The sequence below is a fragment of the Arvicanthis niloticus genome, chromosome X (genome assembly GCF_011762505.2).
Source record: "Arvicanthis niloticus isolate mArvNil1 chromosome X, mArvNil1.pat.X, whole genome shotgun sequence".
Classification (NCBI taxonomy): Eukaryota; Metazoa; Chordata; class Mammalia; order Rodentia; family Muridae; genus Arvicanthis; species Arvicanthis niloticus.
This window is the reverse complement of record NC_047679.1, coordinates 38,534,954-38,607,042: the sequence shown is the minus strand read 5'-3', so window position 1 is coordinate 38,607,042 and position 72,089 is coordinate 38,534,954.

Genomic DNA, 72,089 nt, shown 5'->3' with positions numbered 1-72,089 from the left:
TTGATTTATTTCCTCGGGGAGTTAAACTTCTTGCCATATAGTTATTTTACTTGCTTAGTTAGAGTTATACAAAAATATTTTATATTATTTGTGGCTATTTTGATGACTGTTGTTTTCCTAATTTCTTTCTAAGCCTCTTTATCATTTGTATAAATGAAGGCTACTGATTTGTTTGAGTTAATTTTATATTCAGCTACTCTATATTCTACTTCAGATAATGGGAATCAAGATTTTCATTTTCTCTCAAATTCTGACCACATTAATTGTGTCATTTCTCTATCAATCCATTTTTGCAGGATTTTTAATACTTTGTAAAAGGTCCATAATAATTAATATTTCCTGTCTTTTTAACTCCCTTCTATAAAAAAAGGTAGGACACTTTCTTGTATATTTCTCTCTAAAATATATACCTTCATTTACAATAATATATAATCAATTAAAACTAAAGTATATTATAAAACAATTAATTCCCAAATAATGTTTTATACTAAGCTACTCATTTACTACCTATTTCAAATCAATCAGATACTTCCAAGTAATCAACCTTTTATAACAGATTGCTGTTAGCCATATTGTTCACTTAAACTTGAAATTAAATATGATTATGCCATGGCTTCCCCTAACAATATATAACCAGCATCCACAGTTTAATGAAGTATGGTAGATATCTATGTCTCTGTTGGGCCAGGCATGAAATATGTCTATAGCCATTGAAAGATCAGCAGTGAGGAGAGTGAAATTAAAATAAAATATATTGGAAAATTGGTCTATTAACAAATACTTTGCATCTGTCTTTTCTTTTTCTTTAATTAGGTATTGATATTTATAAAACTCTTTTCTAAAATTTGTGTAAGAGAAAAAAACTTATTTGTATGATTCTATACTTTTTGAAAAAAGTATTTTATACACATATATACTAAGAAAAATATAAAGGCAATAAGTAACAGCTTATAAAATATTTAAAGATGTCTGCTTAAAATATTCATCTTTATACAGTCTCTCTGTTGTCAGTTTTCAATATACATAAAAACAATATTATTCATGAAGTGAAAAAGAAAGTAAACATAGAAAAGTAACATCTCAAAAGCATAGTTCTTTATTTTAAACAGTAAAATCTTTTCTTCAAATAGTATTTCTTTAGATCAAAGTATTAGATTTTCTTGGTGCTTCTTTTTCTTTTTCTGATAACTATTATCAAGTATATCATCAAGTCATCAAATTCTATTGCTATTGTTTTCAAAGTTAAAGATAAAAATCAACCAATAAATTCTTACTTACTTCCACCATCAGGCCTGGAAAAATCAGAGCCCCCAAAGAAGTCTCACCTCTACTTAATGGCACTCATTGTCATAGAACATACTTTGCATGATACTGGAGGGAAAAGTAAACATCAATTTTAATCAGCTATAAAACCTTCAATCTACAACAGCTACCTGCCTGCAAGATATGTTAGAGCAACATTAGCTTAAATGTTATACAAGTAACCAACAGCTACTATATTGGATTTAAACGCCACTCCATAAGAAGGAACTGAAAACCTCCACAGATATTGTGGCCTAGAGCCTGAGAGAAACATGAGCATTAGAATATTATTCCTAAGGATGTACTGCTATGATCATGGATCAATTAATTACTTAGCCCTTCAGGGGAAGCTTTTTCTTGCAGTTTATCAGTAGTTCTCAATCTCTGGGTCATGACACCTTTAGGCACATATCAGATATTCTGCATATCAGATATTTACATTATAGTTAATAATAGCAAAATTATAATTATGAAATAAAAACTAAATAATTTTATGATTTGGAGTTATCACAACATAAGAAACTCTATTAAAAGAATACAGTATTAGGAAGTTTGAGAACAATGTAGTAGATGTGAAATTGCATAGAGACCCAGTATTGAACAATGTAGATAGAGTGAGAGAATTTGATGTAAGCAGCCACAAATGATATGTCTTTATCAAGTGCCTTCTTTTAAGGTACAGGGATCATCCATGTAGAAGAGGACATAAAAGCAAAATACAGGTGGCAGAGGTGCTAGATGACTCCAATAAAACAACTTCATGCAAGCACACAAAAATATCCTTTTATGTAAATTCACAGGGCCTGTGATGGTACACACAAGATCTTTAGTTTCAAATCACTCAAAATTCCTGAACTGAGAAGGGAAAGTGGAAGCAAAGTTCCAACTCAAATCAAGACATTATTTTCAGTAAGAGTTTTCTTCAATCGAGACTTATAGATTATGTCAACCACAGTCCAATGCAGGATACACGCCCAGGAGTAGTTTGTGCATACAAATGGATTCCTTGATTTTTGTGTACTTTAAAAAACATGTTTTTTTATCTTTTTGGTCAGTTCTGCCAAATTAGCCTATCAACTAATTAATCTCCAGAGAACTTTGAAGATGGTAATCTTGGTGTAGATTCTCCTCTAGATCTGATGAAGTGTCAAGCAGGCCTTGTGCTTGCTACTTCAATCTAAGTGAGTTCATATCGGTATTACCTTGTTCTTCTGGTTTCCTCCATATCCTCTGGATCCCACACTCCTTTCAGTTCCTCTCTATGAGGTTCCCTGAGCTCTGAAGGGAAGGATATGATGGAGACATCTCATTTATAACTGTATGTTCCGTGATCTCTCTTAGTGTAATGTCTGGCTGTGAATTTCTCTGTATTTTTATCCTTTTGCTGTAGAAAGGAGCTTCTCTAAAGATGGCTGAATAAGGCACTAATCTATGAATGCAGCCTTATGTAATCAGGGGTCAGATTAATTTCTATTTTTTTAAAACCAGTAGTGTTTGATTTTAACATAAGTCTCTATGTTATCTAGTCTCTGATTCTTGGTCATCCAAGCAGTGCTACGTATAGGTTTTATCTTATTGAGGGGGCTTTAAATCAAATCAGACTTGATTGGTTATCCCCACAAGGTTTGTGATACCATTGACCTATCATATATTTCTGTCACTGAAGATTGCAGATCAAAAAATTTGAGCCTAGATTTATGTTTCTATTTCTGTTTAGTTAGCCTGCAGAATAGTTTCCCATACTAAAGACACTAGAACATGAGTGTAAATGGTCTATATAGATAACAGCTCTGCATCTTCATGTTCAATTAGTTGTATGGGTGTCATCTTTTCTAATGGAATCTACAGTAAATTTTTGGAGAACAAACTATTATCTTGTCAACAGCCAAGGTTGTTTATGGATTTCTATGAGATTCTTTTGGCTAACTAGTCAACTGGATATAAACTGGGTTGATTTTGGTAATAAGAGATAGCCATTTGGGTCTCTGTTCTCTCATTGTTTGTAGAAATCTGGAGATTGACTTCATATATTTTAGAAAGTTTCTATGGCATTATGTTTACCTCTCAACCCTCAAAAGCACCTCAATGCTAGCTGAATCTTCCTGTATTCCCTCTGTCAACTTCAGCTACCCCTTCTTCACCATATAATCATACTTTTGCTCTCCCAAATCCAACTATAAATTTATTTTATTTCCTACCCCCAAGGGGATCTACTTGTTCTTTCATGTTCTATTACCTATGTCCAACAAACATTTCTGGGGACTATAGATTGTTTGTAGATAATAAACACATTTAAGAAATCTGTACCATATTTATCTTTCTAGGTCTGAGTTATTTTACTTAGAATGATTTTATTTAGTTCTATTCATTTGCTTATAAATTTCATGATATTTTTTAATAGATGAGTAATACTCTGTTATGTAAACGTGCCACATTTTCTTTTCCTATTCTTCTGTTGAAAAGCATCTGCATTGATTTTGGTTTGGGACAATTATGAATAGAGGAACAATAAATGTTGTTGAGAAACAGTCCTTATGGTAGCATGAAACATCCTCTGAGTATAAGCCTAAGAGCAGTATAGCTGATTCTTGAGGTAAATCAATTCTCATCTTCCAGATGAACTACCACACTGATTCACATAATGACTTTACAAGTTTACACTTCCGCCAGCAATGGGTAAGTGGTTTTCTTATTCTGCATCCTCTTCGCGAATTTTTCACTGGTATTATTGATCTTAGTCATTCTGACCAGTGTAAGATGGAATCTCAAACTAGTTTTAATTTGTATTTCTAAGTTGGCTAAGCAACTTGAACATTTATTTGTTTTTTGCACACTTGAGTTTCTTCTGTTAAGAATTCTGTTTAAATTTGTACCCCATTTTGAAGTGCACTACTTGGTTTTCTCTTCCCTAGTTCCTTGACTTCTGTATTCAGTTTTGGATAGTGTTGCTTTTTCAGATATGGAGTTGTTAAAAATCATTACCCATTCTGTTCACTGTTACATTATTTGATTGAATGTATCTTCTGCTGTACAGAAGCATTTCAGTTTCACATCATCACAGATACTAATTGTTTACAGTGCCTATTCTAGTGGTATATTTTGTTTAGAAAGTCTCCTGTGCCAAGAAGTTCAAGGCTATTACCCACCTTCTCTTCTAGCATGTTTAGTGTTTATATTGAGATCACTACTTATTTGGATTTGAATTGTGTGCTGGGTGAAAATTATAAATCTATTTGCATTTTCCCACATACAGACATCGAGTTTCTCAAGCACCATTTGTTGAAGAACCTATCTGTTCCATTGTGTTCTTTATGATTCTTTATTGAAAATCATATGTTCATTTGTTTTGGGATTTATGTCTCATGCTTCAGCTTGATTCAGTTGATCAAAATGCCTGTTTCTATGCCACTACCATGCAGTTTTCAGTATTATCATTCTGTAGAGCAACTCAAAATCAGGAATGGTGATATCAGCATCAATTTTTATTATTCAGAACTCTTTTAGCTACACTGAGTTTTTTTCATATGAAAGTAAGGATTATTTTTTCAACATATATAAAGAATTTTGATGGAATTTTAATGGGGACCACATTGAATCTGTAGATTTCATTTGGTACCATAGTCATTTTTTACTGTGTAGATCTTACAGATCTATGAGCAAGGGCATCTTTCCATTTTCTTTTATCTTCTTCAATTTCTTTCTTCAAAGATTTGAAGTTCTTTTCATACAGGCAATAGCAGCTTAATTTATAATAGCCAGATATTAGAAACCAGTTTCCTTCAGCATTCTCATTTCTTTATCAGGCCGTGTGTCATTTCTATATAGGAGGACAAACACACACATACACACACACACACACTTTTCTTCAGCTACTTTTCTGGAGGTGTTTATTAGCTGTTGAAGTTCCCTCATTGAAAAATTTGGGTGACTTATTTTTATTAGCATATCATAGCAAATAAAGGTACTTTGACTTCTTCCTTTATATTTTTATTCTTTGATCTCCTTCAATAGTCATATTGCTCTAGCTAAGACTTCACATACTATATTTAATAGATATATAGAGACTGAACAAGCTTGCCTTGATCTTGATGTTAATGGAATTGCTTTGTTTTTCTTTCAACTTAATCTGATGTTCATTAAATGTTTGCTTTAAATTGAGATTCTTATGTTTAGGTTTATTTTGTATTCTTAATTTATCCATGACTTCAATCATGAACAGGTATTCGAATTTGCCAAAGAACTGTTCTTCATTTAATGTGATGATTGTGTGTGTGTATGTGTGTGTGTGTGTGTGCATTGGATTTACTGATTTTTGTATGGTAAACCAAACCTACATCTACCAAATAAAATCTACTTGATTATCTCGTATGATGTTATTGATGTGTTTTTGGATTCAGTTTGTTAGTATTTTATTGAATATTTTTATGTTTATGTTCATGATAGAAATAGGTCTGTAATTCTATCTCTATTTTGGGTCTTTATGTGGTTTGTGTATTAGGGGAACTGTGGCTTCATAAAAAGAATTGGACAATATTCTTTTTATTCATATTTTTTGGAATAATTCAAAGAATATTAGCATTATATTTGATTAATTGTTGACCTTAGTGTGCAAGTTATTGATATTCTTTTCAGGATTATTTTTTCTTTTCTAATGTGTTCAAGTTAGTTCCCCACTTTTTTCTTTTAGATTTAGCTTATTCAGACTTATACTGATGTCTTTGTTCCACTTGAACTTGAGTTTTGTGCAGGGTGATACATATGGATCTATTTGGATTCTTCTACCTACAGATATCCAGTTATACTAGCACTATGTATTGAAGATGTTATTTTCCTTTATTGTATATTGTTGGAAGCCAACAGAAGTTGTCTATCATCCTTGCAGCCATCTTGAGCCATATGCCCTGACAACAGACTTGATTACAATAGCCTACAACAGCTGAGCACACTCTGATAACATCTTGTTTTAGATACCCAGGAATTTCGCTTGGGTGTGTGAGACTTAAAGGTGTGTGAATTAAGGGCATAACTTAGAGATCAAATTTAGAGATAAGACCTAAGGGCATGACTTAAAGGCATGACTTAGATGTGTAACTTAGAAGTGTGATATATAAAACGTGAGAGACAGAGAAAAGAAATTATTATTAGGTAGTAGGCACTTGAGTCTTGGCACTTGGTGGAAGAACTTAAAATTAGACATTATGCACTTAGCACTTGGAAGAAGTAACTTGGAACTTGGAGGCACTAGGGACTAGAAACAAGGGACTAGGAAATCATGACTTGGGACTTGGAGAGAAGAAGAGAGACTGAAGAATAAACGGGATTGAATCACACTCTTGTCTGGTCTCCATTCTTCGTGTCCTTCCTCACTCTCTCTCTTGCTAAAACCCGAACCAGTGGACCAGAGCAGCTTGGAGCAGTATGGGCTCTAACAGTTTAGCCCCCAAGGCTTTTGGCAGGGAAGGTTCCAACAGTGATAGAGAGGTCCCCAACATTTTGGCCTCCCAAGTATGGGGCAGCTCGGGCTGCAACAGTTTGTCTTCTTTGTAAAAGAACAAGTGTTTTTTACCTATGTGTGCTTATTTGTTCTCTTTATCTATTGGCTTTCTATTGATTTTGAGGCTTTCTTCCTGAATATCCATATGGTCAATTTTGGGGAAGGTCCCATGAGTTCCTGTGAAGAAGGTATATTCTTTTGAGTTTCAGTGAAATGTTCTGTAGAGTCTATAAGTTCCATTTTATTCATAACCTCTGTTAGTTTTATTACTTCTCTGTTTAGTTTCTGTCTCCAGCATCTGTTCTATGGAGAGAGTGAGGTGTTGAAGTCTCTCAGTATTAATGTGTGATTTAAGCTTTAGTAATGTCTCTTTTATAGATTTGGGTGTCCTTGAATTTGGGACATAGATGTTCAATATTAGCACATCATCCTGGTAGACTTTCCTTAATTGTGTATGAAGTGTCTATTCTCATTTTTTTATTAATTTTACTGGAAAATCTACTTATTATGTAGTAGAATGGCTATTCCAGTTTCTTTTTGGGTACATTTGCTTGGAAAATCTTTTTCTAATCCTTTAGTCTGATATAAAATCTACCATTTCAGTAGATGTATAGTTCTTGTACGCAGCAGATCCAGGTTTTTTCATCAATTCTGTTAGCATCTATTTTTTTTTTTAATTTGTGATTTGAGTTCACTTATATTGAGAGATACTGATAAGCAGAGAATGTTAGCTCCCATTATTTTGATGTTTGTGTATTTAGTGTGTGTGTGTGTATGAGAGAGAGAGAGAGAGAGAGAGAGAGAGAGAGAGAGAGATTCACTTCCTTTGGTTTGCTAGTATGAGGTTATTCATTTACTGGTTTTTTTTTTTTTTTTTTTTTTTTTTTTTTTTTTTTTTTTTTTGTATGTGTTTAGTTAGTCTCCTTGGGTGGGAATTGTTTTGTTTTGTTCTTTTGTAATAGCCTCTATAGGCTGTATTTCTGAGAAGATGCCATTTAAATTTGGCTTTGTCATAGAATATCGTGTTTTCTTCCTCAAGTGTCAATTAAAAAGTTTGCTGGTAAGAATAGTATGGGCTGATATTTATGGTCTCTGAATGTCTGTAAGACATCTGTATAGGACGTTTTGCCTTTTAGAGTCTCTGTTGAGAAGTAGAGTATAATTCTCATGATTTTGTCTTTATATGTTACTTTGTTTTTCCTTTAATTCTTTTAATATTCTGTTAGGTACATTTTGTGTTCTGATTATTATGTGACAGAAAGATTTTCTGTTGTGGTCCAATGTATTCTGTGTTCTATATGCTTCTTGTGTATATATAGGCATATATTTCTTTAGGTAGGGAATTTTTCTATGATTTTCTTGCAAATAATTTTTGACCCTTGTAGCTGGTAATCTCCTTCTATTTCTATTATTTGTAGATTTGGTCTTTTCATAGTTTTCTGGGTTTTATGGATATTTTGTGTCATGAACTTTTTAGAGTTAGCGTTTTTTGACTGATATATCAATTTCTTCTCTAGAATCTTCTATGTGTGAGATTCTCTCTTCCATATCTTATATTCTATTGATGATGCTGGCATATTTAGTTCCTGTTTTCTTACCTATGTCTTCCATATCCAGGATTCCATCAGTTTTTGTTTTCTTTATTGCTTCTATTTCCATTTTCAGTTTCTGGACAGTTTTATTCACATCCTTTGCCTGTTTGATTTTAATTTCCCGTGTTTCATTAAGGGATTTATTAATTTGTTCTTTAAAAGCCTCTATCATCTTTATAAGATTGAACTTAATGTTACCTTCTTGTGCCTTAGCTGTTTTAGAATATTTAGGAATAGCTGGATATTCTTGATATCAGCAGGAAACTTTGGGTAGGCAAGCAGAGCTGTGGGTCTGAATGTTTCTGGCTATCCCCACTGCAAGGCTCCTCTGAAAGGCATAGGGAGCTGTGGGCCCAACAATGGAGGTCACATTAGCATGCAGCTAGCCTTTGATGGCTCTGCCCCAGGTGTACTTTCTGCTGGTTTCGCTAGAGATGGAACTGACTGGCAGGGGATTAGCTGAAGAGGCTATAAATTGGATGATCCTCAGGCCCCTGGGAGGTTTCTCCTGCAGAAAAAGAGAGCTGTAGACCAGAATATGACAGTCAGAGACAGTAAGCAGCTCACCACTGTTGGCTGTGCCCCAGATGCACACAACTGGCCATGGATTTGTGGTGGTACATTCTAAAGTGGATGTCCTTGGAATCCCCACATACTTCCTCAGGAAAACATGGAGAGCCATAGACAAGAAGATGGAGGCCAAGAGGCACCACATTGGTTAAAGAAATCATATAGATTCTGTCTCATTTACTTGGGAGCTACACAGAATGATGACAAAAACACTCACTGTTAAAATTACTGTAACATAAATATTTTTTATATATTTTAGTTAGTCTAGATAAAGGTTTGGTTGTCTTGAACACTCCTCAAAATATTCCACAAAATAGAAAAAAAAGGAACGCTGCCAATTTTATTTTATGATGTCATAGTTACACTTATATCCAATGGGATGCCAATTCCCATCCTGGACACAGATGAAAAATACTCAATAAATACTTAAAAGCAGCATCCATGAACACATAATAAATCATCCACCATGACCAAGTAGGCTTCATCTCAGAGATGCAGGGATCATTCAACTTATAAAACTCAGTTAAAGTAGACTATCATATAAATAAAGTGAAAGAACAAAAACATAATTATCTCTTTAGATGCAGAAATAACCTCTGAAAAAATTAAATATTTCTTCAAAATAAATTTCCTAGAGAAATTAGTAATATAAGTAGCATACCTACATATAACAAAGATAAATTGGGGCAAACATATACCCAACATCAAGTTAGTGGACAGGATCAAGCAATCCCACTAAAAGTTGTAACAGGAAAGGACCTCCATTATCTCCATATCTGTTTAGTATAGTACTTGAAGTTTAAGCTAAAGCAGTAAGGCAACTAAAGTAGATGAAGGGGATATAAATTTGAAATAAAGAAACCAAATTTCTTTATTTGCAGATATGATGGCATACATAAGTGACCTTAAAAATTCATTGAGGAACTCCTAGACACATTCACCAAAATGAGCAGATTTAAGATAAACTCAAAAAATAATCAGTAGCCCTCTTATAGTATAGAGAAAATTTTTAATCCAGCTACATTGAGTCTCAGGCACTGGATCACCTCCAAAGATCTTCTAGGTCTGTGTGACCTGGGTGTTATAGAGACATGTTCTTAGTACACACCCTTAACCCTCTGGCTAGAATACAAACACACTCTTAGTATATACCGTTTATACCAAACAATGACATAAAGTTAGTTTGTAAAAGGAAAAAGCCATATTTGAAAATGACATTTAATTGTGGAGCAGACAAAGTTATGAATCCCAGTTTTATTTGACAATGATTTAGAAAGAATATGCCTAACTCTCATGAGAACTTCACAGGTAAGAGAGTCTACTTAAGAGTAGAGCAGAGAAAGGACAGAGAGTTGTTGAATCAGTTCAGTAAATAGTTTGTGTTGTACAGTTGAGGTTTTTTGAATTCATTCATGAATTCTGTTCAGTTTGTGCAGTTTGAACAGTGTAGGTCAGCAGAGGCAGTCAAAGCCAGACAATAAGAAGGAGCCAGAAGATTAGAACAAATTGCCACTGTCAGTGTGAGGCCAAACAAAGCAAATTAGAGAAATACAGTTAGAATCAGTCAGGTTGGAGAGGAGTTTGAGTCAAAATATCAGAATGAAACCAGCCAGCCAGAGTTTAAAAAGAACTTATTCAACACTAAGCTTCTATGATAACAATTGCATCTGATGAATAAAATTTATTTTTACTCTATACACAAATGACAAATGAACTAAGGGAAAAATCATGAAAACAATACCCTTTCCAATAGCCTAAAATAATCTAAAATATTTTGGGATAACTGTAATCAAACAAGTGAAAGTCTTGTATAATAAAATCTTTAAGTCTTTCAAGAAATAAATTGAAAAATATCAAAAGATGCAAAGATCTCCCAAGGTCATAAATGGTCAGAATTGACATAAGAAAATGACCATCCTACTAAACTTAATTTACATATTCAATACAATCTCCATCAAAATCCTAACTCAATTCTTTACAGACTGTTAAAGAACAATTCTTGACTTAATATTTAAAAAATTCTAAGATAAATATAAGTATAAACAATAAAAGAACTGCTAAATACCTCACCATTCCCAATTGCAAGTTTTTGTATAGATATTGATAAAGATGATATAGAGGTAGAGATAGAGAGAGATAAAGATAGAGATAGAGAGATACAAATAGAAATACAGATAAAAATACAGATAGCAATAGATAAGAATTTCATGGTATTTGCAGAAATAAAGGCTTGTTGAACAATGAAATTGAATTGATGACCCAGACATAAATCCACACCCATATGGATAGCGGATTCTTGTCAAGGTAGCCAGAAATACACACTGGCAAAAGCCACAATCTTCAACAACTGATTCTGGTATAACTAGATATCTGCAAATATAAAAATAGAAATAGATACATATTTATTACCTGTACAAAACCTCAGTCCAAATCTATCAAAGACATCAGCATAAAACCATAAACAGTTAATCAAATAGATAAAAAGTGGGGGATAGCCTTGAATTCATTGCCACAAGAGAAAAGATATAGTACAGAGCACTGATAGTGCAAGGACTCAGATCAATAGTTAATAAATGGGACCTCATGAAACTGAAAACTTCTGTAAGGCAAAGAGGATATAGGCAGCCTGCAGAATGGGAAAACATATTTAAAAACCTGACATGTAATAGAGGTCTAATATCTTCAATGAATAAGGAACTCAAACACAAACACACACGTTCCATTTTTAAAATGGAATATAGACCTAATTAGAGAAATCTCAATAAAGGTGCAGAGAGATTATCTTGTGTATTCTATGGATGCATCAACTGTCAATTTAAAAGTCTATGGCCTATGGCTTAGGAAACAAATAGATAGTGTACATTGGAGAAGAAAGCATTCTAGTAAAAAAATGTAGGTAGGAGGTAGATTCACCAGGAAGTTGTAATGAGTCAGATGCATAGTACCTGAGCACAGGTAATCACCAATATGGCAGAACATAGGCCAAAACAAATGGGATATTTTAAGTTATATCTAATCAGAGGCAAGCTTAACTATATCGCAAAAATATTTGTAAATATATTTTGAATCTGAACCTTATGACTGGGAGTATGGACTGGGAGGAAGAAGCAGGGCCAAACTTCAACATAGAGGAATCTCATATGGCTGAGAAAGACTTAAAGAAATGTCCAGTGTCGTTAACCTTCAAGGAGATGGAAGTTAAAATTATTGAGATTCTTTTTTATACTGGTCATTCTGAGTGAAGTAACCCAACCAAAAAAGAACACACATGATATGCACTCACTGATAAGTGAATATTAGCCTAAAAGCTTGAAATACACAGGATGCAACTCTCAGACCACATGATGCTCAAGAAATAGGAGGACCAAAGTGGGTGTGCTTTAGTCCTTCTTAGAAGGAGTAACAAGTTATTCATGGGAGGAAATATAGAGACAAAGTGTGGAGCAGAGACTGAAGGAGGGGCTGCCTGGAGACTGCTCCAACTGGATATCCATCCCATGTGAGGTCACCAAGTGCAAACACTGTTGTAGATACCAGGAAGTGCATGATGACAGGAACCTTATTTAGCTTTCTCCAGAGAGACTCTGCCAGTGCCTGACATATACAGAGGCAGGTGCTCATGACTAACCGTTGAACTGATCACAGGGTCCCCAGTGGAGGAGTTAGAGAGAAGACTGAAGAACTGAAGAGGCTTGCAGCCTCATGGGGATAGAGACAATACCAACCAACCAGAGCTCCCAGGGTCTAAACAGCCAAACTGGGAACACACATGAAGGGACCCATGGCTCCAAGTCTTTATGTAGTAGAGGATGGCCTTGTTGGGCATGGATGGGAGAGGAGGTCCTTGGTCCTGTGAAGGCTTGATGATCCAGTGTGAGGGAATTTGAAGGTGGTGAGGTGGGAGTAGGTAGATGAGTAGGGGCATACCCTTATAGAAGCAGGAGGAGGGGACATGGGATGAGGGTTTCTGGGGGAAGGAAAATGGGGAAAGGGGATAACATCTGAAATGTAAATAAATAAAATATCCAATAAAAATTATTAAGATAGATAATACAAGTGACAGCTAAAGCTGAGGATACATAGGAAGGGGAAAAATCATCCATTGTTTCTGGGTGTGCAAACTTGTAGACTCACTACAAAAATTGATATAATAATTTCTCAGAAAACTGGGAATCTATCTACCTTAAGACCCAGCTATATCATCTTGGGCATATACCCAAAGGATACTCCACCATACTGCAAGATATGTTGCTCAACCATGTTAATTACAGTTTTTCTATTCATAGCTAGAAAGTGGCTATAATTAGTAAGAACTCACCTACATGTCTCTCAACAGATCCTCTCTGTATATTCTATTGTGGTTAGCATTTGGTTTGTTGTTGTTGTTTTTGTTTTTCTGTTGTTGTTTTATTTTTGTTTTGTTTCTTTGTTTGTTGGTAGGACTGCTAAAAATGAGATTAGGTGTACCTGATTCTTTCCAGCTTTTGGGACACTTTTCCTCTTTTTTTTTTTCTTTTTCTTTTTTAAATTTTCTTTTATATTTTATTTACATTTCAGATGCCACCTCCTTTCCCCATTTCCCCTCCCTAGAAAACCCCTGTCCCATGTCCCCCTTTTTTTTGCTTTTATACAATTTTTTAAAAATGTTAATCAAAGGATTTATAAGTGTGGTAATGCTCAATCAGAAGCATAACCCAATACCCCACATAGATATAAAAACTATCTTTGACTGGTGGAGACATGTGGACATATGCCTCCATGCCCCTTCTCTCTCTTTCTCTCTCTCATCACCTAGATTCTCCTCTCCTTCATCTTCTCTCCTTACTCCATCTCTTCCTCTCAGTACTCCTTCCCACTTAGCTCCTCCTACATATCACTCTTCCTGTTAAAGTAAAACTTTTCTCTCAAAATACAATTAGAGCATACTTATTCCTAATTGTACCAGTGAGGTACAAGATAGTCCTAATACCCAGTCCATCATTTTGTTGACTAACCAGAACCTCTGTCATCTCTCCTAACTAAAACACTTACTTTTGATCTTGGCTTTTTTTTTTTTGTTTTGTTTTGTTTTTTTTTTTTTTGGCTTTAGAATGAATGTCAGCTGAAAGCCATCTACTCAGATCTTTTCTGTCAAAGTAAATAGCCAGGATTGGCTATAAGACTATAGGTCTTCAACCCCATCAGAAATCCAGAATGACTGAGTTAACTGAAGTTATGGGAAGCACTAAACATAGCTTCTAAAACTTAGCCAATTTATAGAGACCTCTGAACACCTGAAAAGCCCCTATACTACCGAACACTGGAGCATCAAATCTTCAGCCTTCTGGCCCAGAGTCATCTGACAGACCTTAGTGATCCAGGATTATTAAGGGCTGATTACTCTGTCTAAGCAGATATAATCAGTTGACTATTTTGCATGTGTGTCCTTTTCTGGACAGTAATTCGTCTGTAGATGGAAAGAGGCAATTCTTGCCTAGTGGCTGTCACCACACAACTGGAGTAATTCCAAGGATGCTCAATTTCTTCTTAGAATCCAAGACAGGAAGCAGTCAGGAGCAGACAGGTCTCTAATCAGAATGGACATTGATATATAAATATTTGTAACGTCAATTCTATGGACTTCTGATGTTTTGAAAACCAACTATCCATGTAAGGTAACCTGGACTGTTGTCTGTTAACTCCCCTCAGCTATTTCTAAATAAAATATGGGAAACCTCCTAACAATAAACTCAAAGCCATGAATTTGCTATAGTCCCTTAACTCATAGGTTAACCATACCAAATCAGTCAAAAAAGTTAAAGAAGGACTGGGTCTAGGCCTTGTATTCCTAAATGTGTTATACAGGCACAATGCCCATGAGAGTATCAATATTCATCTCACTTTTATATTAATAATAAGCTTGTACCAATGAAAACTTTAAATTTGAAATCAAAGTAAATTTTGTACCATTTAAGAAATTATAACTTCATCTTGATAATAATTATACAGATTTCTACCAATAGGTTATGGCTATGCAATAAGTCCTAGCTAATCCTCCCTGATCCAACAAAACCACTACTTTTCCCTAGAAAGACAGACCAATATTAACCACATTAGTCCCCAAGCCCAGGGAATAGGGGCACTGACTCTTCTTTAACTTCTTCAAGCTGATTATGGGCATTGAGATATTAGAAGAGGGGTGGGGGGGGGGAAGAGTAAGTTGATAAGCCTCTGACGCTTATCCAGATGGAATTCCAGGACATCAGAGGTTTGGGCAGGTCTGCTCAGTATGCTTGGTGAGTAGATACACCAAGGCTGTGTATTCTTCTGCTCAGTGATCTGTGCCCTCCCTAGGGAGCCTCCAGACTCAGTTTCCAGGGGGGAGCAGATCAGCTGAGATAATGCTCGAGCCACCAGTATCCGGGCCCTTTGGTTTTTCAAGACAGGGTTTCTCTGTGTATTTCTGGATGTCCTGGAACTCACTCTGTAGATCAGGCTGGCCTGGAACTCAGAAATCCACCTGCCTCTGCCTCCCAAATGCTGGGATTAAAGGCTTGCACCACCACTGCCAGGCTGACAATTTTCCTCTTAATTGGTTTAACTTCTGCAGCTTTGATGTAATGTTTTTCACCTTATTTTATTTTAGATTGTTCCCTTTTGTTTGTTTTTCCTTGGAAACCTGCTCCATTCTGAAGGGAAATGTAAGGGAAATGATTCTGGGATGAATTTCATTATGACAAGAAAGGCACAATATGATGTAAAACAATTCAATAATGTTTGAAGAAACAGAAGTTATAATTACAGTTATTTGATTATTAAACATTACATACATAAATTGGATTGCTAATTTTAATTCATATAAATGTTCAATATTTTAGAGAAAATACAATAATTATTTGCAACTCTAAGTTATTTTATATTTTAATATTTTAAATATATGAAAATTTTAAATGTTTCTCATGGTTTTCATTTGTTATTTTATTGTATATTATATTTATTTACATTTCAAATGTTATCCCTTTTCCTGGTTTCCTCTCCAGAAACCCACTATCCAATCCTCCATTCGCCTGCTTCTATGATGATGCTCACTTACCCACCTATTCCCACCTCCCTGCCCCTGGCATTCCCCTACACTGGGACATTGAACCTTCACAGGACCAACAACCCCTTCTCCCATTGGTCTCCAACAAGGCCATCCTCAACTACATATGCTGCTAGAGACATGGATCCAGCATATCTTTAGGTTTGTGATTTAGTTCCTGAGATCTCTGTGGGGGCGTCTGGTTGGTTGATATTATTGTTCTTCCTATGGGTTGCAAACCACTCAGCTCCTTCAGTCCTTTACTTAACTCCTACATTGGGGACCCTGTGCTCAGCCCAATGGTTGACTTCAGCATCTGCCTTTGTATTTTTCAGGCTCTGCCAGAGCCTCTGAGGAGACAGCTATATCCACCTCCTCTCAGCAAGCACTTATTGGCATCCACAATAGTGTCTAGTTTTGGTGTCTTTATATGGGATGGATCACCAGATAGGGCAGTCTCTAGATGGCCGTTCTTTCAGTCTCTGCTCCATACATTGTCTCTATATTTCTTCTAATGAGAATTTTGTTTCCCCTTCTAAGAAGGACTGAAGAATCCACACTTTAGTCTTCCTTCTCATTAAGCTTCACATGGTCTTTGACTTGTATCTTGGATATTCCAAACTTTTGGCTAATATTCACTTATCAATGAGTGAATACCATGTGTGCTTTTTGTCATTGGGTTACCTCAATCAGGATGATATTTTCTAATTCCATCCATTTGCCTAAATATTTCATGAACTCATTGTTTTTATAGTTGAGTAGTACTCCATTGTTTAAATAAACCACATTTTCTGTATCCATTCCTCTGTTGAAGGATATCTGGGTTCTTTCTAGCTTTTGGCTATTATAAAAAAAGTCTGCTATGAACATAATGGAGCATATGTCCTTGTTGTATGATGGAGAATCTTTTGGGTATAAGCTCAGGAATGGTATAGATAGGTCCTCAGGTAATGCTATGTCCAGTTTTTTGAGGTACTTCCAGACTGATTTCCAGAGTGGTTCTACCATCTTACAGTCCCACCAACAATGGAGGAGTGTTCCTCTTTCTCTATATTCTCGCCAACATCTGCTATCACCTGAGTTTTGATCTTAGCCATTCTGACTGGTGTGATGTGTAATCTCAGGGTTGTTTGATTTGCATTTCCCTGATGTCTAAGGATGTTCAACATTTCTCTTTTTATGTCAGATTTTCAGCAGTTTAATGTCACTTCAAAAAATATAAAAATATGTGATTTCCTGATATTGGAGATATATTATTAGGCAATTAATGCATATTAATTCTGATTCTGTTTTTCATATGTTCTACACAAATATGCCTAACTTAAAGTGTGATTGTAAAACATTCAAATGCAGTAGTGAATTTGATACTTTTCCTATTACCTTTTTAATAATATCAAATTGATTACTTACTTAGTGTCATTGATTTATATTTTTTGAATAATAATCTGTAAATATTATTTATTTTGATGTTCACAGTTTCTTTGATTTGAATACTGTGTTCTTTTGATGTATTTGTAACTTAAAATATTTTCTGGAACTTTTGTTGAAAATGTAGGATCAAGGGTCATCTTGTATTTTTCTGATTTGCACACATGTAATACCTAATTTTGATAAACAGGAACAGCTGTTCAGTGATAGATGCAGTATATTATTTTTAGCAGTGTGAATGTTACAATATGATGACTTTTGTAGCCAGATTATAGATCTAAAACAAAATTTAATTTTTTTAAAATTTCTTGTATTAAAAACTTTACATGTGGAAATAAAAACAAGAGTTAAAAAAGATTACCTTATTGTGCAATGATCTAGAAATTATATTTATCATTGTGCTCTTCCAGTTTTAATAGAAGTTTCAGAATAAGTGGGACACATCTGCAAATAATAGGTTATTTCTAGCAAGAGTGCAGCATAGTAAAATAGAACGTAATGTGACTCGGGAAAGATAATAAAGAGAAAAAATAGTCCAGCATGCTGTAAAATATCAGAAAGCAGAAGTAGTAAAGAGAGAACAAAATGGTGAAAGTGATGATAACTAAGTTAAATGAGAAGCCAGTGATAATGATTACATTGGAAGAATAACATTCAGTCTGTTGTTATTTTTAGAAGTAAAATTGAAGAAATGAAGAATAATTGTCAAGACTTTTTATGCTGTCTGTGGAAAAGGTGTTATATAAGTTTGGCTTGTTTTACTTCTTTCCATGAGACAGAATATTATTGCAAAAAAATACTTTTAGCAGAAAGGACAATTTTTGAATAGAATTTGGAGGACATATTTGCATTTCATGTCAAACTTTAGGTGAATCAACTACTTAGAATAAATAAAATCCTAACTTTTAAAATAGGACTATGTGGATATATTTTATGGAATTTTGAATAAAAATAATATTTATTGAACTAAGTATTCATATATCCACTCTATAGAAAGTTTTGTGCAAAAAAAGGAAATATATATATAGACTAAAAATATACAGTAATTTTTATGCTTTTGATAAGATATAATTGTACATATTATCTAAAGCGATATTTCAATATTTAAACAAATTGTGGAGTTGCTAATTAAATAAATTACTATATGTATAATCTCATATACTGATCAATTTCTGTGGTAACAGCACTTACATTAAGCAATTATACAACATATTGTTATTGTGTTGACAGTACTAAACAGAGAGCTTTTTGTGCTTCTTATTTCTTCTATGTAAATTATTCTCACCTTGGCTAATATATCCTTGATTGCTTTCATTACTTAAAAGGGTTTGTATTACTTATGATCCATATAATAACATATGTTATTTTTCTTTCTGGGCTTGACTTACTTCACTTAACAAGTTTCCTCATTGATCTTTCATACTTTGCCTCATTTTATATTCCATTATGAATGTGAATCATATTTTATTTATCTATTATTGTACTGCCAAATACTTAAGTTAATTCTATAAATTAACTCTTATGAGTAATGCTGTACATTAAACACTAGTTACATATTGATATTCTTTCAGCATCTACCTACTCATGGGATTATTAAATCCAATTGTGGTTTTACATTTGTTCTTTTGAAGAATTTACATACCATTTTTCTGTAATAGACATTCTCTAATTTACATTAAAATCAACATTGGATTCTGCTTCTATGACTGGGTATTAGGACTATCTTGTACCTCACTGGCACAAATTGGCATAATTATGCTCTAATTGTATTTTGAGAGAAAAGTTTCATTTTAACAGGAAGGGTGACGTGTAGGAGGAGCTAAGGTAGGAGGAGTACTGAGAGGAAGAAAAGGAGTAAGAAGAGGAGAAGAAGGAGAGGAGAAGCTAGGTGATGAAAGAGAGAAAGAGGGGAGAGACAGGGAGGCAGATATTCATGTATCTCCACCAGTCAAAGATAGTTGTTATATCTAGGTTGGTCAGTGGGTTACACCTCTGATTGAACAATTCCAAACTTATAAAGCCTATGATTAACATTATTTTTAAAAAAATGTATAAATGCAAAAAGGAAAAGGGGGCATGGGATAGGGGTTTCCTAAGGGGGGGGGGAAATGGGGATAGGGGATGGCATCTGAAGTGTAAATAAAATATCTAATAAAAAAAAGGAAAAAAATCAACATTGGAAATTCTTTTTTTCTTATTGGTTATTTTATTTATTTACATTTCAAATGTTATCCCCCTTCCCAGTTTCCCCTCCACAAATCCCCTATTCCCTTCCCCCTCTTCCTGCCTCTTTTAAGTCCTCCTCCACCCACCTACCCACTCTCACTTCCCTGCCTTGCCATTCTCCTACCCTGAGTCATCAAGCCTCCACAGAACCAAGAGCCTCCCCTCCCAGTGATGCTAGATAAGGCCATCCTCTGCTACGTATCCAGATGGAGCCATAGGTCCCTCCATGTGTACTTCTTTGGTTAGAGGTTTAGTCCCTGGGAGTGTTAAGGGGTCTGATTGGTTAATAATATTGTTCTTCCTATAGGGTTGCAAACCCTTTTAGCTCCTTCAGTTCTTACCCTAACTTCTCCATTGTGTTTTCTGTGCTCAGTCTGATGTTTGGCTGTGTGCATCCACATCTGTATTGGTCAGGCTCTGGCAGAGCCTCTCAGGGGACAACTATGCTGGGAGCCAAACCCAGGAAATTACCTGCTGTTTTAGAAAGTCTAGTCAGTACAAGGTTAAGAAAGGACATTCACAGGTCTCAGGTCCCAGGAACCTAAAGAACGTCTGGCATTTCCTTGGAGCAGATTATGACAGTGGGATGGTCTAGGGTGATAAGATTATGACAGTCTTAGACAGTAAGGATTCCATAGTAAGATAGCCCTAAGCAATGACCCTCGCCCAAACTTCCCGGTTTGCTATGTCTTTATAACCTGCCCCCAAAATTAAAGTTTCAGACCTTGATCAGAACCCAGACTTGCTCTCATTCTTTGTGTCTCTTGTCCTTTCATTCATTCGCCCCCTTCCCTAAGGTCTCGTCAAATCCCCGCGGGCCGGGGCACAACTATATCATGCTCCTGTCAGCAAACCTTATCTGGCTTATCAGCAAGCTTATTTGGGAAGCAAAAACAAATTTTATTCAACTATATTTTGTTTTAATCGTAGATATGGGATATGGGATGCTTTAGATTATCCACAGCAGCTGACTACTATTTGCCTTGTGCTCAAGCAAGGGCACGGTTTTGGCAGCTACAAATAGTTTCTATGATTGTGTGACATTTAGAAATCTGAGGACTTTTCAGATTATGCAAATGCTAAGGCCCCAAAATGCAGGGTAGGTTATTGGTTTTTTATTGTTGGTTGCTGTTGGTCACAGTTTGTTAAGGAGTTGTGCACAAAGTAGAAACAGGAGGAAACAATGATATATCCTGATGTCTAACTTCAAACTTGACCCAAAAAAATTGATGTCCCTAATAAGCAGTAAGTAGTATAAGAATGTAGTGGGAAATTTTCCCTGCAAATTGGGAGGAGCTAAGGTGGGAGGAGTAAGGAGAGAAAGAGCAGTAAGGAGAGGATGAGGAGAAGGAAGAGGAGGACTGAGAGAGACAGAGATGTAGGAGGATGGAGAACCACCCTTGGACAGAGAGCAGTCCTGGGTAACAACTTATATTTAGGTTAGTTAATTGGTTAACTAACTAATTATGTGAGTACCTTGTTAACTGAGCATTGTCACTTCTAATTATGTGAGTACCTTGTTAACTGAGCATTACCAAACATATAAAGCCTTTGGTTAATCATTAAGCATTAGAGTCTCATTTTATACCAAGTACCTCTTGGATGGCAAGATGGTTTGGGCTCAGCCCTGGCTGCGGAACATGGCGGCAGAGCTAAGCAGAGCCTCTGCTGCTTAGATTGTCAGCCCAAGAAAAAAGCCATTTTAAATATCTCCCTCAACATAAGGATAGTGCTGCATCCTTTCACCTTTTTTGTTCTCCTGTGTAGTATTAGGAATTGAAACAATGGAGAAAGGTTAAAGAAAGCTGGAAGAAAGAAGAAACCACAAAGTAGGAAATGCCAGCTACACAGTTGGAGCTGTGTCTTCCCAATTATTTGACAATTCCATGTAGATCTCCTTCATATGTAAATATTTTTGGAAGCTTCTGTTGTTTTAGATTTCTTTACAATTAGATCCTCAAATAGATCTAGTTTAGCTATTCCTTCCTGTATTCCATTTCTCATCCCCCAATTACTTCCCTGACTGTTTGATCTGACCATTGCAGCCCTCTTGTTCCGTCCACCTATACATATATAATCTATATATTCTTTTAAGGAGATACATTCCTCCCTTTTAGTCCTTTACTCTAAACCTAAACTCTGTGATTATATGGATTGTAGTCTACTTTTTGAAGATACAAAAGCTAACATCCAGATATAAGTGAACACCTACCCTATTTAATCTCAAGATTATTTTTCCTAACTCTGTCCATCTAATTTATAATTTGATGATTTAATTTTAACAGCTGAGTGATATTTCATTGTGCAAATTATAATTGTATAAAAATAACATTGTGTAAAATATTACATTGTACAAAATGTAAATGTTCAACATTTGTTTATCTATTCATCTTTTGATGGGTATTTGGATTTTAGCAGAAATACTTTAATTTTTATTCTTGTATTCCTAAACTCCCCATGATTTATATTACAAAGTGGTGTTGGATTTTGTCAAAAGCATTTTCTTTAAAGCAATAATCATGTCTTTGTTGTCTTTCAGTCTGTTTTGTACTGGGTTACATTTATAGATTTACATACATGGAAACAATCATGTATCTCTGGGATAAAGACCAGCAAAAATAATTCACAGTGAATTATTTTTTGATTTGTTCTTGGATTATGTTTGATAATATTTTATTGAGAATATTTGCATCTTTGACCATAAGGGAATTTTATCTTTGGTTTATAACCACAAACAAAAACTTTGTTGGTAAGGATTTATGTTGTTTAGGTATCTGGGTTATTATAATCTCATATAAAGAACTAGTTAGTTTTCCTTTTGTTTCTATTTTGTAAAATAATTTGAGAATTATTGGAATTAACTCTTCTTGAAAAATCTGGTAAAATCTTAGGCTAAAACCATTTGGCATGGGCCTTTGTTGTTGTTCTGGTTGGGAGCCTTTTAATTACTACTTCTATTTCACTAGGAGTTATAGATGTGGTTAAATTGCTTAATTTAACTTTTGTAGGTAGCATATAACAATAAAATTAATATTTTTAAAGGTTTTACAATTTGGTAGATTACAAGTTTTAACACTTTTTTTTTTTTTTTTTTGCTTCTCTGGATTTCCTCAGTGTCTGTTGTTATGTCCCCTTTTCATCCCTAATTTTTGTCTATATGGTTATTCTCTGTGTCTTCCAAATAATTTACCAAAGAACATGCCAGCAACATTGATTTTTTTAAAAAGAACCAACTCTTTTTCACTGATTCATTGTGATTTGCTTTATTGACATTTAGTTATTTGTTTGCTTATTTGTTTGATTTGGTTTCAGCCCTGAATATGATTATTTCTTGCTATGTACTTCTTTTGTGTCTCATTTCTCCTTTTTGTGCTAGAACTTTAGGTATCCTGTTAAGGTCTTTGGGATCTCTCCATTTCTTTTGTATTTTGATGCAGATATTTAGTACTATGAGCATACCCCTTACAACTGCTTACATTGTTTCCAATTTGGAGTCTCAATGTTTAATTTTCTTCTTAATTTCTGGCTGGACTCATTTTTTATTCAATATTTAGTTTTTCAGTTTTAATTATTTAATATGCTTTGTTTTGTTTTGTTGTTGATGACACTCAGCTTTAGTATGTGCTGGTAAAATAGGATTCAGGAAATGATTTTAATTTTCTTTCATGTCTTGAAACTTGCTTTGTGTCCATATATGTGGTCAGTTTTTGAGAACATTAAATGAGGTATGTTGTAGATGGTATCTTCTTTTAATTTTTGGGTGAAAATTTATGTAAGTATTTGTATATAAGTCCATTTGTTTTATGATATTATTTAGGTTCAGCATTTTTCTGTTTAGGTTTTTTTTTTTTTTTTTTTTTGTCTGGATTTCCTGTCTATTGGTGAGAGTGTTTTTACCATCGCACACTGCTTTTTAGGTTCAATATGTGGTTTTATCTGTAGTGGTGTTTCTTTTATGTACTTTGGTGCCTTTGTTTTTGATGCAGATAATATGAACAATTGTAATATCCTCTTTGTGGATTTTTCTTTTCATGAAAATATACTATCCTTTTCTGTATTTTCTGATTAGTTATAGTTTGAAGTCTATTATGTCATATATAATGAAAGGTATACTAGCTTTCTGCTTGGGTTCATTTGTGTGAAATATCTTTTCCTATTCTTTTGCCCTGAGGTAATGTCTGTCCTTGATGTTAATATGTGTTTCCTAGATGTAGCAAAATTCAATCTGTTAGTCTGTTTCTTTTTACTGCAGAATTGAGATCATTTAGAAGTTGACATTGAGTGCCTTATTTCCATTTTATTTCTTGATACAGGGTGTCCTATTGAACTTGGAGTTTGTGATTACAATAAGCTGGATATAAGGCAAATTCTCAGTCTAGCTACATCCTCCTAGCCAAGCACTGGAGGCATATTCAGGTGTAGCCAGCTATGCCAAAATTTTCTGTGGGTCGCAGGACCAAACACTGATTTTGATGATTGTACAGCAAATACTTTACTAAGCCATCTCCTTAGGGGATTTAGCTGTTTTATTTTTGTTTTCTTGAACAGGGTCTCGTACATCCAGACTGGCCTAAAATTTACTACACAGCCAAGGATGGTCTTGAAACACAGATCATATTGGTGCTTGTCCCAAATACTCTGATTGTTTGGCATGTGACACCTTAGTAATTTAGTATATTTTTTCATGTCAACTTGTTACTTCTATAAGTGAATACAATGGTACATGCACTAGACTCATATAATTTTTACTCTAAATCAGGACCCTGAATTTATCACATATTTGATCAGCTCTGCTGTAGTACATTATTTTATTCAAACATAACTTAATGATGAACAAGTGGAGGGTATGTTATGAAGACCAATCAAATAAAAATAACATAAATGGCCTTCTTTTCTGGGGCAGACTCTTAGCTAGGGTCTGCTCCCATGAAGACACCATATCTTGACCCATCCAAAACTAACCACTGCACTCAGAGCAGCAGGTAATAAAACCCCTCACAACCTGAAGCCCCAGAGCAGCAGCTGGGAGCCTGAGGCACTCAGTACCCATCACCCACCAAAATCCCACCTTCCAGAATACCAGTCCACTTCTGCCCCTCTCTTGGTACTTTACTTTGAGGCAGACTCCTGGCTATTCTGCTCCTGTGAAGACACCATAGCCATCCTAGAGGAACCATGGTACTCAGAGCAACAACAACAACAACAACAACAAAAAACCACTGCATTTACAGCAGTGGAGGATTGGCTGCACTCAAAGCAGTCGAGGAAGCTGGAATCCCAGAGGCTCTAACATGCCAATGATCAAAGGAGTTCAGGATTCAAGACACACCCTGAGTCCCAGGAGCTCTTTCACCCAGGATCTCAGGATCACATGATCATAGAGACAGCTGGACTCTAAGGAGTTCTGGCACAACCAAGATAACAGGAGACACAGGCTCCAGTCAGAGACAGTGTGCCCAGGTAGTACTAGAGATAACCAGATGGCAAATGGCCAGCAAAAGAACATAATCAACAGAAACCAAGGTTACTAAGAAACTGGCATCATCAGAACCCAATTCTCCCACCATAGCAAGTCCAGAATACCCCATGACATCTGAAAAGCAAGATTCAGATTTAAAACCACTTCTCTTGTTAATGATGGAATAATTTAAGAAGGATATAAATAACTCCCTTAATGAAATACAGAAGAACACAGGTAAACAGGTAGAATGCCTTAAAAATGAAACACAAAAATACCTTAAAGAATTACAAGAAAACACAACTAAACAGGTGATGGAATTAAACAAAACCAACCAGGATCTAAAAATGGAAGTAAAAACAATAAAGAAATCACAAAGGGAGACTATCCTGGAAATAGAAAACCTAGGAAAGAAATCAGGAGTCATGGATGCAAGAATTACCAACAGAATACAAGAGGTAAAAGAGAGAATTTCAAGTGCAGAAGACACCATGGCAAATATTGACACAACTGTCAAAAAAAGCAAAATGCAAAAAGTTCCTAACCCAAAACATCCAGAAAATCCAGGACACAATGAGAAGACAAGACCTATGGATAATAGGTATAGATGAGAGTAAAGATTCTCAACTTAAAGGGGAGTAAATATCTTTAACAAAATTATAGAAGAAACCTTTATAACCTAAAGAGAGAGATGCCCATGAATATACAAAAAGCTTACAGAACACCAAATAGACTGTATCAAAAAAGAAATTCCTTCTGTCACATAATAATTAAAACATCAAATACACAAAATAAAGAGAGAATATTAAAACCAATAAAGAAAAGAGGTCAAGTAACATATAAAGGCAGATCTATCAGAATTACACCAGATTTCTCACCAGAGACTATAAAAGCCAGAAGATCCTGTACTGATGTCATTCAGACACTAAGATAACACAAATGCCAGCCCATACTTTTTACCCAGCAAAACTCAATTATTATAGATGGGGAAACACAGATATTCCATGACAAAACCAAATTTACACAGTATCTTTCCACTAATCCAGCCCTACAAAAGAAAATAGATGGAAAACTCCAATACAAGGAGGGAAACTACAACCTAGAAAAAAACAAGAAACTAATCTTTCAAGAAACACAAAGAAAGATAGCTACACAAACATAATTCTACCTCAAATAAAAAATAACAGGGAGCAACAATCACTTTCTCTTAATATCTCTTAACATTAATGAATACCATTACACCCAACCCCCCTAAAAGATATAGACTAATGGAATGGATACATAAACAGGACCCAGCATTTTGCTGCATACAGGAAACACACCTCAGTGCCAAAGACAGACACTACCTCAGAGTAAAAGACTGGAAAAGTTTCCAAGTACATGGTATCAAGAAACAAAATGGAGTAGCCATTCTAATATTGAATAAAGTCGACTTTCAACCAAAAAATATCAAAAAAGATAAGGAAGAACAATATAATACTTGTCAAAGCAAAAATCTTCCAAGACAAACCCTCAATTCTGAATATCTATCCTCCAAATGCAAGGGCACCCACATTCATTAAAGAAACCTTACTAAAGCTCAAAGCACACATTGTACCTCACACAATAGTTTTGGGGACTTTAACACACCATCCTCAGTAATGAACAGATTGAACAGATCATGGAAAATGTAACTAAACAGCAACACAGTGAAATCAACAGAAGTTATGAAACAAATGAATTTAACAGATATCTATAGAACATTTCATCCTAAAAAAAAGAATACACCTTTTTCTCAGCACCTCATGATACCTTCTCCAAAATTGACCATATAATTGGTCACATAACAGGCCTTAACAGATACAAAACAATTGAAATAATCCCATGCATCCTAGCAGATCACCATGGACTAAAGCTGATCTTCAACAACTTCAAAAACAATGAAAAGCCTACATTCACATAGAAACTGAACAACACTCTAGTCAATGATAATGTGGTCAAGGAAGAAATAAAGAAAGAAATTAAAGACTTTTTAGAATTAAATGAAAATGAAGTCACATCATACCAAAACTTATGAGACACAATGAAAGCAGTTTTAAGAGAAAAACTCATATCTCTTAGTGCCTACAAAAAGAAATTGGAGAGAGAATATACTTGCAGATTGACAACATACCTGGAAGCTCTAGAACAATAAAAACCAAATACACCCAAGAGGAGTATACAGCAGGAAATAATCAAACTCATGGCTGAAATCAACCAAGTAGAAACAAAAAGAACTATACAAAGAATTGGCAAAAATAGGAGTTGGTTCTTTGAAAAATATCAACAAGATAAATAAACTGTTAACCAGGCTAATCAGAGGTCACAGAGACATTATCCCAATTTTAAAAAAATCAGAACTGAGAAGGGGAGATATAACAAAAGAACGAGAAAATTTAAAAAATCATCAGGTCCTACTGCAAAAGCCTATCCTCAACAAAACTGGAAAATCCTGAGGAAATGAAAAATTCTCTAGACAGATACCAGATACGAAAGTTAAATTAGGAGCAGATAAACCATCAATACAGGCCCATAAGCCCTACAGAAATAGCAGCAGTCATTAAGTCTCCCCACCAAAAAAGCCCATGAACAGATGGTTTTAGTGCAGAATTCTATCAGACCTTCAAGGAAAATCTAATAACAATTCTCTTCAAACTATTCCCCAAAATAAAAACAGAAGGAACACTACCCAACTTGTTCTATGAAGCCACAATTATTCTCAAACCTAAAACACAAAAAGACCCAAAAAAGTAAGAGAACTTCCGATCAATCTCTCTTATAAATATCGATGCAAAAATACTTAATAAAATTTTTGCAAACCGAATCCAAGAATACATCAAAACTATCATCAATCATGATTAAGTGTACCCTTCCCTAGGCCACCAGCTTGTCAGGCTGAGCAGGCTGGAACAAGCTGTTTACCACTAGAGACCGAATAACAAAGGACCTGGGAAGCTGCCTGCATTGGAGTCAAGTTGAATAGATTGCCTGCTGAGCTTACTTGATACACCTCTGCCCATGATTAAGGATGTAAACCCCTCACTCATGCTGCTGAGCTGAAATGCCAAGGAGACTCTTCTTGTGGGGGTGGGTTCTTCCCCTTTTTATTTGATGGTCTTACATTAAACTTTGAGCCTCTATCAGAGAACTTTGTCCTGGCTTCATCTCTTCCCGCCCTTCTTCCATCCTCAGCCTCTCTTGCAGGTGAACCTGGTTCAACTGCTGCTGCCAGCAACAATTAAGTAGACTTTATCACAGGAATGCAGGGATGGTTCAACATAAGGAAATCCATCAAGGACCTCCACATAAAGCCAAATACACTGAAACTAATAAAAGAGAAGGTGGAGTACAGCCTTGAACATATGGGCATAGGGGAAAAGTTCCTGAACAGAAGAGCAATGGCTTTTGCTCTAAGAACAAGAATTGATAAATGGGACCTCATAAAATTGCAAGGCTTCTGTAAGGCAAAGGACATTGTCAATAGGACAAAAGACTAACCAACAGATTGGGAAAAGATCTTTACCAATCCTACATCCAGTAGTGGGCTAATATCCAAAATATTCAAAGAACTCAAGAAATTAGACTCCAAACAATCAAATACCCCCATTAAAAAATGGAAAACACAGCTAATGAAAGAATTCTCAACTGAGGAATCTTGAAAAACCAAGAAATATTTAAAGGAATGTTCAATATCCTTAGTCATCAGGGAAGTGCAAATCAAAACAACCCTGAGATTACACCTCACATCTAACAGAATGGCTAAGCTAAAAAAATGCATGTGATAGCAGATGCTGGAGAGGATGTGGAGAAAGATGAACACTTCTCCATTGTTGGTGGGATTGTAAACTGATACAATGACTCTAGAAATCAGTCTGGCAGTTTCTCAGAAAATTGGACATGGTATTACCTGAATACCCAGCTATACTGTAGAGTGAAAAATTATAAAGGCCATTTTATGAAATATGTGTAGATTTTTTACCTTAGACATGAGCAGAAAAGTGCAGATTCCAGAACGAGGAACTGAAAATAAGATTTCAGGCCTTCACTTTCCAGGAGCACATTCCAGATGGGAGGACATTATTCCCTGAATCAAGCCTCAAACAATAGGCCCACCTATGGGTGAGAGAGGCCCAAGGCAGGAAGACACATTCCTAACTACAGATAAAGATGCTGCCACCTAGGTGGGGCTATAGCCAGAAAAAGTAAAGATAGTTCATCTCAAATGGCAGGATAGACACAATGACATTGTAAAAACCACAGTTTTGAGAAGAATGAGTGTGCAGAGTGATTTTCACATGACTCTAGATCATTTGGGCTGGATTCCTCTGAAATGTTCCACTGTTATTGGTTACCTCTCCATCCCTTGGTCTTCCCAGTGCTATGTTCAAAATTTATAAAACAACCAATCATGTGTAGCCACGCGAAAGTGCAACCAATCATATGTAACCTTGCCAAATTTTCTTGCTCTCCCCAATCCCTACCCATAAATATCCCAAGTTTCCTGGGTTCTGGGTCGGAATCTCTATCTCCTGCGTGAGACATATTCCAGCCCGAGGGCCCTAGTCATTAAACCTCTTCTGCAATTGCATCGAGAAGGTCTCTCGTGTGTCCTTGGGTTCGTGCATGTCCAGACATGGGTGAGGGTCCCTTTTTGGGGGTCTTTCAATACCATTCCTGGGCATATAACCAAAATATGCTCCAACATATAATAAGGACACATGCTCCACTGTGTTCAGAGTGGCCTTATTTATAATAGCCAGAAGCTGGAAAGAACCAATATGTTCTTCAATAGAGGAATGGATACAGAAAATGTGTTATTTACAAAATGGAGTATTATTTAGCTACTAAAAACAATGAATTCATGAAATTCTTAGGCAAATGGATGAAACTAGAAAATATCATCCTGAATGATGTAACCCAATCACAAAAGACCACCATGGTATGCACTTGCTAATAAGTGGATATTAGCCCAGAAGCTAGCAGTACACAAGATACAAAACACAAATCACATGAAGCTCATGAAGAAGGAAGACCAAAGTTCAAATGCTTTAGTCCTTCTTAGAAGAAGTAACAAAATACTCAAAGGAGCAAATATGGAGGCAATGTTTGGAACAGAAACTGAAGAAGGTGCCATCCAGAGACTGCCCCACCTGGGTACCCATCCCATGTGCAGTCTCCAAAGGCAGATGCTGTTGTGGATGCCAGGAAGTGCATGCTGACAGGATCCTGATATAGCTGTCACTGAGAGGCTTTGCCAAAGTCTGACATATAGAGAGGTGGCCTTCAGGTAATCATTGAACTGATAAAGAAGTTCCCAATGGAGGAGTTAGAGACAAGACTAAAGGTGCTGAAGAAATTAGCACCATGGGGAGAACAACAATACCAGCCAACCAGAGACACCAGGGTTTGAGTCACCATCCTGGAAGCACACATGGAGAGACCAATGGCTCCAGCTCTCCATGAAAGGGAGGATGGCCTTGTCTGGCATAGGTGGGAGAGGAGGTTCTTGGTTCTATGAAGATGAGATGCCACAGTGTGAGGGAATTTGAGGGAAGGGAGCTGGGAGTGATTGGGAGGGTGGGAACACATCTTCATAGAAGCAGGAGAGGAGATTGGATGGGTGTTTTGGGGGTTGCATGTGGAAAGGGGATAACACCTGAAATGTAAATAAAATAAATAAAATATCCAATAAAATAACATAAATGAGAAACTTGAAACTGGGAAGAAAAATCTTCAGTTTGATTACATGAAACATAATTGAGTTTTACTTTATAAATTTTGTCTATAGATATTTAGAAGCTGCAATCAATGAATATCAGTTTTCTTTTTATAACCTTTAAGCCAACTTTCAAGATGCATTAAATCTACAGAAGTATATAAATAATTTGTGTTATATAAAACTTGTGAATTTTACCAAATCAACAATTTTTAAGCTGGCAAAATTTCAGTCCAAAATGTCCAAGAATTTTAAAAGGATTTGTTAACATTTGAAATTTCATTAACACATGTAAAATAAAAGGTTTACTCATGTTATTGATATTGTTTCATAATTCTGAGACTTATTCATTTATATTACAAATAGTTAAAATATCACAATTTAATTAAACATAAAAATTATTGTCTTCATTTTGATTCAATCTTAGTGCTGTAAATGTCAAAAGGATTAATTAAATGTATGAATGAATCACTAGAGCAAGATCATCCAGTGAAAATTTCCATGAATGTTTACAGAGAATAAATTAAGTTTTCTTACATATTGAATCTAAGCACTTCACTCCACAAATAATCTCATTTCATGGGGACAAAAACAATTCATTTGTTGACACTGAAGCATCTCTACTCCAGTTATTTATCCATGAAAAATAAAATTTTATATTTAAATACAAGAAATAATAAAAAATGTGACAGAATTATTTCAATAACTTGTATTCATAATGCTTTACCTAGGAGAATGCTCTTCATGATCTGAAGTTTATCAGGCTATAGGAGGCTCCCTCCAGTAGAGAATACTCATTCCACAAACACATTTAATTTTTTTGTTGCTTTATATTCAGTTATATTTTTATAATTAATTGTCCTTAGTTTTCTTCCATGGCATTAAGATGTTTGTTGAAATAAACCATGTATACTATCTAAAAGTGCATTTGTCTCAACTTTACTATCACACTATAAAGTATATTCTTCAATATTTTATACATTTACTTTATTCATGAATGTGAGTGAATTTTAATTCAATTGAAAGATTCTTATTGACTTTGCATCATCAAAACAAAAATGTTGTGTGTGTGTTTGTGTGTGTGTGTGTATTTGTGTGGACATGCTTGTATGTAACATATCAATGAAATAAATATTGAGTGTTTGCTATGCCAATGCAATATACTTAACACTCAAGTAAATAAAAAAAAACCAATTTCTTCTTTGTGGTTAGGAATACTTGACTCAAATAGATTCTAAACATTAATATTTTAAAAGTATTTTCATCCCAACAGAAAAAAATGTAAATACAATCTAAGCATTTTTAATCCTTTTGAAAATGATGTTATGGATGTTAATACACTATTTATAATTCTGATTTTGGCACTTGTTGATTTGGTGATAGAGTATAAGTAAGAAATCAAAATGGAATACTTCAATTAATATGAAATATTTGTGTAATATCAATAGAAAATTTTGTCATGTTGAGTGACAATGTAATGTGTTGGTTAGAACTGACTGTCCAAGTGAAAGACCTGTACTATAAAAGTTCAAGTCTTAAAGAAAGGAATTGAAGAAGATATCAGAAGATAAAAAGATCTCCCTGTAGCTGTAACATAGTAAAATATGTCCATCTTACCAAAAGCAGTCTACACATTCCCCAATAAAAGTCTTCACAAATCTTAATAGAACAAATCTCAGCTTTATATGGAAAGTCAATCAATTAAACAAATAAAAAAACCCAAAACCCCCAAAACAAAACAAAAAAGAAAACAAAACAAGACAGCTAAAATAATCTTAAACAATAAAAGACTGGCTGTCTCACCATTCTCAATTTAAAGTTATGCTACAAAGTTATGGTAATAAAAACAGCATAATATTGGCATAAAAGCTCAATATGTTGATCAATGGCATTGTATTGATGAACAAGACATAAATTCAAAATCCTATGGACAAATAAGAAGCCAAAAATACACAATGTTTTCTTTTTTAAAGACATCATCTTTAATAAATTGTGCTGCTGAATCTGGACGTCTACATGTAGAAGAATCAAAATAAATGCATATTTAGCACTCTGCAAAAAAAAAAAAATTCAAATTGAATCACAGGCATCTATATATAAACCAGATACATTGAACCTGAAAAACATCTGTAAGACAAAGGACAGCATTATTCATACAAAACAACTTAGTGAATGGGAAAAGGTTTTTTAACAGCTCTGCATCCAAGAGAAAGCTAATATCCAAAATATATAAAAAACTCAAGAACTAGATACCCAAAATGTAAATAATCTAGTGAAAATGGGTACAGCTCTAAACAGAATTCTCACTAAAAGAAACTCAAATGACTGAGAAACAGATTAAGAACTGATTCTCTCCTCAAGTCATAAAGGAAAGGAAAATCAAACCTACTTTGAGATTCCAACTTACACCTATCAGAATGGTTAAGATCAATAACACAAGTTACACCTAATGCTTCCAAAGATGTGAAATAAGAGGAACACTTATTAATTGATGGTTGGAGTACAAACTTGAACAGCCACTATGAAAGTCAGTATAGCAGTTCATCATGATGATGGGAATGAACCTGCATCAAGATCCAGACATAAAAATCTTGGGCACACAATCAAATGGTGCTTTATTATATCACAAGGACACTTGCTAAACCAATGGTTATTATTGTTCTGTTCATAATAGCCTGAAATTCAAAACAACCAAGGTGTCTCTCAACAGAAGAATAGATAAGGAAAATATGGTAGATTTACACAATGGAGTATTATTCCCATTGTTAAAAATTGACATCAGAAAATACTTAGAAAAATTAATGTAACTAGGAAAAAATCATCCTGAGTGAGTTAATCCATACAAGAAATATAAATATATCATATATTCATTTATATGTATGTACTAACTTTAAAATGAAAGATAATAAACCTAAAATCTGTAGACACAGAACATTGGGGATAGAGGGGGAACAATGCTAGGAGGATATAAAATAAATTTTATGGATGTACTAGTAATGGAGGGGGCACGAATAGGAGGATTAAGTGTGATAAAAGAAGTGAAATAGTGTTGAGAAAAAATTCTGGGAGCAACAGCTAGAATTGAGTGGTGTTTGAGGGGTTGTGTCTACTGGAATCTTTCTAAAATATAGGAAGGCATTCCTAATGAATTTTCCAAATAATAAAGAAGATGGATACAACTACTGTTTCCAAACAAAACTGTCAATACAGAGTGCCATAATATTGAGTTGTTGGCCAAAAGAGTCCCATGAAAATGCAGAGAAAGCCAGGCTGTGAATAAGACAAGAAGTGGCTCTCAAGAAACTGGTGGCACGACTTATATAACTCATTGAACATGGAGAGGTTTAGCTGGTACCTATATACAATCTTCAGCCCTATGTTCTAGTACAGGATGATGCTATCTAGACTATCAAAAGGTAAATAAACATAACAGCCCAGTCAGAAAACATTTAATCTATAATTATATCTTGCCTGCAAAATATGCTAGGGTAATATTGATTACAGCACTTATGGCAGTAACCAAACAATATCTGATTTGACTTAAGGCTCACTCCACAAGTTGAAACCTATACCTTGACATTGTTTGGGTAACCACAAACCAAAGACTCAATAGCCCCAATACTACTCCCCTAAAATTAATAACAATAAAATTATATTCTGCTATATTCGTAGATGAGTGCCTTATTTAGCCATAACTAGAGAAGCTTCTTCATACAGCAGATTGGAACAAATACAAATACCCACGGCCAGACATTATACAGAGACAGAGTTTTGAACACAGCTCTAAAACAGGGTCACTCATAGCTCCATCTTGACCTCCCACTGTCCCATACAAGAGTCTTTATCTCTCCTTCCTCTTCTCTTCCTTTCTCTGAACTGGAAGTCATACCTAATCACCCAGTGATTGGTTTCTCTAGTCATTAGAAGGATCACATGAAGTCCTGAGTATGTGATTCACTCCTCATCTCGGGTAGCCCATCTTGGAATTACCATCAAAATACAAACATCACCAGGGCTATCTACAACATAGCTTATCCCAGGTCTCTGGCATGTCCTTGAGAGGTGATCCTCTTCCAACCTGTTCAGCCCGCCAATTGAGTATTTCTATTTATCATCATGACCATATGGCCTTCTCTCCTGTTCCAGCACACAGCTGATCCTGAATACCCCCATTCCCTTACCCATCTCCTCTCCTACCAAGTTCCCTCCCTCCATCTTCATCTTAATACTATTTTATTGCCCCTTCTAAGTGAGATTCAAACATCCTCACTTGGGCCTTGCTTTTGCTTTGCTTCTGTTCTGTGACGTGTGTCATGGGTATCCTGTATTTTATGGCAAATATCCAATTATAAATGAGTACATACCATGAATGTCATTTTGTGTCTGGGATACCTCACTCAGAATATTATTCTCATTTTCCATCCACTTGCCTGTAAAATATATGATGTATTTGTTTGTAATAGCTGAATAATATTCCACTGTGAAGATGTACCATATTTTCTTTATGCATTATTCAATTGGGGGATACCTGGTTGTGTCTAGCCAGTTTCTGGCTATTATTAACAAAGTTCCTATGAACATTACTAAGAAAGTATCTCATGTTGTATAGTAGAGCATCTTTCAGATATATGTCCAGGAGTGGTTTATATGGGCCTTGAGGTAGAACTATTCCTCATTTTCTGAGAGATCACCAAATTAATTTCCAAATTTGTTCTTCATTTTTATTCCCACCAGCAATGAAGGAATGTTCTCATTTTTCCACATCCTTGCCAGCATGTACTATCACTTGAAGTTTTGATCTTAGTCATTTTGCCTGGTGTAAGATGGAATCTCAGCGTTGTTTTGATTTGCATTACCTAGATGACTAAGGACTTTGAACATTTTTAAGTGCTTCTCAGCCATTTAATATTCCTCTGTTGAGAATTCTCTGTTTAGCTATGTACAGCAATTTTTAATTGGGTTATTTTGGTTGTTGGTATATGACTTCTTGAGCTATTTATAAATTTTTGGACACTAGCCCTCTGTCAGGTATAGGGCTGGTGAAGATTCTTTCCTACTCTGTAAGCTGTCATTTTGTTTTACTGTCATATTGTATTATTGACAGCATCCCTAGTCTAAGTAAGCTTTGCAGATTCATGAGGTTCCATTTATCAATTGTTGATCTTAGAGCCTGAGCCACTGGTGTTCTGTTTAGAAAGTTGTGTCCTGTACAATACCCACAATTTTTTTTTACCTAAAATTTATCCTGTCTACAGGAAATGCAAGAACAAGGGATGGAGCAGAGACTGAGAGAATGGCCAAGCAACAACAGGCCCAGGTTGGGGGAGTAATTTTGAAAGGAGGTAGCCAGAAAGGTGAGCAGCAATTGGGGTGTAAAGCTAATAACTAAAAAATAAATTAAAGTAAATAATTAAAAGTAATCTGATTGAAGGGGGAAAAAGGAACTAGCTTGGATTGGGATCCTAAACAAATTTGAAGAAAATAAGCAAACTAACATCATATATTGCCTAGTGAACATAGTCTATATAATGTTTTAAGATTGTCATTCATTTAAATTCTTCTTGCCTTGTATCCCCACCATAGCTTGCATACTCTTGGTAAGTTATATCATAGTATTTTTACATATTAGGCAGATCCCCCAAAAATCATGTACTTCACAAGTAAAATATAAACTTAAAGAATAACTTTTTACACAAATTAAGAGTATAAGTAAAGAAATAAAACACTAAAATTTCTAAGCAAACAGAATACTGTCCCAAAATAATATTCATTAAAGAACTGATTGAATGCCTGTAAAGACTACACTTTTGTATTTAAAAGAAAAGCAAATATGAGACAAGGTGCTTCCACAAACTTCATCCATGAATAACATAACTATTTACTTATGGCAACAGTCAAACTTTCATCTAGAGATGGATCAGCAGTGTTCTGTCCACATTGTTTTAAGCATCTATTTTAAAAGGTTGATGTGGGAGTCTTTATCTCTCCCTGTTACTTGTCATGTATATTTTTCACTATTTAAGTCTGTGATCTAGATTTAATAATAATAGAGTTCAGATTAACATATTCATCTTATTCTTAGATTGGTTGTTATAGTAAATGATACCTAATAGTCCACTTCATCTAGATTTTTCAGTTTTGTAGAGTATAGGCTTTTGTAGTAGGATCTGATGATTCTTTGAATTTCTTCAATTTCTGTTGTTATATATTGCTTTTCATTTTGTTAATTTGGATACTGTCTCTGTGCCCTTTAGTTAATTTGGCTAGGTTTTTATCCATCTTGTTGATTTTCTCCAGAAACCAGCTTTTGGTTTTGTTGACTCCTGGTATCATTCTTGTTGTTTCTATTTGGTTGATTTTGGCTCCAAGTTTGACTACTTTCTGCCCTCTATTCCTCTTGGGTGTGTTTGCTTGTTTATGTTCTAGAGATGTCAAGTTGCTAGTGTAATATCCCTCCAATTTCTTTACCAGGGAACTTAGTGCTATAAATTTGCCTCTTAGCACTGCTTTCATTGTGTCCCATAAGTTTGGGTATGCTATGTCATTATTTTCATTGAATTCTAGAAAGCCTTTAAATTCTTTATTTCTTTCCTGACCAAGTTACCATTGAGTAGAGAGTTGTTCAGTTTCCATGGGTATTTGGGTTTTCTGTTGCTTTTGTTGTTATTGAAGACCATCCTTAAGCTTTGGTGATCTGATAGGATGCATGGGTTTATTTCAGTCTTCCTGTATTTGTTGAGGCTTGTTTTGTGATTGATTTATGGTTAATTTTGGAGAAGGTACCATGAAGTGCTGAGAAGTAAGTATATTCTTTTGTTTTAGGGTGAAATGTTCTGTAGATATCTGTTAAATCACATTTGGTTCATAACCTCTGTTAGTTTCACTGTGTCTTTGTTTAGTTTATGTTTTAATGACCTGTACATTAGTGAAAGTGGGGTGTTGAAGTTTCCCACTGTTATTGTGGGTTCAATGTGTGTTTTTAGCTTTAGTAATATTTCTTTTATGAATGTAGGTACCTTTGCATTTGGGGACATATGTTCAGAATTAAGACTTTGTCTTGGTGAATTTTTCCCTTGATGAATATACAGTGTCCTTCTCCATCTTGCTTGATAACTTTTGGTTGAAAGTCTATTTTATTGGATATTAGAATGGTACCCAAAGCTTGTTTCTCGGGACCATTTGCTTGGACAACTTTTTTCCAGGCTTTTACCCTGAGGTAGTGAATGTTTTTGCAATTGATGTATATTTCCTGTGTGTAGAAAAATGCTGGATCCTGTTTGCCATCCAGTCTGTTAGCTTATGATTTTTAATAAGGGAACTGAGTCCTTGATTCCATTGATATTGAATACTGAGAAATTATCCTTATATTATATTTTTAAATTTTCTTGATAGGAGGAGCCTCAGAGAAACATCTTGAGGCATGGGTAAATTGAGAGCAATAAAAACAATCATAATTGCAAAACTAAGTATGATTGTTTTACTAATTTCATTTATTTTATATACATGCAAAAAATCTAAAAAATAAATATTGATGAATTGCTCTTGATATCATATACTCAAAAAATATATTCAATTGAAAGTATGATTTTCTTTTAATCATATAGAAAATTAACCACAGTTTATTACCTTATAACCTGAAAATTCATAAAGAATTCAGTTTAATTCCTAAAATAATGCCTCTTTGTTATGAAATTGTTGTTGACAAATTAGAGAAGAATGAACACATACACTGTTACAGTTTGTGTATAAGTATAAGTATAAGAGTAGGAAAGTAGGAAATAAATTATTAGAGCATTATACAACCAACATATTTTCTATCATATAATCCAGTTGTATGTATGAAACTAAAAGTCTCATGATAGTAATAATATATAATATGCATATATGTATTAATTTTAGATAATATAAGAAGTTTTCTATATATTCTATATAGTACTCGTTCTCATACACTATTCTATATATTTAAAATAACTGGTATGATTCAAAATGTATTATCCACAGTGTATTTCAAATTTTACTTACTGTGATATATAAATACTTAATATATGATAGACTAAATTAACCTACAATCAAGCATAAATATCTATCATAAATATTTTATATGTATAAGTAGCACAGGCAGTAAAGAATGAATTTTGTTGAATTAGCACCATCTATGAAACCTTAATGTCTTATTCTAAAAAAAGTGCTTGATTAAAATTATCTTGCCCCTCTGGCTGATGGTTTTTATTAAGTGTCCTCTACAAGTTACCTCAGTTATCTCAGATTCATACATTTGAATAATTCCATAAATATTAAGTTAGAATAAAAAACATAAAGGTTCTCTCTAATCTCAATTTCTAAGTTATTTTTTGCATCTTATCTGGAAGTGATAGGTACTAATTCCATTATTTACTTATCAAAAAATTTTAATGATCATTTATTTTTAATTATTTCATTTTTTACATTCCAAATGTTGTCCCCACTTTCAGAGTGTCCCACACTTTCTCCCTCCTCTTTGCCTCAGAAGGGATGTCTCCCCATTCTCCAAGCCAGCATTGTCCTTATCTGGGGTATCAAGTCTCTACAGGATTAGACACATCCTATCCTACTGAGGCCAGACAAAACAGTCACCTGTTAAACATGTGCCAGTGGCCTCAGACTGGTCCATGTATAACTCTGGTTGGTGGCTTAGTCTCTGGGAGTTCCCAGGGGTCAGGGTTAGTTGACACTGTTGATCTCCTGTGGGATTGCCATCTTCTTCAGTTCTTTAAATCCTTCTCTAACACTTCCATATGAGTCAGAGACCTCAGTCAAATGATTGTCTATAATTATCTGCATCTGTCTCAGTTAGCTGCTGGGAAAGCCTCTCAGAGGACAGCTATACAAGGCTCCTGTCTGTAAGAACAACATAGTACCAGTAACAATGTCAGGCTTTGATATCCACCCATGAGTTGAATTTCAAGTAGAGCTAGACACTGTACAGCCTTTCCTTTAGTCTCTGCTTCATTTTTGTCCCACCATTTCCTTTAGTCAGGAACAATTCTGGGTTAGAAATATTGACAGGTTTTGTTGGGTGACCCTATCTCTCCATTTGGGGCCCTGTCTATCTGCTGGAGGTGGTCTCATTTGAATCTCTCTCCTCATTGTTGGGCATTTTGGCTAAGGTCACTTCCATTAAGACCTGAGTCTCTCACACCCCAGGTCTCTGGGATTTTCTAGAGAGTCATCCCACTCCCCACTCACAGAAACTACATGTTTTCATTCATTTTCTTGGCCCACTGGGCTTCTCTCTGTGCCTCACCATACCTAATCCTTCTCTTGCTGTTTCCTCCTTTTTTCCATGCAGGTCTCTCTCTCCCATTGCCTCTCTTGATTATTTTTTGGACAGAGATAGAGAAGGAAGGACCAATGACTCTTTACAATTTTAGTAAGAAAACCTAAGAGAAATGATTGTTAATTGTATCAATTACTTTGAATTGTAAAAATTCTCAGTTACTCTGATTATAAGTAAGAAATTCCAAGGCTAGGAGGATGCTTTATAAATTTTAGAGAAAATTGCAGCATCAGTACTGTTCTAGACTCATAAAGAAATCTCAAGGATTTATAGCTTACAAAAAAGCAATGCCAATTGAAGTAGCAGTTTCAAACCTAGAATAATGGAATAATATATCCACTAAGGATTGTCCCTCTTTTAAAGGTTAAAGTCTACTTTTATTGGAGATATAAATGATAGTGTATTCAGAATGAACAAGGTGACATTGCAGTCAACTAGTTTACTTAAATTTAAAAGCAACTTTGCTTTACAGAGTGAATGTCTCGGTTTGTTTTGGTAGAAGAGACAATATTCACCTTATTTTGCAGAGACTTTATTCATGGAAACAATGAAAACTTTTTTGCTTTGCAAATATGTATTAAATTTATAAACAAATAAGCCCAGGAAGACAACTCGAGGCTTATGTCATATGTAAGGAAAGGGTCAGAATTAAATTATTAAAATAAAATATGGGGTATATAATTTTCTAACTATTTTTATATTATCTTATAATATAAAATTTTTATAATTATTTCATATTACTTTATATTATTTTTATATTAACATAAATTGTTTAAATGATCCTTTTTATTCTTTAACCTGCTCTCTCAGTAGTTGTAGAAACATGTATCATTAAAGATATTATAATGTTGCTACCAGTCTGAACATGAACACTAAGCAGATCCAGGGTGGCAGCTCTGACCCCAATCTCACAAAACCCAGAGGAAGTGGGGCACCCAGGAGCTTTAACCCTGGCAGTATCTAAGGTAAGGAGACAGAAACACCTGCCACAAACAGGGAGTAACTGGGACCCACTGGGACCCAGGAATTCACTTCTGGCCTAAAGCACTGGTTCCTTGTGGTCTGTACCTGAGTACTAAGCAGATCTTGGGCCTCTGCTCTAATCCCAGCAACAAAACCCACCCCAAACATTTCTGACACAATGAAGATAATAGGAAAAACAGGCTCCAGTCAGAGACAGGGCAGGCAGCACTAAGGAGACCCAGATGACAAAGAACAAGCACAAGAACATAAGCATCAGCAACCCAGGGTACTTGGCATGATCAGAACCTAGTTCTCTGGGATCAGAAAATCCTGAATTCCCATACAACTAGAAATGCAATATTCAGATTTAAAATCACTTCTAATGATGATGATAGAGGACTTTAAGAAGGACATAAATAACCTCAAAGTAATTGAAAAGAACACAGGTAAACAGGTAGAAGCCCTTAAGGAGGAAACACAAAAATCCCTTAAAGAATTATAAGAAAATACAACCAAACAGGTGAAGGAATTGAACAAAACCATCCAGGACATAAAATTGGAAGTAGAAACAATAAAAAATCACAAAGGGAGACTACAATGGAGATAGAGAACCTAGAAAAGAAATCAGGAGTCATAGACGCAAACATCACCAACAGAATACAAGAGATAGAAGAGAGAATCTCAGGTGCAGAAGATACCATAGAAAATATTGACACAATTGTCAAAGAAAACAAAAATGCAAAAAGCTCTTAACACAAAACATCCAGAAAATCCAGGATACAATGAGAAGACAGAACTTAAGGATAATAGATATACAAAAGAGTGAAGATTTCCAACTTAAAGGACAAATAAATATCTTCAACAAAATCATAGAAGGAAACTTTTCTAACCTAAAGGACAAGATGCCCACAAACATACAAGAAGCCTAAAGAATGTCAAATAGACTAGACCAGAGAAGAAAAACCTCCTATTACATAATAATCAAAACACCAAAAGCTCAAAACAAAGAAAGAATATTAAATGCAGTAAGGGAAAATACCAAGTAACATATAAAGGCAGACCTATCAGAATTATACAAGACTTCTCACCAGATACTATAAAAGTGAGAAGATACTGGACAGATGTCATACAGACCCTAAGAGAACACAAATCTAGCTCGGGTTACTATACCCAGAAAAACTCTCAGTTACGATAAATGGAGAAACCAAGATATTCCACGACAAAACCAAATTACACAATATCTTTCCACAAACCCAGCACTACAAAGGATAGTAGTGGGAAAGCTCCTATACAAGGAGGGAAATTATACCCTAGAAAGAACAAGACAGTAACCCTCTTCCAACAAATCCAAAAGAAGGTAGCCACAAAAAATGCCACCACTAATAGCAAAAATAATAGGAAGCAACATTACTCTCTCCTTAATATCTCTTAATATCTAACATCAATGGACTCAATTCCCCAATTAAAAATATAGACTAATGAACTGGGTAGATAAACAAGACCCAGCATTTTGCTGCGTACAGGAATGGCACCTCAGTGATAAAGACAGAGACTACCTTAGAGTAAAAGGCTAGAAAAATTTTTCAAGCAAATGGTCATAAGAAACAAGTTGAAGTAGCCATTCTAGTATTGAATAAAATCAACTTTCAACTTAAAGCTATCAAAAATGATAAGGAAGTACATTTCATACTTTTCAAAGGAAAAGTCAACCAACATGAACTCTCAATTAGGAACATCTATGCACTAAATGCAAGAGCACCCACTTTCATAAAAGAAACCTTACTAAAGCTCAAAGCACACTTTGCACCTCACACAACAATAGTGGGAGACTTCAACACCACCACTCTCAGCAATGGACAGATCATGGAAAGAGAAACTAAACAGAGATACAGTGAAACTAGCAGAAGTTATGAACCAAATGTATTCAAAAGATATCTATAGACCATTTCACCCTACAACAAAATAATATACCTTTTTCTCAGAACCTCATGCTATCAATATCAATGCAAACATACTCAATAATATTCTCACAAACCAAATCCAAGAATATATCAAAACAATTATTCACTCTGATCAAGTAGGATTTATGCCAGGAATGCAGGGTTGGTTCAATATTTGGAAATCTATCAATGTAATCTACTATATAAACAAAGTCAAAGAAAAAAAAACATGATCATCTTACTAGATGCTGAGAAGGAATTTGATAAAATTCAACACCCCTTCATGAGAAAAGTTGTGGAAAGATCAGGAATCCAAGGCCCATACCTAAACATAGTAAAAGCAATAGAGAGCAAACCAGTGTTGGGCCAAATACAAGGTCTAATCTCCATTCCACCTCCACCCTTCAGTCATGTACACAGGTGGAGGGAACGAACAGGCCCTAGAGAGATTTACATACTAATGAGGTACCTGAAGGCCAGAGGTGGAGCCGATTAAACATTCCTCCCCAGCCCCTCCCTCTCCTTCCCTCCCCTTTTAACTCAGGTCGATCCTGGGTTTGAGGGGTATGCATCCAGATCCATCCACGATCCGCCATGTGAATAAACCAGTTTTGGAAACCCAAGGGCTTCCTCGTGTGTTGGGGCTGCGCCGCTATGAGGAACCGTGAGGAGCCAGGGAGAGGCTTTTAGTTAATGAACAGCCGGGCCCAACTTCCAGCTGGAGAAACCCAGAGCGTTCCAGCCGACTACTAACAGCATGGCAGGAGGAACCGCGGGATCCCCAAGTCTTTTTTTTTCCCCCACAAACCAGTAGCCAACATGTAACTAAATGGAGAAAATTTGAAGCAATCCCACAAAACTCAGGGGCAAGAAAAGGCTGCTCACTCTCTCCCTACCTATTCAACATAGTACTGGATGTCCTAGCCAGAGATATTAGGCAACAAAAAGAGGTCAAAGGGGTACAAATAAGAAAGGAAGAAGTCAAAATTTCACTATTTGTAGATGATATGATAGTATACTTAAGTGACCCCAAAACTTCCACCAGAGAACTCCTAAAACTGATAAACAACTTTAGCAAAGTGGATGGATATAAAATTAACTCAAACAAATCAGTAGCCTTCCTCAACTCAAAAGATAAACAGGCTGAGAAAAAAAATATGGAAACGACACCCTTCACAATAGTCACAAATAATATAAAATACCTTGGTGTGAATCTAACCAAGCAAGTGAAACACCTGTATGACAAGAACTTCAAGTCCCTGAAGAAAGAAATTGAAGCAGATCTCAGAAGATCAAAAGATCTCCCATCCTCATGGATTGGAAGGATTAATATAGTAAAAAAAATTAGCTATCTTGCCAAGAGCAATCTACAGATTTAATGCAATCCCCATCAAAATTCCAACTCAATTCTTCACAGAGACAGAAAGAGAAATCCTCAAATTTATTTGGAATAACAAAAAAAGAAAAACCCACAGGATAGTAAAAACTATTCTCAACAATAAAAGAACCTCTAGGGGAATCACCACCCTTGATCTCAAGCTGTACTACAAAGGAATAGTGATTTAAAAAAAAAAAAAACCTGCATGGTATTGGAACAGAGACAGGCAGGAGGATCAATGGAATAGAATAGATGACCCAGAAATGAACCTACACACCTATAGACACTTGATATTTGACAAAGGAGCTAACAACTTCCAGTGGAAAACAGACAGCATTTTCAAAAAATGGTGCTGGTTCAACTGGAGGTCAACATGTAGAAGAATGCAAATTCATCCATACTTATCTCCTTGTACAAAGCTCAAGTCCAAGTGGATCAAGTACCTCCACATAAAACCAGATACACCGATACTAGTAGAAGAGAAAATGGGGAAAAGCCTCAAACACATGGGCATAGGGGAAAAGTCCCAGAACAGAACTCCAATGGCTTATGCTCTAAGATCAAGAATTTACAAATGAGACCTCATAAAACTGCACAGTTTCTGTAAATCAAAGAACACCATCAATAGGACAAACCGGCAACCAACAGATTGGAAAAGTTCTTTACCAATCTTACATCTGATAGAGGGCTAATATTCAAGGTATACAAATGAAAAATTGAAGAAATTAAACTTTAGACAATTAAATAACCCTATTAAAATGGGGTACAGAACTAAACAAAGAATTCTCAACTGAGAAAACTCGAATGGCTAAGAAGCACCTAAAGAAGTGTTCAGGAAGTCATCAGGGAAATGCAAATCAAAACAACCCTGAGTTTCCACCTCACACCAGTCAGAATGGCGAAGATCAAAAACACTGGTGACAGCAGATTTTGGCGAGGATGTGCAGAAAGAGAAACATGCCTCCATTGTTGGTGGGAATGTAAGCTGGTACCCTATGGAAAGCAGTCTGTCGGTATCTCAGGAAATTAAACATAGTGTTACCTAAGGTCCCAACTATATCAAGCCTGGGCATATACCCAAAAGGTGTTTCAACATACAACAGGGACACATGCTCCACTATCTTCATAGCAGCCTTTATTTATAACAGGCAGAAGCTGGAAAGAACCCAGATGTTCTTTAACAGAAGAATGGATACAGAAAATGTGGTATATTTACACAATGGAGCACTTCTCAGCCATTAAAAACAATGAATTCATAAAATTCTTAGGCAAATGGATGGAACTGGAAAATATCATCCTGAGTGAGGTAACCCAATCACAAAAGAACACACATGGTATTCACTCACTGATAAGTGGATATTAGCCCAAAAGCTTACAATCCTAAAATACAATGCATAGACCATATGAAACTCAAGAGGAGGAAAGAAGACCAAAGTGTGGGCTCTTTGATCCTTCTTAGAAGGAGTAACAAAATACTCAACCAGAGCTCCCAGGGTCTAAACTTCCAGCCTGAGAACACAAATAGAGGGACTCATGCCTCTACCTGTATAGGTAGGCCTTGGTCCTTGAAATTTGGGATTCCCAATTTTTGGGGAATTTGAGAGCAGGGAGGCAGGAATGGGAGGATGATGGGAGCACACCCTCATAGAAATAGGAGGAAGAATGGGATAAGGGGGCTTTGTGGGGAGAACGGGAGAGGAGATAACATTGAATGGTAAATAAAATATCCAATAAAAATAATTGGTCTGGCAATTGTAATTGACCAGTTGATACTTTTTGCCAACAATTTATTAAGGGGATTTTGCATAATCCTCAAGGACAAGGTATTGTGGAAGAGGCCCATGAAATCTTAAAAAGATTGGTGAGATGTACTGTTACTGAGACAAACAATGATGCTGACCTGTGAGCTTGCTGAGTGCCCTGAAAAGGGGATGGAGAGCTGTATTGGACATATGTTCCTGATCCACCTTTGGCTTGACTATATCCCAGATGGGACAAGCTGCCTTGCCTCAAGTTCTTAGACCTTGTGGGATAAAGAATCGAAAAAAGAAATTAAGTTTTCTGTATCCTCCTTTAAAGTGACCAGCTATTTGGACTCAATCATGTACTGGTCGAGAAATCAATCTAATATGAAAAATAACAGTCTACATTTGGAAGACTGGATCTGGACTTTGTCAGAGACATATTTGGAAGTTAGCTGTAGCTCACTATGGTGTTCCAATAGCAAGAGATAAATTTGGACAGGATCTGAACTTCAAACAAGGGTTAATGCATTTTTTAAGGCTCTTTTAACTGTCTAGCTAAAATCAGTTTTGTCTCTTCTACAGTATTTGTTTTAAGTTGCATTGAGTGTATAATTTCCAATTATGTTAGTGTGTTGAAACCTGGCATGTCTGTTATGGGGGTCTATCAACCAGCTTTTGTCTCACTGCCCTGAGTATTAGAAAACCTTAATTCTCTGAAAAAAGCTTGAAAGTGCTGGAATAAGTGAGTTAGGCTTTAAGCAGAAGCAAGAGGGTAGCTGGCTTAGTTATTGCTGGTATAACAGCTTTAATTTTATTAATTGCTAGCACCACTGCTTCTGCAATAGCATTGACACAAGGAGTTAAGACAACTACTTTTGTTAACCATCCAGCAAAAAAGATGTTACTAATGTATTGAGTATACAAAATGATTTATATAGGTATCTGAAACAATGAATGATGCTCTATAACCCATTCAAATTATCTGAAGGAGTTTAAGGGTTCAAGAGCTAGGATCTATCTCAAGTGTCATGACAAATATCATTGGAGTAGTGTTACTTTTGAAATTCACGATGATTATTATTATAATTAGAAAACAATTTTAAAGATATGATATTTGCCATAATCCTAACAGCTCTCTGGGTATGTTAACTTTGCATAGTGAGATTATGAATTTAAAGAATGCTGCTCTGTCGACCTTTGATGCTGCAGATCATACTGATAAAATTATTTATGGCCTGAGCTCAGTATTTCCATTTTGGTCAAACCTCAGGAATGGCATATATAGCTTGATCAGGCTAGCCCTTCTTGTCCTGGAAATACTTTTATTCCTGTCCATTGTGTTAAAGCTCATCTTTAACAAAATCAACATGTTGGCAGCCAAAGTACATGGCTTGAACCTGAAAATGGACCCCCAGACAGCATTATTAAATTAACAGGCTGGCAAGCCAAAGACAGGTAACAATCTGCACAGAACCTTACCAACCTAAGACATAAATGCATTTCTTTTGATAATGCATATTTCATAATGCGTAAGGAAGGCACTTTGTCAGAATGACCTCGGACAGGCTCAGTCTTGTTAATGAAATATAAAAAGGGGGAGTGGTGGAGAGCCTTTGGGGCTGCTTGGCAATAATCTGACATGGTCCCAGGACAAGGAAATGCCCTGCTTGGTAGGAATAGGACATTGGTCAAGGACAAGGAAGTAGGTTTCAGGCAAGCATCTGACATTAGACTAGAACAAAGAAGTATATTTAGGTAGGGCTCTAAATCTAAGGCTACAACAAAGAAGTAATCTCAAGCAGGAATCTAAATGTTAGACTATAGCAAAGAAGCAGTTTCAGACAAGAATCTAAATTTTAGGCTAGAACAAGGAAGTAGACCTCAGACATGTAAATGACCTTGGGCTAGGATAGGGAAGTAGGCTCAGATACTTTGGTCATCCTGATAAGCCTTTAGAAACAGTGACCACAGGAGTGTTCACATAATTGGGTTTTTATGCCCTGCTTTTCCTTTGACTTTTTGTGCTTATTGTATTGTTTCTCGACTATTTGCATCTAATTTATTGCTAGACCCTCAACCTAGAACTGACCTTAATATGTGCATGTAATCAAAATGATATAAAAGTATAAAGGAAGAAGGGGTATAGGATAGGGGGTTCTAGGGAGGGAAAATAGGGAAATGTGGTGACATCTGTATTGTAAATAAATAAAATATACAATAAAAATAAATGAAAAAAAAAGATATATATTGCCCCCTTTTTATGGTTTCACATGGAAGACATATATGTGATGCATTCTAACGAATTTGGTGGAATGCCATGGTAGTATTTCAACATATACAAATGCCTTATAACCGATGGAAGAATCTTTAAATTTTTATCAACAATAAGCAAATTATTGAGAAAGTAGAAAGGAAATCATGTGAATGTATATGTTTTATGAGGTATCTAAGAAGATGACTGACTTGTATTGAGACAGTAGATCACTTGGTAACTATAATATATAAAACATATATATATATATATATGATAGATAAACTGACAGTAGACACCAGATTCAAATTTTAATACTTTACTTAAAAAATGAACCTGATTTTTAAAATTTTAGATTAGTACTCTTAGGTTTAAAAGTGGTATTCCATTAAGCATAATAATTTGAAAATGGGCAGAATTATCATTTAACTAATCATGTTTTATATAAATAAATATTTTTAATCATTTTGTATTGATAACATCTCTGTTTTTTTGGAATCAGCCTGGAAAAATAGAAATTATTTGACTGCCTGGTCCAAAATGGCTACAAAAAGGGTTCTGTGGCACAGTTCCTGCCCTTGGAGCATTGCCAGGCCATTGATCTTCATGAATGTTGATGACTGCTTTTGTTCTGAATGTGGTCTGCTCTCTCTTCTATTTTACTTCCAATCTCTTTTTGTGGGGAATAAACTTCCATCATTACTCAGAGCTAATCACTCCATATGAAACAAATCTTTTTGAGGAATGGAAGTGGTCATGAGGATGTAGGTGTTGAAGAACAAACTTTCCACTTGGCCCTAGTCCATGGGAATGCATCTAGACAACATAACAACCAAGGTCATAAAAACCTTCATGGTCCTTATAAGAATCTGCTTATTATAAGACATGGTCAAACTTGGAAATATAAGGAGATATATGTACCCTCTGGTCCAATAACTGTTGTACTAATTTTCCAAAGTGAACGTGGGGACATCGAGGATAGAGAGTTAAATGGTCACAGGAAGAAAAGTCATGAATAGGAAAAAAAAGAAGAATTTATAAAAAAAATAAACAAATGATAATTGTATTTATCTTATAGGAGGAAGGCTTATATATGTTCTAGAAACAAATAGTATTAGAAGGAGAGTATATGAGGCCACGTAATTGCTAGGATAAGGAAACAAATATTAGAGAATAAAAAGATGTACAAGCATATAAAAAGTTAGTATTTCATTCTTCTAGATACTTGAAGTTTTGGAGCTGACAATGCCTAGAGATATATTAGCAAGAACTAGTTGCTTTACTTTCATAAATTTTAAACTTTTTAAGAGATTATTTTAGCCTTAATATTCCAACACTTTTCTGCTCTTACATGAAAATAATTACTAAAGACTGATGTCTTCTGTTTCAAGAAGTATAAGAGCTGTGCCCAGTTACCTATCCAAGAAGAACAACCTGTGAAGAAACTATAAGAAAATGTGCTTTGGTTTTGTGTTTAGTTCTGTTTTAAGGAAGCAGGAATAGGGATTAATGATCTGGAATTAGTAAAAATTATGTAAATTCAATGATTTCTAAATAATTTTTAAAAATGTTCAAAGCTTTAGTGGTGTACATTTAGTAAATAAAAGACTGGGTTCAGGATCTTGGTTGGAAGAATGGAAAGGAATGTAAAGAATCAAGAAGAAATAAGAAAGAAGGAAGATTGATGAGAATCCTTGGATAAAGAAGAAAGCACTTGAACTGACAGTTTTCATCCATTACTGACTCTGAGTCATTATTGAATCAGTGCTACTCCCATTCCCCCTTTTCTCATGATCCTTCTCATGCTGAGGCTGGACTTCTGCAATGATTCATCAGTTACTTGTTTACTTCTTTGACTTGATTACTGCAAACTCCTATTTATGTAAAAAAAAAAGTTGCATGTTATACTAAATTTGAGAAGAAAAAGAAATGAATTTGTGCTGGGAAGAAACCATTTCTGTGTGTATCTAAATAAATTTTAATTAACACACTAATATTTCTTCTTGATCTTCTTTGACCAACATTTTTTTGGTATAATATACTTATTTTGGTACTTTGAGATCAAATTTCAGTGAAAATTTCTATATATTTGCAGAGACTACTTTGAGCCAGAATGCAATATCACTTTGTTCAGTCAGTTTGACCCTACAATAAGCAACACATTATCAAAGGTCAGCTGGCCAGTATTATTAGAATTATAATCTATTTTGATATTTTAAACAAAGAAGCTTGATTAATTAATATATTGTAATTTTTCATTTAGTCCAGGTTAGAATTATTCCTTAACAAACTACAAACCTTTAAGTTTTTAGCAACTCTTAAGTCAAAATTACATATATGGTATTTTCAAAAGTACTTATATTAATGGACATGACAGCCTTATGTAAATTTTGGTTTCTGGACTAAATATAAAATTATTATTTTAAGTTGCAAAATTTTCAATAAAAATATGTATTTATTAAGTATTTATTGCTCTGAACCTTCAGAAGTAAAGAATGCAGCATAATTGAGAACAAAGGTGGAATTATTCAGAACTCTGAAAGTAATGGGCACTAAATTCATTTTTGTATGTTTCATCCTGCTGGCCATTTTGTAACCAGCTTGCATTTATCTAAATTCTGACATTCAAGATATAGTTTCTTTTCATTGCATGAGGTAGAGAATATTGCTCAACATGAATGTTTTGCTAAAAACCTATACAATTCTTCCTTGAAATTTGAAATATATATCAGAGTTTTTAAAATGGATTACTTCATGATTATTAAATATTTAATTTTTTCCCAAACACGTCTATATCAATTACTTGAACAGAAAAAAGAAGACAAAATATCTACACTGTCTGAACACAACTATGAAGATATTTATAACTGACATTGGCTAAAAAGGTAAAAACCACCATTGGAGTAATTTCACTAGATATATATACACATACACAAACATGTACACAGACATGTACACATACATGTACACATATACGTACATGTACATGAACACATACACATACATGCCTTTAGAGGTTGGCTAACATGACACAAACTCCATAGATTTGAATTTTGGTTTCTTTTTGGTTATTTATCTTCTTATCTTATTCTTTATTTTACTTTTTTTGGTTTTGGAGGATTTAAAAGAACATGAAGTGGGATATGTAGAAAAGTGGGAAAGAGATGTGGAAGGAGTTGGGTTGTGAAAAACATGATAGAATATTACTATACATATATATATTTTAAAGGAAATTATTGGGTGTTTTCTGTGTTTGTGAAGTTGACTTTGTAAAGATTTGTTGATTGTGGCAGCCTCTAATCAATTTGCAAAACTAGATTTTGTTTGAGAGACAGAGTGAGTCTCATTGTATAGCCCTGACTTTACTGGAAATTTTTAGATAGCCCAGGCTAGCCTTCAACTAATAGACTCCACCAGTCTCTGCCTCCCAATTTCAGGGACTTAAAGCATGTGTTAACACACACAGTTCAATTGAAACTTGGCTTTGAATACTGAGCATCTAATTTTATTATATACTTAGCACTGAAGATACAGCAGTAACAAAGTTGGTAATAATAAGACATTACATTATGGAAACTACACACACACAAACACACACATCAGATAAGTAGAATATCCTAATTTATTGTTTCTATGGGCAAATGTCTTCTTAGCTGTTTGAAAACCAAGGAATAATTCTACAAGTGTAGAAATCTGAGTGACTTAGACATATACTTCCATAAGCTCTTTTTCTAGGAAATATAATTTGTACAACCTCATGAAACTTATAAAAAGTAATATTTTGTTGGTTATTCTCAAGGAGCATGTTCAAGTGACAATAGAGGCAAAAAAGGTGGTTTTAGTCACTCAATATTAATGTCAATTTGTTCCAATAATCTTGTTCACAAGAGATGCACTGAAAAGATAAAGACAGTTGTTGACATTTTATTACTTGACAATTATATAAAATTTATGCAAACTTAACATGCTTAATTCTATAGAAAATTTACTTCTCTCTGTTGGACTTATAGAATTTATTCTAGAATACTTATCCTATTACTACCAGCTATCATCAAAACTTAGATATTACATTCTGGTGCTTTTCAGTTCCTTTTATTCATTGAGTGCCTATGTGCAATTTGTATTGTTTAACTTGTTTAAAAATATTTGCTTGTTTACATCTTATGTATACGTAATATATTTTGTTGAATGTAAGAAGATATAAGAATTTCTTTCAAATAATATCTTAAATGTAAACATTCATTTTGATTTTCCAAAGATTTTAAACCTTCCAGAGCTGGTTACCCCATTGGCAATTATTATTGAGATATAAAAACATTGTTGAATGTCTTCTAAAGAAAAATGAACATTGCATAGATATGTATTTCTGTGCTTTCTGATAATATGAGGTAGTCCTGCCTTTCCTAGTCTTGTAACTCTGTTAGAATTTTATTACTTGCAAAAAACTTATAGCAATACAACATATTGTCTATAGTCAAATAACTGAAATTTTTGCAATAGAAATAAAATTGTTTTTCCTATAAAGTCTATTTCATTGTAAATTATTGCTAATAACAAAGTAATGCCTTCAATTTTTGTCAAACTTCTTGCAATACATAAATTGCTTATTCCCATATTCATGACATCAATATTATATTTCACATGTGCTCATTATATTTGTGTGGGAAATATTATTTTTTATTCATTTGAAATTAAATGTTTCTCATTCTATAAAGCATTTTAGTATTGTATATTTCTTTCAAGACAGCTCATCTATAAATCTACTTTCATTTTTCAGAATTATTCATAGTTAGTATCCTAGCATTATTACCCTTGGTCTTCTTTGTATATCCAAAGGCTTATTAATGTATATATATTAGCAATGTGTATATTACTTGGGTTTTAACACTCACTATATGAAGACAATTTGTACATATTATAATATGCCAAATTTTCCTTTTAACATTCTTTTTAATTATAATCATGTAATATGTATTTTATTTCATTTATGTGCATATCTTCGAATTAAATGTAGTCATCTATATAAAGAAATTCAATGAAATATACCACATGATCATTGCATTTGATTCTGAAAAAGCCTTTGACAAATTACACCTCGATGGGTGGTTTGTGGAGGGGTAACCAGAAAGTAGGATATCATTTGAGATATAAACAAATGAATGATTAATTTAGAATAATGTAATTTTTGGAAAGATCAGGAATTCAAGGTGCATACCTAAAAATAATAAAAGCAATATATAGCAATTCAATGGCCAATATCACACTAAATGGAAAGTTGAAGCAATCCCACTAAAATCAGAGACATGACATGTCTGTCCACTCTTTTCCTATCTATTTAGTATAGTACTTGAATTTCTAGCCAGAGCAATTAAGCAACAAAAGATCAAAGGGATACAAATTGAAAAGGAGGACATCAAGATATCACTATTTGTGGATGATATGATAGTATACATCAGTGATCAAAAAAATCCACAAGAGAACTTGTACAGCTGATAAACAACTTTAACAAAATTGCTGGATGTAAAATTAACTCAAACAAATCATTAGCCTTTCTCTACTCAAAGGAAAAACTGACTGAGAAAGAAATTAGAGAAACAACGCCCTTCACAATAGTAACAAATAATATAAAATATCTTGATGTGACTATAAGCAAGCAAGTGGAAAATCTGTATGACAAGAACTTCAAGTCTCTGAAGAAAGAAATTGAAGAAGATTTCAAAAGATGGAACAATCTTTGATGCTCATGCTCATAGATTGGCAGAATTAACATAGAAAAATGGCCATGATACCAAAAGCAATCTCCAGATTCATTGCAGTCTCCATCAAAATTCCAACTCAGTTCTTCACAGAAATAGAAAGAGTAATTCTCAGATTCGTCTGGAATAACAAAATCCCCAGGATAGAAAAATCTATTCTCACTAATAAGAGAACTTCTGAGGGAATCACCTTCCCTGACTTCAAAGTGTACTACAGAGCAATAGTAATAAAAAACAGATGGTATTGGTACACAGATAGACAGGTGGATGACTGGAATAAAACTGAAGACTGAGAAACAGACCCACACACCTATAGTCCCCTGATCTTTGTCAAAACCATCTATTGGGGAAAAGACAGCATATTCAACAAATGGTGCTGGTTCAAAAACTCAGGTGACAGCAGATGCTGGAGAGGATTTGGAGAAAGAGGAATACTCCCTTCATTGCTGGTAGGATTGCAAACTGGTACAACCATTCTGGAATTCAGTATGATGGTTTCTCAAAAATTTGGAATTAATTTTACCTGAAGACACAGATCTATCAATACTGGGCATATACCCAAAACATGCTCCAATATGTAACAAGGACACATGCTCCACTCTGTTCACAACAGCCTTATTTATAATAGCTAGAAGCTGGAAAGAACTCAGATGTCCTTCAACAGAGGAATGGATACAGAAATGTGGTACATTTACACAATGGAGTATTACTCAGATATTAAAAACATGACTTCATGAAATTCTTAGGCAAATGGATAAAACTAGAAAATAATATCCTGAGTGAGGTAGCCCAGTCACAAAAGAGCACACATGATATGTACACACTGATAAGTAGATATTAGGCAAAAATCTTGGAATACCCATGATAAAACTCATAGACAATATGCATCTTAAGAAGAAGGAAGACTAAAGTGTGGATGCTTTAGTCTTACTTAGAAGGGGTAACAAAATAATCACGGGAGGTAGAGGAATGCAGACGCCTGGGAGGAAGAAAGAAAGAGGAGGGAATACGGGGCTGCACGACCAAGTATAAGCGTAAAAGGGGAGATATACAAAGGGTCCAGAAATTGAATGGAGGTGTTTAGCAGTAGGAGGTGGGGAAAATGGAGTAGCCACTAAAAAGTCCCAGATGCCAGGGAAGGAAGAAGTTCCCAGGACCCAACACAGATAATATTAGCCGAAATACCCAGCAAAGGGGAGATAGAACCTGTAGTGAACATGTCCAGTAGATAGTCACTGCCCCTAGTTAAGGGATGGGGCCACCTAAAAAATTTTAATTCAGAATTTGTCCTGCATCTTAGAGATACAGGGATAATGAGTGGAGCAGAGACTGAAGGGAAGACTATCCACAAACTTCCCAACCTAGGAATTCATCCCACTTGCAGACATCAAACCCAGATCCTATTGCTGATGCCAAGAAGTACTTGCTGAAAGGAGCCTGGTATTGCTGTACCCTGAGAAATTCTGCCAGTGCCTTACCAATGGGAGGGGAGCCCCTTGGTGCTGTGGAGGCTCAAAGGCCGTGCATAGTATGATGCCAGAGCATTGAGGTGGGAGTGGGTGGATGAGTGGGGGGGGACACTCTCAGAAGCAGGGGGGAGGCAGGAAGGGATGGAGATTGCTGAGGGGAAACCAGGAAAGAAGACAGCATTTGAAATGTAAATAAAATAAGTAACCTATAAAAAAGTAAATATCCTTATTAACAAGAGACTCACAGATACAGATCAATAAAATAACAGTCTTTTGTTATTTAAATTTTTCTTGTGATACTCTAATCTGGTATGACTCAGGACCAATGACATTCCAGTAACTAGTACCAAAATAAGTTCAGTGACATTTTGTAGAGTTATACACATTTTTATATTAATTGTAAGACTATATTGTTTAGAAGGTTATGTACCTACATGTAGAAACTCAAGCTTTGAAGATAGAGAGTGTATGTCTCACAAAAAGCAACAGCTATTAGAATGGTTGAGTTTTCATGTGAATGGAAAACTCCTTGTTTAAAGTAGATGTAATTATCACTGTTCCTGAAGCCACATCAATCTTCACTTTGATTATAAGCACAGCAGCCATGTTAGAGTAAGGGGGAAAGTTAATAAAGTAGGGAAAAATACTTTCTCATTGACATTTATCAATAATTTCTTCCATTAGGTAATTTGATATTTAATAAAATATGAATATAATGCTATAATAGTCTTTTCTTCCTATCTCTTTTAAATATATTAAAATATAAAATTGTAAACTTAATTGACCTAAGGTATACTGCAATCCTTAAATTTTAAAAAGATATTTTAAGAATCAACTTTATTTTTGTTGTATGGGTGCTTTGTTTGTATGTATATCTGTCCTCCATGTGTATACCTTATGCTTGACATTGGCAGTAAGAGAGTATCAGATTCTTTGGAATTGGAGTTACAGAGAATTATTTGTAACCATGTGTCTGCTGCACATCAAAGATTAGCCAATGCATTTAACACTTTATCCACCTTTTCAGCCTTACAAGCATCAATTCATCTACTAGTCAGAAAATAAATTAAATTCTGAATTAGCATTAATGATGACTCTTTGAAAAGTAAAGTTTAATTTTCATTATGAAAATATAAGAATAATATCTATTATTCTAGTTATATACTCCATGTTTATATTTATCTTTTAAATTCTTACAGTGAAAATTATCATAGTGCTGATGAAAAATGAGAAAATATATTAGTGAAAAAAATGAACTAAATATAAATTATATTGCTTCAAAATTGTATTAATGTAAAAATGCAAACGATATGTAGTTTTGACATTATTAATTTATAAAATGCATTGTGAATGACATTTTAAACTTAAAACATTATATCCTCACAGTATAAAGCCAGATGGTATCTGCCATCTCCTTTCAGCACTATAAATAGGAGAAAGTAAGTAATGTGGGATTCATGGGAGGGTGGGGTGAGATGAACTATTCATAGGCTTATGTCTGCATATGTGCAGACTGTGACATGACTGACTCAAGAATTCAATCTTCAAAATCTGCTTTGCAAGTCACAGCTGAAGCAATTATATAATAAACTGCACAGAATGGAAATACAGTCACAATAACCATGTGGGTCAGAAGGGTTGCCTGCCAGCTTATTATGTGAATATGATCAGCATAAAAAGATGGTGGTCACAATGAAAGAAATTACCTAGAATTGAGATAGAGAAGATAATCAGCTTGGAAAATTCGTGTCTGAATATAAATGCAAAATATAGGCTGTAACTTTTCACAAAAGTTCCAGCCAACTATGCTTCATCTAAGTTTAATCATCTCCTCTAAGAGTTTTCTGACATACACAACACAATTTCCCAGAAAAAAAAGTCAGAAAAACATAAACTCTCTTAAATAAAGATTAATCACTTCATTATCTATTTTAAATCATTGGAAAGCATTCCATTTCCTCTTTCTATCTTTATAACCTCATCTATATGCACATTTAATACTCTTAATTTTAGTGATGCCTTATTGAAGAAAACTAGTCTAATAATTAGACAATAAACTTTCTATTAAAACTCTCAAATTTTTTCATTAATTTATGATATTTAAAATTTTGACTTTGATTTCCAGAGCCCCTTCATGTTAACATGACTTTTCCTTTATTTGGTCTATTTAAAAATTCAGTGAATCTTGTTGTTACAAAATTTACACCCAACAAAAATACATTGGGTGTATGTATAAATTTAACAAAAATTTAAGGTATCTTAAGGAAGAAAAAATTACGTAATTAAAGAAATCTCTGAGAATATTTTCTTTGAAGGATAAGATATGCTAGGGTTTGTTCATCATTATGTTCCACAATATTGTTAAGTTTTTCTTTTATACTTTGGATTATGTTTTACATTTTAGAAAATTAAATAATAAACGAAATGACATTTTGGTGGTAATTAGAATTGAGCCTAGGGACTCATTCCAGAAAAACTCTATGATTCCTTATCTTTAGTTTGATTTAAATATTAGTTTTATTCTATCATTTTACAATATACATTAAATATTTAAATAAATGAAAAGGCTACACACAATTAGCAGTATTAATACTGATGTAACACTGTCTTCCATGTAAAGCACAAACAATTTAGCTTTTTGTGATAAAATAAAGCTTAGTAATTCTGGATTTCACATTTATAAATAATGAAAATAATGCCTTGAGACTTTTGAACTGTGATTATTTGTATAATGCAGTAAAGACAAATATTGACATTTGGATGCCCTGTCCAAATGTGAAGTATGTTATATAATATTTATTTTCATTGTTTCTTAGTAAAGTTTTGGGATTGCATTCAGATTACAACATTTTTTCTTTCCCTTACTACCTCTAAATATATATGTATGTATGTATGTATGTATATACATATATAGAGATATTTATATATACATATATAGATCTATATGTGTATATATATGTATATATGTGTGTATATATATACACACACACATATATATATGTATATACATACATGTATATGTGTATATATATATATATATATATATATATATATATATTCCTAAATATAACCTTTTAATTACATATATTACTTGTATATTTCTTTAAGGACTACTTGGAATTGGGCAAACAATTGGTATGCATTTCCTTATGAAAGCTTTCTCTCCCATTCCCAGCTTCATTCAGTTGCCTTTATATAGTGTTGAGGTTTCCTGGGCTTTTCCTTTTTTAGTTTGACATGTTTGTTCAGATCATCCTTGCTTATTTCCAAACTAAGTGACTTTAAGTCACTTAGGAAACACAGCTGTGTCTCTGGAAGAACATTTTCAGAGAGGTTTAACTGAGAAAGGAAGACTCATGCTGAATGTGACTGGCTCCCTCCTAAGATCTGAGGTACCAGATTGAAAAAAGGTAAAAATGTGGAAACTACCTCAGCATCAACATCAATCTCTCTGCTTCTTCTCTGCAGGCAGGATAATGCCAACTGCTTCATACTTCTGCTACAATAATGTTAATACAAAATAAAATGTGTTTGTTCTTAAACTGTGAAATGGAATAAGTCCTTCTGCCCTTAATTGTTTCTGTCAGCTATTTTATCACAACAATGAGAAAAGTAATACATGTGTAAATGTATTATACAACCTGAAATAGCACCATAAAATAAAAAAGAAAAACAGAAATTCTCATCATAAATATTTCAACTGCCTGTGGAAATTCATTTTAATTACTACTCAATTAGAGTTAAGAGGATAATATTTTTCTTGTCTATTCATTGTGACTATTTTCCTGTAAATTAATATAATGAATCAACAAATAAGTAAAAAATAAACCCAGATTGGAGAAATTATATAATAACAAAATATTAGATTTTATTTTAAAAATTATTTATTCTGATTTCTCCATTTTAATTGTGCTGAAATATCCACCTTCAGCTTAATGATAGTCATATAAATTCTTATCTCTAATTAGTTAATTGTGTATAAAATTTTAGAAGATAAATCATATGTAAATTTTACATCTAAGAGTATTTTAAATTGCTTCAGATCATTGGCAATACTATATATATGAATTTGCAAATTATAATATTCTGTGACTATGACAAATTTCTATACAACAGGGAAAGTTATACCAATTGCATAGTTACACAAAATAATCAGATTACTGGTACCTGTTTCCTGTCATATTTTGTACAGATTATGTGTGTTCTTTTAAATACATAATTAACATTTTAGGAAAAAATGTGTTTTAACTATAAATCAAAATACCATGTCATGAATTAGATTCAATAGTTTATTAAAACCCTTGCAAGTATTTTCCTCAATATGTTTGTCATATGGATTTCTCAAAAAGTTAATCTAATTTATTGCAACATATATGCCTTTGGATACCTTAAAAATATTTATATTTGCCTTTGTTGTATGCCTAGTATTATAGAGACATAAAACAGTATAAAGTTATGGACTAAATTTTATAGCTTCTTAGAATTTAATGTCTAACATAATTATGGAAAATTAATTGTTAGACTATTATGGTTAGACAATGTGGTTTACATCTGTAACTCCTGCACTTTCTAGGTTGTAGCAGCAGGTTTGTAAATTTGAGACAACCATGGACTACATAACAAAAACTAGTACAGCAAGCAAAGGTTTAGACCATCAAGGGAACAAGATAACAATGACTACATTGATAAAGTCTATGAAGTACTTTGAGGTTGACCTTGTATACTTATATTGTGAAATGTTCTTTTTCTGAACAAAAGGAAACTGTTTAACTTAAATAATTGTTGAGTTCTATTAAATTTTTATTCCCCAAATATCTTTAAAACAGTCTCTATGTAGAGAATCTTAAAACTTATTTTCTTTGCATTTATTGATACATTACTTTACAATTGTTATGTGCTTCTAGTCTTCTGATAAGGTATATATATTGCTTAAAAACTTAGATTTTCTACTTGATCTCCTGTTAATTTTTTACTAGTTTTCTCCAACAGAATAAAGATCAAAGGCTATCACTGTAAATACATATTCTTTTATTCAAGGCCAATCTTTTCTCTTTTATCCTCTGATTTTGTTGACTCAAATCCCTCATAATTTTAAAACCTATCTAAAAGTATGATATTGTCATCTATTTTTCAGTTTACTTAGTCCTACTGTATTTTTATAAGAATATTTGGTAACCCATTCTTCCAGGTAAGTCATAGTTATCATTATATATCCAATCCTTATCATTTTCTTTATCAGTTAGATTTTAGCAAATATGTTTCTGTATTTATTTCTTTGAAAAGTAAAAATTTTACAAACTGTGACAATTCAGGAAAACATATCATGTATTACTTACTTTTCTATTGGTGTGATGAAACAACATGACCAGAGCAATTTGTATAAGATAGAGTTTAACTGTTCTTAAAGTTTCAAAAGATTAGACTCTAAAATGATACAACAAAATCACAGCTTCAGTTGTTCCAGCAGTAGCTGAGAGCACATATCTCTTGATACATTGACAAGTAAGTAGCAGAGAATGAGTTGGAGTAGACAGTAAGATTTTGAAACCTCAAAGCTCACCCACAATGACATACCTACTTCAACAAGACTACACCTCCTGCTCATGCACAAACATCTACTAGGGACCTCGTTTTCAAATATATGAGTGTAGGAAAAATTATGGCTGGGGAACCCAGGGTTCCTCCTGCCATGCTGTGGGTATTTGGCTGGGAATGCTCTGGGTTCCTCCAGCTGAAAGTTGGGCCCAGCTGCTCATTAACTAAAGGCCTCTCCACGGTTCCTCACAACACCTGTGTAAGGGTGAAAGTTGAGTGGAGATTAGACCTCCTGTTAGGTCTATGAGCTTTTAGGGCCATGCTCATTCTAACCACCATACAGCTCAATTACAAATTCATCACTGAATTAGTTAGGCTTGAGCCTTTTATACATGTATTTCAAGAATGAAATAATTGTTTTAATGAAGTCGTATCATTTAGACTTCTGCCAGAGCTGAAATAAGTCAGGGAAGAAGACTATTACCATCATTTCTTCTAAGTCCTAATTCTGAAAGACAGCCATTTTCTAACATATACCACAAGACAAAGCAGGGTGTTCTTCACATGATGAAAATTAATGAGAATAGACACTTCTGAGGCAGTCCGGCTACATAGACTAAGCTGGCTTTGAATTTATCGGCCTCCTGCTCTCATCTCCCAAGTCATTTTGACTGCAAGCTATGCTAACATGATCAACTTAGAAAAAAGCTTGAAAGGTATAAATATTTCTTGGAATCTTTAAGAACTAAGCATAACTAAAGATGAATAAAATAAAATCAAATAAATTAATATGAATGCAGATGGAGTCAATAAGGGGAGTAAAAAAAAGTCTTTTTACAATGCATGCAGTATTTAATGTGGGTTTAGGAATTTTAATATCAAAACTAAGCTTCATTAAATTAAGGAAAATAATTTAAGGCAAATGATAGATAGATATATATAATGACAAAGATAACACACAGAGACAGTGTTAAAGCTAAATAAACAAACAAACAGAAAAAACAAAAATCACATTAAATAAATTGTAACTTTATTGTAAAAATAATAGTAATTATGTATGAGACCAAATTTTACCAAAATAAAGTGGAAATTTATTACATGTTTATAGTGTTTATGTATGACAGTATCAGTGGTTTGGGATAAATAAAAGATCAGTACGAGCCTGTCACTTAATGTAGTAGATACATTGGCTTCAAAATAGATATTCAGTGGCTTCAAGAGTGCCAAGAAACTAACCTCAGCTAGAAGAGGGGTTCTGAAGACAGGTGTCTGGGAGCATAAAAACAAATGACTGGAAGTCAAATCTTGGGTCCAAGCAAATATCTCTCTCTCTCTCTCTCTCTCTCTCTCTCTCTCTCTCTCTCTCTCTCTCTCTCTATCTCTCTCTCTCTCCCTCTCTGGAGTCAGCTTTCTTTTGCTATTATAAAAGCTCTCTAGGTAGCTCATCTCCTGCAGATCAAATCCCAGTCTTTTATTTACATATTAATTTAGTCATTTCCCCAGTCTTCCTTTTGATTATCCCGTGAATCAACATCTCATGACTTAGGTACTTGTGTTTTAGAAAAAGACAGCAAATACACGTCTTCTTTTTTAACATTGCAAATGAATTCAGAGATCAGTCTGCCTTTGTCAGCACAGACAATAAGATAGTTGAGTGGGATGCCTGCTGTGAAATTATCATTCCTATCTTGCCTGGGTTTAGATCTAAACTCTGACAGCAAACCTTGAACTCAGGAATCTGCCTGCCTTTGTAAGAAAAAAATAAATAAAAAACAAACAAAACAACCCAACAACAATAACAAAGTTAGCTTTGTAGAATCATCACTCCCTACATCTCCTTATCTCCTTATTTAGTTCCTTTCTGACAAACTGCCACATAGTAAAGCTGTCCCTCTTCTTTTATGTTTGTGAAGCTCCTTATACAATTCATATTGCATTCTTATATTTTGTATAATTGAGAAATTATATATTATTGAACTCATGTATTTAGAGTTCTTTTCCATATCCTTATGAGTTGTCTTGAGGGTCACAATGAAAGACCCCGAGAGAGGAGTCCCTTGCTCAAGTCTTGGGATGTCATGGCCACCCAATAATTCACAAGACACCCATCTAGATGTAATCAGCAAGAGGTATATTTCAGAATCAACTGGCTGATGGTCAATCCATAACTCACACAGGAGTAGAGGGATTGACCCAGTGGCCTGAGGGAGGAGAAATTTTAAAGTGTAAAACCACAAACAGGGGGAGTGAGGGGGTAACCAAGGGAACATATCACAAAAACAGTTTCAGTCCATAATTCAGTTGATCAGTTAGTTCCTGGAACCACCCAGATGATTTGCATCTCTCTTTGTGCCATTCACCTTGTGGAATGTGTCTCTGTGCTTTGAGCCTTCCCCACCTGCTGGTGGGTTCTCTTCCCTGAGGTCTGTGGAATGTTAATCAGCTCCTCCCTTCCTCTCCTAAATGTTAATCCAGCAAGTGTCCTCTGACTCAGGAATAATGTAGAATATATCCCCGGGGGCAGTGAAGATCTAAAATCTCACATTTAGTTCTGCTTTCTCTGTGGAACTAGTGAACCAGCTGGAAGCATTTTTTTTTCCTCAGGTCTAGGGGTCATAAAAACTTTCTATAGTTTTCGTAAGTTTTCTATATCTTTCAACAACACTTACCATCTTGCTGAGATATTAGCCAAACCCTCAACTCCCAGACTTACAATGTTTATGATTATCATGGATGCATTGACCTTGGCAGGGAGGATATTGCTCTAAAGAGGAAGATGAAGTAAAATTCTGAAATCATACAAAAAATGAAATTACTTTGATAGATGTGAAAGCCTAAATGATAGAACTTTTTGCTCCTTTCTGCCCATGTTGCTCATGGTATTTAGTCATTGATGAGTGAATATTAGGAAAAAATGCTCAAAATACCTATGATAAAACTTAGACAATATGAAGCTCAAGAAAAAGAAAGATCAAAGAGTGGATGCTGCAGTCCTACTTCGAAGGGGGAAGAAAATAATCACAAAAGGTAGAGGGTAGGAGGGACTTGGGAGGAAGAAAGGAGAGTGAGAGGAAAAAAAGGTGTGAGCATGATCAAGTGTGGGAGGAGAGAGGGGGTATGTACAGAAGGTCAGGAAGTTGAACAGAGGTGTATAGGTATAGGGGATGGGGAACTGGAGGTAGCCAACAGAAAGTCCCAGATGCCAGGAAAGCAAGAGGCTCCCAGGACCCAACAGGATGACATTAGCTAAAATACACAACAAAGGGGAGAGAGAACCTGTAGAGACTATATCCAGAGTTTAGGCATGATCTCCCGGTTGAGGAATGGGGCCTCCGACTTTTCTTAAAAATTTAACCCAGAATTGCTCCTGTCTAAAGTAAATACAGGGACAAAGAGTGGAGGAGAGACTGTAAGAAAGGCCATCCAGAGACGGCGCCACCTGGGGATCCATCCCATACGCAGCCTTCAAACCCAGTCACTATTGCAGATACCAAGAAGTGCTTGCTGACAGGAGCCTGATATGAAGGATAAGCCATGAGAGGCTCTGCCAAGAGCCTTACTGATATGGATAGATATGGATGCTTGCAACCAACCATTGGACTGAGTACAAGGACCCCAATGGAGGAGTTAGAGGAATGACTGAATAAGTTGAAGGGATTTGCAACCCCATAGAAAGAACAACACTATCACCCAACCAGACCCTCCAAAGCTCCCAGGAACTAAAACATCAACCAAAGAATACACATGGAAGGACCCATGCCTCCAGCTGCATATGTAGCAAAAAAGATGTTACAGTTAATCAATTTCTTGCCAAGGATAAGACAAGGAGATTGACAACTGCTAGTTTTATGTCTCAGTCTAACCCTCAGTCATCTATGTACAGGTGTGTGTATCTCTATCTCTATCTCTATCTCTATCTCTATCTCTATCTCTATCTCTATCTCTATCTCTATCTCTCTATTTCTGTATCTCTATTTCTATCTCCACATCTATCTCTATATCTTATCTATATCAATATCAATATTGATATCTATATCCTCATAAGAATAATTCCTATAATCATTTATTATTAGAAGTATTACATACTCAGAATAATCTCCTCAATATTATACATGGAGTTTCTTCTATAAATATCTCTAGTAATAAATTCTGAATTTCTAAAGTAGCATATATCTTATAACTAAGATGGAATATTCTATTACCCTCTATAGGAAGAAACCTATAGAATTTATCTAGCATATGCTTAGTGTGAGGAATTATGTCAAATTATATAAAATAATACTGAAAGCATTATATATTTCACAAATAGCTCCTAGGTACTGATACCTTCTTAGGGTAAATTCTAGAGAAGCAGAGACTGAGAAAGGAATTGGGAGGGTTGTGATTTACTATGTTTTCTTTAAGAAAAATTCCTAAACAGAGAACAGAATACTGAATAAATTAAAACTTGTACTCTCAGGTGCCCATGCTTGGTCTGACAGTGAATGAATGTACCCTGGAGCACAAATTATATTTCAGAGATGTTCCCTCCATGAGGTACCTCCTGACATTTAGATGCTTATTTATTAGTAGATTATTCATTCATTGGTTGAGGCCTATACTCTTAGAGAAATTTTTTGCTATATAAAATGTGACAGATAATTTTGATTTTCAACTTGACCATACTTAAGATCACCTAGAATTCACACCTCTGGTCATGTCTGTGAAAGCATAACTGAGGAGATAAGATCAACCCTAAATTTGAGTAATATTGAAGACCCCCATACTTGGGAGACCCTTCCTCAAGCCTCCGGAATCGTGACCACCCAAAAATCACAAGAAACCATACCTGGATGCAATCAGCAGAGGTTTATTAGGAGAGGAGCCGTCGGTCAAAAACGACAAGCTCTTTAGCTCCAAGAGCAGGGTTTTTGGCCGCCTGTGGTGGGTTAAAGGGTCTTTTATAGCATGGGGTGGGGGGAGGAAGGCATTTTCGCGCGCTTACACATGATTGGTTGTTTTACAAATTTTGAACATAGCACTGGGAAGACCAAGGGAGGGGTAACCAAGAACAGTGGAACATTTCAGAGAATCTAGCCCAAATGATAGCATCTTTATCTGTAGTCAGGAATGCCTTCCTGCCTTGGGCGAGGCTTGTGGAATGTAATCCAGCAAGTGTCCTCACCTGGAATGTGAAGGCCTGAAATCTTATTTTCAGTTCTGAGTTCTGTAAGGCGAAAAAATCTACACATATTTCATAAAATGGCCTTTATAATTTTTCACTCTACAATATCACCCCTTCACTTTCGGTCTAAGACTATTTTTGGGAAAAAAAGAGAAACAAAAAATGAAAACTTAAACTTTAATTCAGCATTACTTCAGGATCTCTGCTTCTCAAGTATAGGTAGAATGAGAATGTGAATGGATACCTCACAGTCTTGAATATACTGAACAATAAACGTAAACTAGAATAAATGTTGTCCTCTTTAAGATAGCTTTGTTTTTGCTTTTGGCTTTGATTTCTTTTTTTTTTTTTTTCTTTTTTTCTTTTTTTTTTTTTTTTTTTTTTGGTTTTTTGGTTTTTTGAGACAGGGTTTCTCTGTGTAGTCCTGGCTGTCCTGGAACTCACTCTGTAGACCAGGTTGGCCTTGAACTCAGAAATCTGCCTGCCTCATCCTCCCAAGTGCTGGGATTAAAGGCATGTGCCACTGCCCGGCGGCTTTGGTTTCTTTTAAAGAGAGAACATATTTGGTAGATAGTACTTGGCTGGAAGATTTGAGAGAAAATGGAGAAAGAAAAAGATATGATCAAAATATATTGTATGAAAATTAAAATATAATTTTAAAGGAAGCATATAAGATGATTTCTGAAAGACAAATTCTGAGAAAGCCTTAACCACAACAACAACAAAATAGCTGCCTTCTACTTAATGTTTCTGTCCCTGTAAAATGCATATGTTGATATCAAACCCTAATATCATGATAACAAGTATTATGTTTTTATAGGTAATTGAATTATATTGTACTTTTGATTTTACCAAAGAAAGTCCAGATAACCCATAGATAACTTTCACCATGTGTGAAAACATCAAAAGATGGCTTTCTGTGAACCAGAGAAAACTATCTTACAATGATCAGTTTTCCAACCTCCAGGTGTGTCAGACATAAATTTTTGTTCAGTCATCCATTCAGTAAATAATATTGTGACTTAGAAGCTATATTGTAATAAATCAATATTCCAAAGTATATTTAATTTGAAATATCGTCTCAGGTTTTCTGGTATTAATTCTATAATTTATTGAACAAGTCATTCAAAAGTAAACCCAAATTCAAGGGACCAAACATCTGAAATTAAATGATAAGATGACATTTTTTTAACTTTTTAAAAATACCCCACAGTAAATAAAGAAAAGTGTTGAGGTATGGTCTGCTTCTATGTACTGTATTGCTAAATTCTGTATCCCAAATTCTAGTCTTCTCAAGACCACTGAATTCTTACATATATCAGCTTTTTTGGACAAACCTTGTTTCTTAAGTTAAAACTATAGGTTGAATAAAAATGCCTACAGCCTATAGCTGGGCAGAAGAGAGGCAGGTGAGGCTTTGGTTCCTGAACTTGGGGTCTGAAGCTGAGATTATGTGGAAGAGGAGAGAGGAGGAAGAAGAAAGAATTTGCTATGGGATAGGTGGATCATGAACATGTGGCCATGAGGGCTGGCCTGATGGAGTAGAAGCAACCCAGGTAGAACATGGCAACCATATCTCTGGATTATTGTCAGAGAGATAGATAAAATAGCATAGAGAGTTAATAGTCTGCCCTGTTCTTATGCTTTATTTGAGGTTATTATAACAATAAAAATTTATGTCTTTTATTTTGTAACTAGATGAAGTAAGTGGGGTAGAAGCCCCCAAACCATGTTTACTACAGTATTTTGGCACCCAACACGGCACAACAACTTACCTTTAAACCAAACTGGGTTTCATATTTCCAGATAAAATTAACTCTGTCCCTTTAAGATAGAAGGTGATGTGGTTATGTTGGCTAGGAAGGCAGGGTGAAATATTTCTTTAGCAAAGTCAGTTTTCCCCAAGCCTCCTGCTGTTCCAGACAAGCTTTTGAATGCAAGCTAGTTTGGCAGTGTGATTCCAAGAGATCAAAGTGTGAGCTAAGATACAGCTGTGTCCCCTGCACTGACTGCTCACCAGGCAGCAGAGCCTGTGATTTACAGATGGCAGGCGTAAATTCCAGTATGAGATGTTCTCAAGCACTGCTCTGCTCTCCAGGAGAAATGCAACTTGACATGCTCAGGACAAAGTCTCTGTAAAACATGGGACTCCTATAGGAAGACTAATACAGCTCATGAAAGCTAACATGAAATAGGGTGTCAGGCTGTTTTAAACAACCAGTCTCCTTAGATGTGGGGATCCCATGGGAGAAATGATAAAGGCTCATCCTAGCACATGCTACATAACAAAGGCCCAAACCTATGTGCAGATACAATATGTATAGACACTAAAATATAGAGAAGTTTAAATAAAGTTAAATAGAGGAGGATATTTGGACTTCATATAGACATGTTTTGATTTATCAAAATGAAAATGGTTATATGTTCAAAGATAATGATAATATTGTATATCCTTTTTGAGAAAGGTCAAAGTAGAGCAGACCTGTATGAAAACAGGGCTGCTAGATTGGGTCAGTCTATAGTTCTAATAACTTCAAACTTTTGGACAAATGATATGTTAGAAGAGAGGCTTTATGTTCTTGTCAATAGAAAATGGAAAAAAGGCTTTGAATTCCATTTAAACTGATGAAAAATCAGATTTGATAGAGGGATACCCTCTGAAGAGATTTACTACAGACAAAAAGAATTAATTCAAGACCAAAACAGGTAATATGATGATCATTCTGTTTGGAACCAGCTCTGTGACTGGCTGGGGAAAAAAAATGTCTATGCAAAGCTAATAGATCTTCTTGGCTACAAAGTAGTCAGGACATTTTATGACATTCTTTTAAATGGCATAGGCAAAGAATGGTATAACATTCTTGAATACATTCTAAACTAACTTTTGAAGAAATATAGATGTTTTTCACTTGCTCTGATGTAGAGCAGAAAATTATCACTTGATCTATGCACACTGCACATTCCATATAAATGCCTTTATAGAACTATATGTTGCTTGTAAAAGTTTGTGTGTTACAGAATGGAAGAACAAAACAAAACCAAGAATGCAAACCTGAAAGATTCAGCTTAGGGATGCTGAGTTGCTGAAACTTACTATTCTAATTTCCTGCCAGATACTTACTTCAGACTACATCAATGCTCTTTCCTCCAAAGACTTGCTTTGAAAAGAGCTAGCTCACTTTGTCCAGCATCATAGACTTTTCCAGTCTGGACTTAAGTTAAGGCCTGAACTGTCTCAGTACATAAAATGTGGACAGTAAATGCTGAAGGTAGATTCATTAAGACTAACCATTTTTCTAATTTTTGGCGTCCTCCAAAAGTAACTCTATGTCTGAAATCAAGATTATAAAACCAGTCGCTTAAATTGGGGGTATGTGGTATTTTCTTTTTATGAATTATATATGTTGTCATTTTAGGGAATGATTATACATAATTATAGTGTTGTCCATTGAGAAAATGCAATAGTGACATTAGATTCTAGGATTTCTTTTTCTTTCCTTTCTTTTGCTTTATCTCTCTATCTTTAATTCTTTCTTAGATAAAGGACAAGGTACAAAAAGGGAAGGGTAATATAGAATTATCACATACAAATAGTAGAATAAAAGTGTATATTATGAAATATACTCTTCAACTTAGTTCTATTGTTACTTTCAAATAAGGGTATTTTGATACACTGGAGTAAAATATTATGTATTAATACAGGTTTAAGGTTTTTATTGGAAAGAATTTTTGCATACTGATACAAAATTTAAGTATAGTTTTATTACAATATAATGTGTATTTGTTTCAACACTAATATAGGTGTTGTGCCTTAAGGCTCATTTGAAAATGCAAGGTTTAGTCCCAGTCCTTTTAAAGTTGCTATTGTAAACTATTAGGGATGAATAAGAATAAGGATGAATAAGTTAAATATCAGACAATCAAGCTCATGGTCTTGTCAAATACTAGTACAGATTATCATTGAAATATTTATTCTGAGTTAAACAAATAATAAGTAGTTATAAACAGGCCATATTTGTTTTGTTCATATATGCTATGAATAGGTCAATGATTTTCAAAAACATCAGAGATTCACAAAATATGGCATTTAAAGAATTTTTCTATTAATTTAAGACAATTTTAAAACTGAGACATATCAGATCCTGGCAGGACTTCACTTAACTTGGAAGATGATGAGCATTGAAAATCTTCCATTTGTAGTTCTCTTTCTTTGTTGGGTCTTTGTGAGGTTTAGGTATGAGCATAATTGTGGCTTCATAGAATGAATTGGATAGTATTCCTTCTGTCTCTATTCTGTGGAATAGTTTGAAGAGAATTGGTGTTAGGTCTTACTTGAAAGTCTGATAGAATTCTGCACTAAAACCATCTGGTCTCAGACTTTTTTGGTGGGGAGACTTTCTACATTGGTATCCATCCCAGGTGCAGTCACCAAAGATAGTCACTGATATGGATGTCAGGAAGTGCATGCTGACAGGAGCCTGATATAGCTATATTCTCAGAGGTCTGCCAGAGTCTGACATATCCAGAGGCAGATGCTCACAGCTAACCATTGATCTGATTAAGAGTTCCCAAAAGAGACGATAGAGGGAAGACTGAAGGAGCTGAAAGGGTTTGTGGCCCCAAGAGGAGAGCAACAATACCAATGAACCAGAGCTTCCCAGGATCTAAACCACCAGCCTGGGAGCACATAGGGAAGGACCCATGACTCCATATGTATATGTAGGGGAGGATAGCCTTGTCGGGCATAGGTGGGAGAGGAGATCTTTGGTCCCATGAAAGCTGAACACCAAGTGGGGGGAGGAATTTGAGGGTGGGGAGATGGGAGTGGGGGTAGGTGGGGGAACTTCCTCATAGAAGCAGGAGGAGAGGTGATGGGATAGAAGGTTCTTGGGTGGTGGGGGGAATGGGGTAAGGGTATAAAATCTGAAATGTAAATATAATATCCAATAAAAAAAGAAAAAAGAAAGAAAGAAAAACTTCCATTTGGGTATGGCTTTATTTGTGACAAGCTAGCCCCCACGCAAACAAAATGCCCTAACTTTATTTGTAGACAGACTGTTGTATAGAAAAGACAAAGAGCTGGTCAGTGGTGGCTCATGCCTTTAATCCCAGCATTTGGGAGGCAGAGGCAGGCAGATTTCTGAGTTCGAGGCCAGCCTGGTCTAGAGTGAGTTCCAGGACAGCCAGAGCTACACAGAGAAACCCTGTCTCAAAACACACTCACACACACACACACACACACACACACACACACAAAGAAAGAGAGAAAGAAAGAAAGTAAGAAAGAAAGAAAGAAAGGAAGAAGGAAGGAAGGAAGGAAGGAAGGAAGGAAGGAAGGAAGGAAAGAAAGGACAGATGTAAGGAATTTGATTGCCTTAAAACTGCCAAGACAAGGTAAGCAAGTCTTTCATAATTCCTTCTTTACAAAAGGTCTGTCAGATATTCTGGGCCAGAAGGCTGAAGATAGATGCTCAAACATTAGAGAATATTGGGAACTGTCTACACAATCAAGCTGTCTGTGTCATTTCTATAATTATTGGAAGCTACATCCCTATGCTTCCTACATACTCAGATAATATTTATAACTTATTAGGTCTCTGACAGGGTTGAAGATTTCATAGTTATAGTCTTACAATTAACTTTAAGTTGTCTAGGACTAGGAAGATATTTTTAGGCTAATAATACAAATTAGGATAAAAAATGATTTA